This window comes from Cimex lectularius, unplaced genomic scaffold, assembly GCF_000648675.2.
Source record: "Cimex lectularius strain Harlan isolate CLEC.00 unplaced genomic scaffold, Clec_2.1 scaffold105, whole genome shotgun sequence".
In the NCBI taxonomy this organism is placed as follows: domain Eukaryota; kingdom Metazoa; phylum Arthropoda; class Insecta; order Hemiptera; family Cimicidae; genus Cimex; species Cimex lectularius.
The window spans coordinates 1171222-1243310 of NW_019394178.1; the positions used below are offsets into that span (position 1 = coordinate 1171222).

Genomic DNA, 72089 nt, shown 5'->3' on the forward strand with positions numbered 1-72089 from the left:
CGTCTTGCCCTTGACTATACCCCATCCATAAGGAATCTACTGCACGCACACCAACGAAATAGAGCTACCTAGACAGCAAATTGTGTAATCCTTGCACTCAGCTGAAGTGACAAGAACTGAACAGTAGCCTTGGACAACTAAGAAGACTACTAGAACCAAACTCAGACATGACTGTATGATAGTATCTCCTAAAACACTAATTCGACATGTTAGACATTCAAACAGAAATAATGAGGTACAACGAAGCTATCGAATATCCTACTCATCCAAACATTCTAATCAAATGTCCACAGAAGAATTTACCAAGTTCTCTACTAAGTCTATAATAACCTCACCATCCACAATGCCGTTAACATTCACTCGATTCACGACTTGATCAGTTCTCACTTCTTAAAATACCACTATGACCATTCGTATTATATACAACCATACCGTCCAACTTTACTATCAAGAATTTTCTACATTAGAAACTATGTGATCTATTGTATGCTACTAGGCAATTTAATCCCTCTGCATCGGCTTGTCAAGACTTGTCCTCCGGTAGCTGTGCGGACCAAAATGCTAGTGAAGTGAAGAAGCGTTTTTCTCAGAAACTTTATTTCAGATCAATTTTTTAGCAAGATTTATAAGAACAATGATTTCTAAGCTCAAGAGAGTGAGGACAAGCGAGGAAAGATGAAAGGACGGACATTTACAAAAGAATTATCTCTATTGCTACTTCGAACAACATCTTACCAGACCATCAATTTGGCTTTCGAACCCATCATTCCACCACTCATCAACTTCACAGAGTGACTGATTTCATTACTTCTTGTCTCGAGCAGAAACTGTACGCGACTGGAGTGTTTCTAGATGTTTCTCAGGCCTTCGACAAAGTATGGCATGAGGGATTATTATACAAATTAAAATTATTTTTACCCCAGGCCTATTATCTGATTATACAATCATACCTTAAAGAGAGATTTTTCGCAGTAAACCAGGATACGGAGACTTCTGGGATGGAAGAAGTGCTTGCAGGTGTGCCACAAGGGTCAATACTCGCTCCGCTGTTGTACACAATTTTTACTTCTGATATGCCCACAAATGAGAATACACTCACCGCCACATACGCAGATGACACCGCCATATTAACAAGCCATCTCTCTTCTACACAAGATTCACTCATGTTACAAAACCACATATCAACAATTGAAAAATGGAGCAATCTTTGGAAAATAAAGTTTAATCCCTCAAAGTCACAACATATCACCTTTACACTCCGTCGTGAGACTTGTCCTAGCATATACTTATACAATGAACCTGTTCCTCAATCCGACAAAGTTAACTATTTAGGACTCACATTTGATAGAAGACTAACTTGGAATCCATACAAACGATTAAAAAAACAGACACTGAACAAACGATTTAAAATTCTTTATTACCTACTCAACCGACAATCAAAATTACCATTAAAATCAAAACTTTCGACATACACATACCTACACAAACCTATTTGGATATACGGGTGCCAAGTATATGGATCGGCGAAGTATTTCAATATTCAAAGATTACAAAGTTTTCAATGCAAAATTTTAAGACTAATTGTTTCTGCCCCTTTTTATGTAAACAATAATACACTTCACAGAGATCTTCAAATCCCAACAGTTTTTTCATCCATCAAAACGTTACAGACGTTTTCATAGTAAATTACAAAATCACACCAACACACAAATACGATTCCTCCATTCCCCACAATTACCACGTAAACGTCTGAAAAGAATATGGATAAGAGACCTCTTAAATGATTAATATCATTTCATTAATCCAGAGCGTCTGCCAAAGGGTAGCTTTCTCTATAACGCCCATAATGCCAAACACATAATCTGAAATCCAATCTGCTGGTTGTATATAATACATGTACTTCAGTATCTACTGTAGTTGTAGATACAAATAAATGAAGTAAAAAAAAAATTTTATACCACCTGACTATAATACATCGGTTGTAACCAATTTTTGGACTGTTTGTGTCATTTTTTAACTTTGTCTGTCCATCTGTGATAGTTTCAATCTGTCTCCCCCTCTCTTTTTCTTTGTCTGCCTTCTCACTCACTCTCTCTCTCTCTCTCTCTCTATTTCAGTTTATTTTTCTTTTATACTATTTTTTCTTCTCCCTCATAAATATTCTACCATTCTCATTCAGAATCCCTTTTCTTCGTTAAGGTAAGTAGGTTTGTTTCTGATTTTGTTATTTCTCTGCCTGAGTACATTTCTGCCGCTTAATTTTTTGTTTTCCATCCCTCTTTCCACTGTTATTCTTTTAATCTATCTATTTTTCCACTGCTTGCACTAACTCTTTTCTCCCAGTCTCTCATTCCCTCTTTCTCTCTTCCTCTCACACTTACAGCATTTATATAATTTTCTACAATAAAATACTGCAACTATATCAAGTTATATACCTTATTTCTTCATGCATTCTCTCTCTCTCTCTCCTATCGATTTCATTTTATCATTCTGTTATACTTTTTTTCTTCTCCATCATAAATATTCCATCATTCTCATTCAGAATTCATTTTCTTCGGTGTGTCTATATAGGTTTGTCTCTGTTTCTGTCATTTATCTGCCTGAGTATGTTTCTGCCTTTTTTTTCTTGCATCCATCTTTCGCCTTTTTTCTTTTAAACTATCTAGTTTTCCATACACACTCCCTCTCATTCCATCTCTCACTCGCTGCCTCCCTCTCCCTCTCTCTCTCTCTCTCTCTCTCTCTTTCACTTTTTGTTGACTTGAGCCATTTGAAATTCAATCGTCGTGTATTGCTAGCCGATAACCTTCTGTTAATCTGAAACAACAGTTTTTCCGGCAGGCAATTTGCTTTGTTCTAATCACGCCGAAGAGTAACCCGCGGCCTTTTTACCTGATCCGAAACTTCCGTGGGAAAGGCTCCTTGATCGTCCTTGCCCCGGAAGGAGAACTGTGAACACAAAAACATGAATGATTTGGATGTAATCAGTATTGAATGAACGAACGCCTCATTGTAAACCCCCCAAAACAAAAAAAATTAAAGCCATAAAACTTTTTCTAGCAAGAGAGTAGAAGAGTGCTGGGGAGAGAGAGAGAGAGAGAGAGAGAGAGAGAGAGAGAGAGAGAGAGAGAGAGAAGAGTGTGTGAGAGAAAGAGAAAGTGAGAGGGAGAAAAGTGTGAGAGAGAGAAGAGTGTGAGAGAGAGGGAGAAAAGTGTGAGAGAGAGAAGAGTGTGAGAGAGAGGGAGGTGGAGAGAGAAAGAAGCGTGCTGGAGAGAAAGAGAGAGAGCGAGAGAGTGAGAAAGAGAATAGTGTGTGTGTGTGAGAGAGAGAGAGAGCGAGAGAGAGAGAGAGAGCGAGAGAGAGAGAGAGAGAGAGAGAGAGAGAGAGAGAGAGGAAAGAGAGGCCATCGTTGTAATCCACCACCGAAGATGGTGAAAAACCGATATGCAGATCAAAACGATCAGAAACGATTGTGTGTTGGTTTGTCTGTAACCTCCTAACATAAATAGTTGGTATAAATACTATCTGTCTACTGGCTAATTATTTTTTTTTACTAAATATTTTGACCAACCTGCAACATATCATTGTGTTATTTCCATATGTTTCAATTATTCTTTTGCACGACTTGTAGTTAGTTTTTATGTAGTAGTTCGTATTTGGAAAATGTTTGCAATGGAAAATAGTCAAATTTCTTCGTATATATTGCCAGACATAGTATCGATAATGGGTTCTTTTATTATTTCTCTGGCGTTGGTATCATTCGTCCAACCACGCGTTCAAGGTTTCGATTGCAAAAACATTTCAATAAGGTATCCACAGAAGCCTTCAACTATAAGCGCGACAACTTTGCTTAATTCGTCTTTAGGTTTACCAACCTGCTTTATCGTTGGGCTGGAATCGATAATCCAATGGAAGAAAAAGCCGCAAGGTCCTAACAAAACAGTCTTCGCCCTGAAACTTTTCAACACGATCGCAGTTTTCTACACGGCGTTCAACATGCAATTCACCATTGGGACCTTGTTAAAATTGATCGCGGGAGAACCCCGGCCGTATTTCCTCGAGGCGTGTGAGCCGAATGTCGACTGTTCCGACCCTGCAGTCAATTCTCGTTTCGTCAACGTGTACAACTGTACAGGCGACAAGTCGACAGTCCGTCGAGCCAGAGGTGGATTTCTATCCGTGAAAACAAGCAGCATGACGACATCAATGGTCTACATTGCTTTGTTAACAGAAGTGAAGTTGCAATTTAAAGAGATTTTCCTCGGAAAGCTCTTCTTGCAGTTTTTATTCGTTTCGATCGCTTTATTCATAGGAGCAAGCAGGGTTGTCGATCATGAACACAAATGGGCTGATGTGGTCTTAGGTTTCTGCCTAGGCACTGCGACCTCTATCGCCGCGGCTTTCGCCACGAACTGGTTTCAACAAAATATTTCCGTTATCGACGAAACGACAAACCAATTTCCGGATGACAACAAAATGAAAGTAACGAAAGGGCACCTGAAAAAAGGCTTTCACATGCATACGAAAAAAGGTTTCAGTAAGAGCCCAAGAGGAAGCATAAAACCTTCCCCTGAGAGACAATTAAAAGGTCTCATAGTTAAAAAGAATAAAGTAGTCCCGGTTAGAAAATTAAGCTATCACGGTAAAAGACATTCCAAACGAGATTCAATGAAAACCGCACGCCTTTCAGCTCAAAACCCAATAGACGACGAACCATTATTACAGTAAAATTAAAAATTCAACGATTTGGAAAAACTACTTGAAATAAATATCTTTCAGCTTTCCTTTCTTTTTATTTCATCAATACCAAATCTATGTGTGTACAGCCAGCAGTTTTTGAAAATTAAATCAACAGAATATGAATACAGTGTTGATATTCAGATTTTACTTGTCAATTGTTTTAATATTATAGAAAATTATGTTTTATAAAATCTGGTGGTGTGATCTGTGAGCCGATGAACCTAAAGATCCTCTTTGTTCATCCTCGTATGCTATCATCCTGCCTTGTTCCCCCCCCTTACTTCCTACTACTAATTACCTCTAAACATTGTTACATGTGCTTTTTATTTAGTCAATTTTTTTAAAAATAATTTAATTAAATCAATAATACTTGAAATGTATAAGTGTGGAGAAATTGTAGTATTTTAAATAAGTATTTTTATTTAGGCAAAATTCAGAACATAACTATAATTAATTAAGGTTTTTAGTCGAGATAAAAAAGTCAATGGCACGAGCGGGATTCGAACCCACGATCTTCGGCTTGATACGCCCCTGCTCTACCTGGTTCACAACGAGGTGAATTCAGAATATAACATTCTCTTTAAAAGTTACACAGGTGCTAGTTTAGCAAATTCATTATGAAGTTTGTTGCCAGCAGTTTTCTATCAACTTAAGTCGCCACAGGAAAATCAGGGCTATAAGCAAGGAGAGGCAGGACCTTTACTTCAACCATGCCGCGTCTGTCAGACGCGAACGATGTGAAATTTTTTTTCGTCAAAATTATAAAAATATTATTAAAAATTAACGACGATTTTTTTCGATTTACTTTGATCAATTTGGACCACCTTTTAAATTCCAGAAATAGGAATTTATGTGGCAAACAAAGAAATATATATTTTTGGGCAGGGTTAGCACGAGGTATTTTTTCCGCTTGTGTCCTGTAACAAATAAAAATTTATAATTCCCCTGGATTGTTGGATTCGTTGAAAAGCTGGTTTGTTCAGTCACTAAGAACGAGGTGTAGATTTTATGCCAATATAAGTTCGAAAAATTAGAATGAAGTCAAAATGAAACTTTTGAAAAAACTGAAGGCTTTAACCTTAAGAAAGAGCCAAAGAGGAAACTTAAAAGTTCCTACCCCTGACAGACACTTAAAAGGACTCTTCATAGGCAGAATCGGTAATTATGCCGTTACTGATTTAGACGGCAAGTCGTCAATGACGAGGGGAAAAAATATAGTGCTCAATATACCCCCTTGCCTAACTCCACTGCCCACTGGGAAAAGTCAGATTATTAATTAATTACATTACATAAAAGATTGTGATTGACTGTGTAAAGTACTGATTTAAGGTTAATAAAGAAAAAATAAATTTATTTCTATTTTGAAAAGGTTAATATTTATTAATTGGTTAAAATTTTGATACTTGATTGATGTACATAGTCTTAAAGTCTTAAGACTAAAATACTAAATTAGTTGAGTTGATTTAAACTAGTTAGATTATAGTTGAATTAAAAATTCTAAATCCTTAGCGACCTGAAATTTTTGCCATCTGCAAGCTCAGAGACAAAATACATAGATCCATCTAACTAACTAAATAAAAACTAGTTTCGTATCTTTCTATACTTTCAAATTTAAATGATAGTTGAAAGTTATTTCGCGCTTAAAAGCTCTAAATTCTTAGCGCTCTGATAATTTTCCTATCTGTATACTCACAGACAAAAGACAAATTTCTATCTAACTAAATAAATACAAACTACTTTCGTTCCTTTGTGATTCTTGTCAATTTAAAATAGAGTAGACGGGAAAAAATCATTAGAAGTTTATTCATCAGGATGATAAACAGGAAGAGTATGCGAAAAATGCATCCAGTTGCTTTGTCAAAGCATTGATTTATTTGAGCCTATCATAGAAATGATATGTTAAGCTTAAAAGCTCTAAATCTTTAGCGAACTGAACTTTTTGCCATTTGTAAGCTCAGAGATAAAATACATAGTTCCATTTAACTAAATAAATAAAAACTAGTTTCATATCTTTCTATACTTTTAAATTTAAATGATAGTCGAAAGTTATGTCGCGCTTAAAAGCTCTAAATTCTTAGCGTTCTGATAATTTTCCTATTTGAATACTCACAGACAAAAGATACATTTCTATCTAACTAAAAAAATACAAACTAGTGTCTAGGTTTGTAATTCTTTTCTGTTTGTATTTGTATTATATAAACAAATTGTATGTATTGTATCTTTGTATTTTTTAATTATTTAAACAGAGTGACGTAAAAAATCATTGAAAATTGACCCTTCAGGGTATTAAGCAGGGCTCTCCCTAAGGCTCTGATCACCTTAGTTACCGTAGATTACCTACTGCATTGTTGTGATGAAGGTAAACAACTTTCCATCATTATATCGCCAATCATTGTTTTCCCTCTTTAAAATAATGATATTAAATTTAGGCTGTAATAAAATATACACTCATCAATCAGTCCTGAGCCTGCTGGTCATTTAATCGGGAACAAATCAATAAAAAGTAAGTAGTTAAAAATAACAATATACGAGGAATGTCTCGTTTGTACACAAAATTCCCACCGATTTTTTGAAATCAAAACATTGTCAAAAATTTGGAAATAGTTCCTGAAAGAAATTGATGTTTCGATTAACGCAATAAACATTTGGCTACATTTTATAGAGAACAAGAAAATAACGATGCATTTTTGAGGTGGTTTTGGAAAGCAATAGGAAGCCTTCTCGTCCCCAGTCAGAACAAGACCGTGCTAAAATTAATATTCTAACAATGGAAAACACTTGTAAACACGTTTTAAAAATAGACGTGTATTGACTTATACGTTACCTTGATCATTCTCGTTTTCCATAACAACAGACGCAGTTTCAATTTAAAAAAATTAAATTGTTTGAAACGTTATTTCCTAATTTCTATTTCTAAAGGTTCAAAACTCTCAAAATGCATACATAATAATAGTTCTAAAAATAAAAGGGTAATAATAGCCCCATTCAAGTCTAATTATGTGAAAATCAAAGATAATGTTTTTCCGCAATTTATATAATAGATTTTTTTATATAATAGAAGAACGGACCGGGAGGGAGCCTACTTAGCAGAGAGAACGAAAATGGCAAAAGGAGAGAAAAGTAAAACGTGGGGTGGAGATTGGAAGTTAGTGTCCGAGTGGATCGAAGGCACGATAGCTAAAGTGGTAGAGTAGCGACGTATAAAGCCGAAGGTCGTGGGTTCGAACCCCGCTCGTGACACTGACTTTTTTATCTCAACTAAAAACCTTAATTAATTGAATCTTTGTCTATCTTTATACACATGGTCTGGCTACTTCCAATATGTTCTATTGCATTCAGAAAGATACGAATGGAACCATTTCAATGCAACACCCAGTATTCCTATATGATGCAACTTTTGAATTAAAATTTCATGATCTAAGCAGGGGTGCTCAAACGGTCGATCGCGATCGACCAGTCGATCGCGAGTGCTTTTTGAATAGATCTCGAGAAGAAAAAAATTTTTAATAAGTAGGTAGGTAACTAAACTACAAAAATGTATTACGTAATAAAATAACACTGCTTGCGGCAAAAGGTGGCTTTATCAAAGGACCCGTGGCGAAGATATATATGACGTTTTCTTCAATTTTGTAAAAAACTACGAGCTACCAATATATATATTAGTGNGTAAGTAGTCTAAAAATATTGAGGTAGATCGCCAGCAGTTCAAGTTTGAGCACCCCATTCTAAAGTATCAAAACCTTTTGTAATATCTAAAAACAAACTAGCAACCTTCGTACCTAATCAAACCATTATTTAATATGGTCAAAAAACTGACAAGTGCTTCTTCTGTCCTTTTTGATTTTTTAATGCCACATTGCCTCATATTTGAAATATATCTTCTGAAAAAAATCTAATGACCTTTTTTTTGTTATTTTTTTGAAAAAATTTATTCATTAATGAGAATGTATTCATAAGCGTGAATAAGTACAAAAAAGGGCCGGTATAAGAGGACCCCTTGGGTACCCTCTCAATTAAACTAATTAGCATGTGCTAACTATAGAATATCAAATTCTTCACTACTTTTCAGAGTGGATGGGTTTGCAAATAGAAAATTATATATTTTAGAATGAATGAGAGTATTTAGATTAAAACCAGCATGCGATGGGGATGAAGTGACCTAGCTGTTCTCTTGACACAGACAGAATCTATCAAAACGACATAATCACATCAATTATAACAAAGTCATTCCGCAAAACATTTATATTGTGACTTTAATATTTGAATACCATTGACTACACTTGGCCAAATTATGAAACAGTTCTTTTTTATAATCCAGTAATATCTGGTCATAATCGGTTTTGAAGACTGCCACTTCATTACACTCGAACAAAAATTATTTTTCGATAAATCACCTAAACCTAAGTTTCTTGATATCTAGCCAAAATTTAATGTAACAAAATATAATTTTTGTGTAGTTATTTTGCAATCAAGCTCAAAAATAGTTTCAAAATAAGTATACTGAATCTTAGGAAACAACATTAAACAATCGGAGGAATCAGACAATCACAGATAAATCAGGACAAAAGAGACCTATAGTACACATTATCCATTTTGAAAGATAATCTGGTTGAATCATAGCTAAAAGATGAGCAAGCGATGACCAATTTTGTTTTCCTTATGTTAATATTTTTGCATAGTCGTCTTTGACAAAAGATTCTGCCAGATTGCACTCCTTATTTACCTAGAAATGTTGTTCACGTTACAATAAAGGAAGTTTTATCTTTCTTTTGTATTTTGACACTTTTATTCCTAAATTTTCAAAATGATCCCAAGGTTGTATTGTAAAATAGACGATTTATGGCCAATGAGGAAAAAATCCATCTTTATTTTTCATAGGATCACATCTTTAAAACAAAGGCCTTGTCAGCCGTCTGAATCAATTGTTTTCTAGTTTTTTTGAAAGCTAAACAGTTATTATTAAATCAACAGAGATTAGACAGGCATTCCGTTAAAGAAACACGTAGGGTTAATAAACTTACTGGCGTGTAATTTCAATTGAAAAATAATTTTATTAACGAAAAAATACTCATGAGAGCGTGAGATAAATAGAGTGAGTATGAGAGGGAGGGAGAGAGAGAAAAAGAGATAGATAGATAGAGAGATAGAGATAGAGATAGAGAGAGAGTGAGAGAGAGAGAGAAAGAAAGAAAGAAAGAAAGAGTGGGAGAGAGAAAGAGAGTCATAGTGTGAGTGGGTGAAAGAGAGAGTGGGAGTGAGAGTGAGGGGGAGAGAGAGTGAGAGAAAGAAAGAAAGAGAAAGAGCGAGAGAGGGAAGGAAAGAGAAAGAGAGGGAGAGAGAGAAAGAGAGTCATAGTGTGAGTGGGTGAGAGAGAGAGAGAGGAAATGAGAGAGACAGAGAGATAGAGTGAGAGATAGAGAGAGAGAGAGAGATAGATAGATAGATAGATAGATAGATAGAGAGAGAGAGAGAGAGAGAGAGAGAGAGAGAGAGAGAGAAAGCTACAGCTACGTAAGGGTGAAAAAGTAAAACATTTCATATCCAAGGGGGTAATAAAAAATAATATACCTAATAATGGGTAATCTACGGTTGGAGGTCTGTAGTTCAAAACCATCTAAAATATAACACGTCGAGAGAAAAATAAAATAAAATATATAAATTGCTAAGAGTAAGAAATACGAGGGTAGTGAGCGAGAGAGAAATTTAAGAAATGACTTCACTTTTTACAACGGAGAGGTTGATTACAGGCAAGCCATAAAATTATAAAATAAGCCATAAAACGTAAATTTTACAGACAAAATTTCTTAATCTTAAAATAATTTTTCACTGAGACGTTCATCGATCATTTATTTGTGTCTGTATATTCTCATAAACTAGGTAGAATCGACGGACCCAGTAAAATTATCAGTGTCGATTAAATCAATATCAGAATATGAAAATTTTACCTAGAGAAGTGATGAAAGATCAATAACCTTTAAATTTTTAAACATAATCTAATTATTCATCAACTTTCTTTACACGGCTATGCTTGCCTAGGAGGGACAAAGAAAATCAATTATCCATTCAATACAGCTGTTTAATAACTGCTGATGAATTGTAATGATTTGTAACCTTGGAAGAAGTACAGGTGTGGCCAAAAAACGCATATCTAAACAATATCAGACTATTGATTATGAAAATAAGTTTAACTTGGTCGAATTGTAAGAAAATATTTTAAACAATCCATTAATGTGCACTAAACTAACAAGGTTGGTGTGTCGCGGATTTGGACCAAACTTTTTTTGGTAATTCTATACTCTAAAATATCGCCACTTCTTTTGATTATGACACAAACATTGATTATTTTAAATTATTTAAAAAAAATTGTCAAGTGAATTTTATAACATCGAACATTAAACTCGAACTATTGTTCCCTCTAAAAAAACGAGGTAAATTTATGACAAATAATTTTATATTTTGTGAATTTTCTTATAGAAATATTGTATATATTTTTGTGCTACATACGTCATTCAAAAACCATGTGTCTATTATTTCAAATGGTATTTCTGACGTTAAAATCATTTTACCCGTTTTTTAATAGTAGTCGGTTCAATCAGATGTTCCAATAACGACTTCTTAAAAATCGGAAAAATGTTAGGGATCAACAAATAGATATTAAATAGTAAATTCAAACATAAATTTATATTTAGGGGGTCTTTAGACGTGTTAAACCGAAATTTCATATTAGTTTTAAGAAAAAAAATTGTATGACCTAGTTTACTTTCAAAATAAAATTGGTTTTTAGAAAAGTTTTGGTTATTGATAAACTTTGATACCTATTACTATATTTTTATAGCAGTCTAAATAAAAAATGCTATAAAATGATATATTGACATAGTTGATTTGAGCAAATAGAACGGCGAACTAAAAATATTAAAAACGATAAATGTCAACTTTCAATGTTTTTGGCGAAACTATGGCATAGTCACAAAAAGTGGCGATATTTTGGATTACGAAAAGAATTTTGGTCCAAATCATTACACACCAACCTGGTCCTTCGCTTGTTAGTTTAGAACACATTAATGGATGTTTTAAAATATTTTCTTACAATTCTACTAAGTTAAACTTATTTTCATAGCCAAGAGTGTGATATTGTGCAGATGTGCGTTTTTCGGCCACACCTGTACTTCTTCCAAGGTTGCAAATCATTAATATTCATCAGCAGTGATTAAACAGCTGAATTAAAAGGATAATTGATTTTCTTTGTCCCTCCTAGGCAAGCATAACCGAATAAAGGAAGTTGATGAATAATTGTTATTTTTAAAAATTTAAAGGTTATTGATTTTTGATCACTTCAAAAGGCGAAAATGACATTTAATTTTTTTGATATTGATTTAATCGGCATTGAAAATTTTACTTTTTTTGTGAAATAACTTAATTTTTAAATTATTTAAATTATTTTTAAAAATCTAAAGGTTATTGATCTTTTTATCACTTCAATACATGAAATTAACATTTAATTTTTTTGATATTGATTTAATCGGCACTGAAAATTTTACTTTTTTTTTAGAAATAACTTAATTTTTAATTAATTAAAATTATTTTTAAAAATCTAAAGGTTATTGATCTTTTATCACTTCAATAGGTAAAATTAACATTTAATTTTTTTTTATATTGATTTAATCGGCATTGAAAATTTTACTTTTTTTGTGAAATAACAATTTTTAAATAATTTAAATTATTTTTAAAAATCTAAAGGTTATTTTTCTTTTATTACTTCAATAGGTGGAATTAACATTTAATTTTTTTGATATTGATTTAATCGGCACTGAAAATTTTATTTTTTTTTTCTGAGAAATAATATTTAATTTTAAAAAATCTAAAGGTTATTGATCTTTTTATCACTTCAATAGGTGAAATTAACATTTAATTTTTTTGATATTGATTTAATCGGCACTGAAAATTTTACTCTTTTTTTATTTCTGAGAAATAATTTTTAATTTTTAAATAATTTAAATTATTTTTAAAAATCTAAAGGTTATTTTTCTTTTATCACTTCAATAGGTGAAATTAACATTTAATTTTTTTGATATTGATTTAATCGGCACTGAAAATTTTTTTTTCTGAGAAATATTTAATTTTTAAAAATCTAAAGGTTATTGATCTTTTTATCACTTCAATAGGTGAAATTAACATTTAATTTTTTTTGACATTGATTTAATCGGCATTGAATATTTTACTTTTTTTGTGAAATAACTTAATTTTTAAATAATTTAAATTATTTTTAAAAATCTAAAGGTTATTGATCTTTTTATCACTTCAATAGGTGAAATTAACATTTAATTTTGTTGATATTGATTTAATCGGCACTGAAAATGTTACTTCTTTTTTTATTTCTGGGTGCTAAAACGAAATTTCATATAGTTATAATAAAAAAATTGTATGACCTAGTTTACTTGAAAAAATTTGTTTTTTAGAAATGTTTTGGTTATAGAACACCTTTCATAGCTTTGACTATATTTTTTATTGCAATTTACATAATAAATGCTGTAAAATAATATATTGACATAGTTTATTTGAGCAAGTTGAACGGCGAAATAAAACGGTAAATTTCTTCTTTCAAAAAAACTTTTGCCGAAACCAGGGCCTATTCACAAGAACTGTCGTTTACGTGTCCGATATTTTGGAATGTAAAATCACCAAAAAAGGTTTGGTGTAAATCCGTGACCCACCAACCTGGCCGTCCTCTTGTAAGAAGTTTTGCTGAAGAAAGACTCTGCTGTCAAGTTACTTTGAACAATGATAAAAACATCAAAAGTCATGCTCCAACGCTTACCCCATTTTACTCTGGAGTCCTGCAAAGCTAAGCATATTTTGTTACCTTCGCTAGGTTAGCGGCTTTCCTGTATATGATAAAGTCACAAAAGCCCAATTTGCAGACGGCATCAGAGGACGTTACAACTACTGATGTGAAAAGACTATAGCCACATAAAGGATCAGGGTTATAAAGACCCGGCCTCCTCACCCCATAGTTATTGATAGTGTGAGTTATCTCTTTTGTAGAGTGCTTTGGATACCAAAATCTTATTTTACATTAATCTAGGACAAGTAGAAAGCATCAAAGCGCTGACGTTCTTTTTCCACAGCTTGAGGCAAACCTAAAGGATACACCAGGTTGTCATGCAACAGATTTACTACTTATTTCACACTTGGAATAACATCTGCACAGTTATTTTAAATTTCATTAGTGTTTTCAAAAAATTCGCTATGGGAAAACACTATAGCCAGATTGAAGGTTATTTTCATTGAAGATTATTCAATTTTGACTCTTTCTCTATAGTTACTGTGGTTATCCACTTGTTGAAACTTTTGAATTTTGGACACCCTTATAAATCTACAACATTAGGGTTATAAGTAGGGAGAATCAAAAACTGACATTATTTTTTCACAACTTGAAACAAACTTCAAGGCTACTCCACTTTGCCTAGTAGCAGAATTGCTACTTACATAACACCTCGAATAATACATGCCAGCGTTGTTTTAAATTTCATTAGTATTTTCAAAATATTCGATTTGGGAAAACACTATAGGCAAATTGAAGATCAGGGTTGTAAGCAGGGAGAAGAAAAATTATGACTCTTTCTTCTATAGTTACCGAAATTATGGTTATCCTCTTATTGAGTCTTTTGGACTTAGGATGCTCACACAAATCTATAACATTAGGGTTATGAGAAGGGAGAATCAAAAGGTGACAATTTTTTTCACAACTTGAAACAAACTTAAAGGTACACCAGATTGTCTACTAGCAGAATTGCTTTTTTTTTTTTTTTTTTTTTTTTTTGCTGGGGCTTCCGACATCTAGGTCATTTCAGCCCCCCACTAAGTCTATATTTTATATTCTATACCCGTTCAAACACAACATTCATACAAATAAATACATTTATACACTTAAATACATCCATACAGTTCACACATTCCGTTTGGTCGGTGGAGTACTTGATATTCCTCCACCGACCTACACTTAAACTAAACTAGATTGGGGTCGATGGGGTACTTTTATGAATATTCAGCCATCGGCCCCGAACACACACTCACCCGCTTTCATCGTTTGAGGGGCGATGATGACGTTATATTCACCCTCACCCCTCGCCATTCACGCTAATAAATACATGCACACAGACAAAACATATATGCACATAACAAATAAGACATACTATATATAATAAAAAACCCCAATTTCACCTAAAAAGAGGAACAGGGGACTCTGAAACTCGCTACCGTGCTCGAGGACTCTTCTTAAATCCGGCGGCATGCCTACACGCTCTCTGTATGGAGCCAAGGCATGACACGCCTCTATTATGTGGGACACATCGAGCAACCTTTCTCTGCATAAGGGGCACCTGCGCGGGCTTTGGCCCAAAAGCAGGTGCCCATGTGTCAACCGAGTATGGCCAATCCTCAGTCGGGTGAGGACGATCCCTCATCTCCTGCTCAGATTCTCTGAGGGCCATCTACCGGTCGTGTTCTTGACTCGCAAGAGCCTCTCCGACGACCCAATTGCTATTAATTTCGCTTTTTAAATACCTTCTGCTAAAATTGCTTTTTAATTGCAATAGTATTTCAAAAATCCATATTGACGGAAAAAAGAAAGTCCATTAGTCTTTTGGAAAAATTTGATATGGCAAAACACAGGATTACCAAAAATTAGGACACAGAAAAGGATTTATCTAATTTTGAAATTAACAACTAAATGAATAACATTTTCTCCTTTTTTACCATAATATTTGGATTTGTTCAATCCTCAAGTATCAATTTGGTGACATACCATTACATTCTTATAGATACCACAACCTACGCTTACGAATAAAAAGCCATATCAGTGAATAACGATTATTCACTGAATTAAGGTTCTTTAGTTGAGATAAAAAAGTCAGTGTCACGAGCGGGATTCGAACCGACGACCTTCGGCTGGATACGCCGCTGCTCTACCACTTGATCTATCGTGACTTCGATCCACTCGGACACTAATTTCCCATCTCAACCCCACCTTTTGAATTTTCCCTCCTTTTGCCATTTTTCGAAAATTTTAAAAAAAGATAATTTAAAATAATCAATGTTTGTGTCATAATCAAAAGAAGTGGCGATATTTTAGAGTATAGAATTACCAAAAAAAGTTTGGTCCAAATCCGCGACACACCAACCTTGTTAGTTTAGTGCACATTAATGGATTGTTTAAAATATTTTCTTACAAATCGACCAAGTTAAACTTATTTGCATAATCAATAGTCTGATATTGTTTAGATATGCGTTTTTTGGCCACACCTGTACTTCTTCCAAGGTTACAAATCATTACAATTCATCAGCAGTTATTAAAAAGCTGTATTGAATGGATAATTGATTTTCTTTGTCCCTCCTAGGCAAGCATAGCCGTGTAAAGAAAGTTGATGAATAATTAGATTATGTTTAAAAATTTAAAGGTTATTGATCTTTCATCACTTCTCTAGGTAAAATTTTCATATTCTGATATTGATTTAATCGACACTGATAATTTTACTGGGTCCGTCCATTCTACCTAGTTTATGAGAATATACAGACACAAATAAATGATCGATGAACGTCTCAGTGAAAAATTATTTTAAGATTAAGAAATTTTGTCTGTAAAATTTACATTTTATGGCTTATTTTATAATTTTATGGCTTGCCTGTAATCAACCTCTCCGTTGTAAAAAGTGAAGTCATTTCTTAAATTTCTCTCTCGCTCACTACCCTCGTATTTCTTACTCTTAGCAATTTATATATTTTATTTTATTTTTCGATCCACTCGGACACTAATTTCCCATCTCAACCCCACCTTTTGAATTTTCCCTCCTTTTGCCATTTTTCGAAAATTCAAAAGGTGGGGTTGAGATGGGAAGTTAGTGTCCGAGGGATCGGAGTCACGATAGCTCAAGTGGTAGAGCAGCGGCGTATCCAGCCGAAGGTCGTCGGTTCGAATCCCGCTCGTGACACTGACTTTTTTATCCCAACTAAAAACCTTAATCAATTGAAAGAAATTATTTGGCAAGCGGACCACGAAAATTGCTGAATTATTCACTGAGTTAGAATCCAAGTTGGAATTTATGGATTTTCATCGGGAAAATCATACTTTTGTGCTTGATCATTTGTTTACAAAGCGATATTTGCCCAGAAAAAGCAGAATCGTCGATTTTAAACACCGCCGGATTGACATAACAGTCAGGTTTCTGCAACCGCTTTAGCTTACGTCACGAACTTGTTTTATGAAATTGTTATTGATGATGAAGAAAGCCTGTTTTCAGATGCGATGACCAAAACATTAAAAAACCTGACTAGGTGGTTTAAATCAATTGTTAGTATAATAATACACAATCATTGACACATGTTTTAATTTGTTTCTGAAGAGCGATACGTTTAAATAATAACATTTAATTTAATTTTATTATATAAAATACCAAATGTTCAAAATATTAGAATTGTTAAATCACGTTATTTATTTTCTATTATTAGTTAGGATATACGATGCGCACTAGTACAATTATTTTAAGCTTCATATCACATTTAGTGGCTATCCTCGGTTCTAGTATAATACGTTATACCTTGCTTGGAATCCGTCCAAACAATGTCGGTTTCGATTGCACAAATATTTCTATCAGGCACACACAGAAAACGGCAACGATTAGTAATAAAAATTTAAATATTTTTTCTTTAATTTTCCCGATTTGTTTTGTTTCTGTGTACGAAATAATACTCTTCTTGTGGAGCTCCAGCCAAGAATTGAACTGGCCGGGCTACAGCAAAACTCTCTTCCCTCTGCAACTCTTAAAGACAGTCGCTGTATATTTCACGGCGTTCAACGTGCAAGCCATCATAGGGGATTTAATGAAATTAACGACGGGTGAACTCAGGCCGTATTTTATTGAAGTGTGCATGCCGAATGTCACCTGCTCGGATCCGTCGATCAGTTCGCATTTTATCAATGATTACGCATGCCACGGAGATCCGGCGAACGTTCGAGATGCGAGGATGTCATTTCCGTCCGATCACGCCTACTGCATGACAATGGCGATGGTGTACATTTGTCTGTATGTCGATAACAAGTTCTATTGGGATGCGATTTTCATCGGAAAGATACTCTTCCAGTTTATACTTGTTTCATTAGCGATATTTGTCGGAATAAGCAGCAGGGTAGACAATCAACACCACTTCATAGACGTCGCCGTCGGAATCATCTTGGGCACGGCGACTGCTTTTGCTGCTGTTAACGCTACGAACTTGTTTGGCCAAAACCTCATCATAAACCAAGCACGACCTTCACAACATTCAAAGAGCACTCCAATGCATGCCGTAAATTCGACTGGAACGTTGGACACATCAATATCTTCAATTGATTATTCACAAAGCAATATAATGCAATGAAAAGTATTATCAGCTCATTTACGATAAGTATGAAATAATTAGATAAGAACCAAAAAATAAATTCATATGATACATTTAAGAAAGAAATTGATATTTTGGATTTTTTAAAATAAAAGTTCGGTCGGAGCAAATTTATATTATACCCTATTGAAAAAAATGTACAACTATAGCATATGCAAGGCCTATCCAACAATCCATTGTTCATTGGGGAGGGGTACAAAATTTCGATTTTTTTTGCACACGGGACCTAAAATCGTGCAAATTTAGAGAAAACTCTACACATCATTTTTCGTCGAAACGCAATACTTTCTCCCCCTTCAAAGGGAAAAATTGAAAAAATCACTTAATTTAAATGTTTGAATAGTTTAATTTCAAAAAAGACACAATTTTCACAAGTTTCCGGAATGTTTTTCCGTCATAGTCTGCAATGTAAATGTTTTTAGTCACCAACATTAACGAATATAAAAAAATTCATCGCCAACAAAGAGGTTATCACATCAAGAGAAAGAATAAGTAGATTAGAGGCCGAAATCAGAAAAGTACCAGGACATGTCTAATCACGAAAAAAAAATCGTGTTCTGCAATGTAATTTGTTAACAAAACATAAACGAACAAAAAACCCCTCACGGCAGTAAGGATTGAGAGGTAGACTTCTTTTCCGGATCAATCCAGCCGTGACTAAAAATTTACTGATTTAAAAATTATAGAATAATTGGTAAACAATGGGTATATATTATTATTTATTTTATACAAAACGTAACATCATAAACATATTGCAATAGGGCAAACAAATAATCAAATGTTTTTGTTTATTATTAACAGCTGGTGTTTGTTAAATTAAATTAGATTCGGGCCATTTTTTCGTAGACAAAATAATGAACATAGATTAATGGTTTACTAGTTTACTACCCAATTTGAAATTTTATTTAAGCTATTTAATTAATTATTTTTCCGTGTAACTTCATTATTACTTTTCGGTAATAATGTGAGATTTACGGAAAAAGACGTAATGGCCACCATATTTTTTAATAATATACAAAACTTTAAGGACTTTTGTTTTTTACCGTGATTTTTCTGTTAATTTAAAACAAATCTTGTCATATTTGGTAACAAAAAGTTAAGAAACGCCTACGGTTTCGTTTTATTGTAAAAAAGAAATTAATTTGAGCTTTTAAACGAAAAAATTAGGGAATTTGCTTATAATTAGAATAAAATCGGGTAGTCGAAATGAGAAGTTTGTGGCATGGGCGATCGAAGTCACGGTAGCTCAAGTGGTAGAGCAGCGGCGTATTGAACCGAAAGTCGTTGGTTCGAATCCCGCTCGTTGACATTTTTGACATTGACTTTTTTATCTCAACTAAAAACCTTAATTAATTACTAATAATAAATGCCATTAATATTAATTTTGTCTACACTCTTGTTCTCATCTATCAGCTTAGTGGGTCCCCACCCCTTCAAAATCCAACGTATATAAACACAAAATAGCAAAATCTCACTGGAACTCTCGACACGACAAGCAAGGATGGCACAATTACACAGAAGACAAACACTTTGAGTGAGTAGAAATACTTTGATTGAATATAAAAAAAATATATTTTGCATTGTATATATTCACTTTTTCACATCCAAAATGTAATTGTTATATGTAAACAATGCTTACAAAATCCCAGGTCCTGAAGATGATCTCAATAAAGATCGAAACGTTGGCACGATAAAGAAAATGTTTTTTTCTGAAACCTACATCACACCAGACCGCATCTCACGATTTCTAAATAAATATCAGCTTAGTGTTTCTTTCTATTTACAAAATGAAATAATCCGTCCGTTCGCAGTTTTATTAGACAAGTGCGTCACTAGAATAAAGATGGTACCCTAACAATAATACGCAAGAACAAGGTCAAAGTCTGTCCTAGACCTTTCCCTTCCACCTAGCCACATATTGTCGATTACAAGGTTAATTAACTAAGTGATCATTTTTATAAAAGGGTTTCCATGCATTTTTCTTATAAATCGAATGATCATATATACATTTTTAAAGCTATTTTCCGAGAAACCGGGAAGAAATATCCCAGATCGTTCGTTTTATAACGAAAATGCACGGAAATCCGAATATAAAAATGATCTACTTAGTGTAAAGAAAAAACATACATGTTACATATGTAATGAAGAAAATGAATTAATCCATGTTATAAAAAGGGTATAAAGGTGTCAACAACCCATGTAAGGTTTTATGGACGAGGGGTCAAACCACTTTGAAATAGTTTTCTCTACATTGTTCACAATATTTATGAAAGGTGTTGGTTGAAATAAAAAAGTCAGCGTCACGAGCGGGATTCGAACCCACGACCTTACGCTAAATACGCCGCTACTCAACCACTTGAGCTATCGGGTTCGAATCCCGCTCGTGGCACTAACATTTTCATTTCAACCAAAACCTTACGGAAAAAGATTAATTAATTGAAAGAAGTAATTTGGTCAATCAGACTACTAAATATAATGGATTTATTAAACAGTTTGTTGCTTAAGAATTCAAATAAGATATAATAAACATTTTTAATTCGGTAAAAATTAAGCATTGAAAAATCCTTTATCCTTGTTTTGGATTAAGGATTAAGTGTGTTTAACTCTAAGTCATATTCCCAATTAAAAAATGTGCATAAAGAAATATTAATTGTTAACAACAATTAGACAAATTAAGGGCAGATTCTTTTATCAAGAAAATGAAAAAAAAATCAATTGGGTGGAATTTTTTGCCTGTCGGTGTATAAACATTATTTGCACATATTTATATATTTGTCTGTATATATCCATTAATATATACATTTATAGATCTAATTTACTTTAAACCTTACCCACACAACCATCTGCTTTTCAATTTATCTATCTATCCATACATTATCTATTTATCAACGTAGCTCACAAATTTATTTATCTATCAATGTATCAATAACCTTCTATTTATTTATCCATCAATATACTTATATATACATCAATTTATCTATAAATTTTGTTTACCCAACCATCTATATATTCACCTATCTATTCAATTTTCTATTTATCTATCGATCCATCCATCTTCCCATCGATCTATTTTTCTATCCATCTATCTAGCTGAGCTTATATCTATCTTTCTTTTGTTATCTATTCTTATATTTTAAAATTGCCGTTTGAATTAATGTAAATAATAAAATTATATGTGCAAATTAATTAAGGTTTTTAGTTGAGATAAAAAAGTCAGTGTCACGAGCCAGAATCGAACCCACGATCTTCGGCTAGATACGCCGCTGCTCTACCACTTGAGCTATCGAGACTTCGATCCACTCGGACACTAACTTCCCATCTCAACCTCACCTCTCGAATTTTCCCTCCTTTTTGCCATTTTCAAATACCGTGTAATCTACTTGATTCTCGGCGACAAATGAAATGGCCACGGAGAGTTTTTGTGAAGATGTACTTCAGATTAATTATTAAATCCGGCTCGTGACGCTGACTTTTTTATCTCACCCAATACCTTTCATGAATATTAATTAATCGAAAAATGTTTTGGTCCATCGGACCACGAACTGTAATGGATTATTCACAATTGAAATCCAAAAGCTAAGATACGAACTCAGAACCTCTAGCGTGAGAAATAATAAACAGAAGCTCTAACTACTCTGTCACAACGGCCCCAAACATGTACATATATACATATTTACATATATTACGTTTTTAGACTGGTCATTATTCAGAATGAAAAGATGAAAGGATATCGCATGGAGAATAAGGAGAATAAGGATCGGGCACCTGAAGCCACCAAGGCCTTCAAATGAGAACTTGCTCCCACGTGCAAATAATTGACAATGTAACAAGTCAGAGTTGTACATTTTTACAATTATTGACTTCCTTAGTAATAATCAAAACTAAGTAATGATATTACTAATTTATTAAAACAACAAGTCTAAGTTGCCGTGCAAAAATAATCTTTGGTGGTTCTACCCCAAAATTAATAAATGAAATAAATAAAAAATAAACAGATGTAATGCTTATCGTCATCGACTAACGAGTCAACTGTTTTACATCTTAAACATATGCTCATTTTAATAATACCTTGAAACTTTTTTTTGTCAAACATTTGTACAATTCAACAGTTTGAAAGGAAAATGTGTAAGTCTATTTGCAACATTATTGTAACCACTGTGTTTGTTTTCGTATGGATAATACTTTTGGTTGGCTCAGTGATACTCAAGCCGAACTTTCGTGGTTTCGATTGTAGAAATATTGAGATTAGGTACCCGTTAAAGAGGCCGACGGTTGGCGTGCTTTCTTTGATCTTTTTAGCAATTTTGCTCCCTATCTTGGTTATTATTGCAGTTGATTTGTCAAATTTCCTGAGGACGCATAAACCGCCCGGTTTCAAGAAGAAGACCTTCATCTTGGGACTCTTGGTCACTATTGCGAAATTCCTCATGGCCCAAATAATACTACACACCATTGGCAATATGATAAAAGCGACCGCGGGTGAAATGAGGCCGTGCTTTATGGCAGCGTGCAAGCCAAACGTCAACTGTTCGGATCCAGCGATCAACGGCCGTTATGTCTACGATTATAAATGTACCAATACGGGTCTATGGGCCATACAATCTAGGCTGACATTTCCGTCAGGACACAGTTACGGCACAGCGATGTCGATGGTGTACGTTGGCTTTTATGTGGAAACTAGGTTAAAAGTGAAGAGATTCATCCTCGGGAAAATCTCCCTACAGTACTTATTTTCTGTCATCACGATATTTGTCGCAGTAAGCAGGGTAGTCGATTTCCACCACCGATGGGTTGACGTAACTGTCGGTATCATCTTCGGCGCGGTTGCCGGAGTCGCTCATTCTTACGTTACAAACTTGTTCGAACCACACAACGAAGAAATCGACGAAGTTTCACAAGACCTTGAATAAGTTTATCTAAAACATCAACAGATCTGCATGGTTTAAATATATGTAATTGTTTTATATAATAGATGTGTACCATTCTCATTTATTTTATTTACATAGTTCCTTTTATTTCTCATTTTCTCACTCCGTCTCTAACACACAAACATACTCTACCCTTCCTTCCAGTCTGTATATCTGTCCTGATGCCTGAAACAGTGTCTAGCTACTCTTGCTCTCTCTCTCTCTCTCTCTCTCTCTCTCTCTGTCTTTACTACAAGACATAATAAGATATGAGTCAATATGTGGTGAAGAGAGGGGGAGAGAGAAAGAGAGAGAGAGAGAAAGAGAGAGAGAAAGAGAGGAACAGTGAAAGAGAGAAAGAGAGAGAGAGAGAGTGAAAGGGTGATAGGTAGAAAGAGAGTGATAGGGTGAAAGAAAGGTGCAGAAATAAAGAAAGAGAGGGACAGTAAGAGGAGTACAGAGATGAAGAAAGTAGAGAAGTCAGAGATACAGAGGGAGAAAGAGAGAGATAAAAAGAGATTGTGAGAATAGTGCATAGGAGAGAGGGAAAGAGAGATACGATGGAGAGCTAGATTAGAAAGTTAGAGAGAGATTACGAAGAAGAGACACACAGAGAGATAAGAGAGAGAAGAGAAAAGAGAGGGAGAGTGACGGAAAGAGAATGACAGAGTGAAAAAAGATACAAAAATAAAGAAATAGAATGGCAGTGAGAGATATACAGAGATGAAGAAAGTAGAGAAGTCAGAGATACGAGGGAGAAAGAGAGAGATATAAAGAGATTGTGAGAATAGTGCAGGGGAGAGAGGGAAAGAGAGATACGATGGAGAGCTAGATTAGAAAGTTAGAGAGAGATTACGAAGAAGAGTCACACAGAGAGATAAGAGAGAGAAAGAGAAAGAGAAAAGAGAGAGAGAGAGAGTGACGGAAAGAGAATGACAGAGTGAAAAAAGATACAAAAATAAAGAAAGAGAATGGCAGTGAGAGATATATAGAGATGAAGAAAGCAGAGAAGTCAGAGTTACAGAGCGAGAAAGAGAGAGATATAAAGAGATTGTGAGAATAGTGCAGGGGAGCGAGAGATAGAGAGATAGTTTAGAGAGAGAGGGAGAGAGAGTGAGAGAGAGAGAGAAAGAGAAAGAGAGAGAGAGAGAGAGAGTGAGAGAGAGAGAGAGAGAGAGAGAGAGAACAGATTTACGGAAATGTAATTTCACGTATAAAGAGGCGTTGATTTTTAAAGGTAAAAGTAACTAGCATTGTAATGTATGTAAAACATAAAATATGTAAGATATAGTGAATTCCTGTTTTATCAATACATCGGCAAAATAATATTCACCTAATAACAGAAGCTAATAAGAATCACTAAAAGTTTTACACTTTTTCTTTTTCATTTTTATTTTAAAATAGTCTTCTTTATAATCACTCGCATATTTCACGAGTTATATTTAATAATTTTTGAGGCAATCTGTGACATTTCAACATCTTTGGTTCTTACTTGCTAAGCACAGCTTGTCACTTTTTCGCTTTTTTTTAGGGGGTGGGGAGTGGATGGATATTGCTGTTCATGTGTGTACGAAGCGGGCCAGCATTCTGTAGGAATCGCAAGTACAACGCCGTACGACAGACGTAGGACGTCTATATCAAACACGAGCCCCGGTTTTCCATCGGATCGACTAAAAACTCGAAATCTCTCGGGAAAAACGATCTTAGCGGCTCGTCATATTGGGTGATAACATTCGTCAGTAGGATGTTCTTCACCCAAGTAGGCGAAATGCAAGGCTTAGAAGTAGTGGTTTTTGAAAATGGTCCGAACCCTCTTTAACCAGGTAACTCGCCCTCCGATCCTTCCTCAGAAAATCCTCTAAATTTTAACTCCCGGCGATGATGACACACCAAATCGCAAGCTTCCATTTTAAAGTAAGCATGAAAATAATTTAAACTAAATAAATCAATACATTTTAAGAAACAAATAATTTTGTTTTAAAAAGGTACAAATATTCAAATACACTTATGGAGGGCTTGGATTTCTAATACATGTATATTTTCTGTTCATTATTCAATACATATATATGTTCTATTTATCCTTAAAAGACCATAGCCTTTCCCTGTCGCAAAAATTACGAATGAATAAAGCAAAATTGAATGCGCACTTCGACACATCCTTCATCCTACTCATATACAATAACCTTTGACAGAAAACCGTCTTAAATAGGAGTTGGCTCATTTTATGGCTTCCTAGCAAATACGGAATTTTGTGAATTTGCTTCTTGTTGGAAGAGGGTTCATAAAACCAGTCGAGATTATTTCAGTGAATATTATTTTACGACAGGACTTTTGTACTGGTTGTAACAAAACACAATTCAATTAATCTGCTTTACTTACTGATGTACTGATGGAGGTCAAGGTTGGGGGTGTTTCATAATTAAAATACAGTTCGGCCATGCTTTCGATTTATTTGAAGACATACTCAGGGCCTGAATTACAAAAAAACATCGAAAACATAAATTTCAAGACATTGATAGAACAATTCATATTTTATGCATTTGCCTATATGCTATAAAAGTGTTAACGAAGGCAGCCAGTTAATAAAGGCGAATAACAACAACAATCTTCTTTTTTTAACAAAACACCTAGAAATAAGTCTAAAAGTAATAAAATTATGTTAATAATTAAATTAACTAATTTCGTGGTTCGCTTGACCAATTAATATATTACAATTAATTAAGGTTTTTAGTTGAGATAAAAAAGTCAATGGCACGAGCGAGATTCGAACCCACGATCTTCGGCTTGATACGCCGCTGCTCTTGAGCTATCGTGATCTCGATCCACTCGTACGCCAACTTCCCATCTCAACCCCACCTTTTGAATTTTCCCTCCTTTTTGCCATTTTTTAAATGTCGTGTAATCAGATTGGATTCTCAACGACAAATGAAATGGCCACAGAGCTTTAGTGAAGTATACTTCATTTTAAATCATTAAATTCACTAATTTCGTGGCCCGCTTGACCAATTAATGTATTACAATTAATTAAGGTTTTTAGTTGAGATAAAAAATGGCAAAAAAGGAGGGAAAATTCAAAAAGTGCGGTTGAGATGGGAAGTTGGTGTCCGAGTGGATCGAGGTCACGATAGCTCAAGTGGTAGAGCAGCGGCGTATCATGCCGAAGATCGTGGGTTCGAATCCCGCTCGTACCATTGATCTTTTTATCTCAACTAAAAACCTTAATTAATTAATAATTAAAACTTAATTTTTAAGCTTAAAATACATACATTTATATTATTGGGTTTTCCGGAAAATTGGTTTGTGGATAGAAAATAAAATCAATTAAATGAACGATTTTAAACATTTTTATTGATTAAAATACCTTTATCATTCTTAATACACTTCTCTCTATGTGATGGCAATATCTCCATAACCTCTGAATAGAATTGGGAATCTCTATTATTAATAAATTATGTAAACGCATTTTCTAACGAGTTGTGACCAATAATTTTTATGTTGTAAAACGTCGTCCAGGTGCATGAAAAAATGGTAGTCGGTAGGCGAAAGGTCTGGAGATGGGAAGGTTGAGGCAGAACCTCATAACCAAAGATCCAACAGTTTTCGTGTCAGGCATGAGGCCAAGCGTTGTGTAACAGAATCGGCCTTTTCCGATTGACCAAATATGGCTTCAATAATGCTAATTTCTGGTGCATTGTTTCATTTTGAGAGCAATACATTTCGGCAGTGATTGTTTCGCCAAGATTCAAGAAGCTGTAGTAAATCAGCCGAAATCAAGCCCACCAAAGAGTCACCATCATTTTTTTGATTATAAGTTGGGGGCTTTGGAAAATGTGATGCTGCTCCTTCCAAAACGTCCACTGTTATCACAAATAAAAACAAATTGTATCCGTAAAAGGTTCGTTTCTGTTTCGGCCAAAAAAGGGCGCAAACTTTATAAAGTTGATTTTTTAACGGTCATTTAATACATGAGAACCCCAACTTAAGAACTTTTTCACCTTTCCGATTGCCTTAAGGTGGTCAGCGATGGTCAATTTGCTAAAGATTTGAAAGATTCTCTGCAAGTTCTCCAACATTTGTTCTGGGATTTTCATCGACCAAAGCTCACAGAACATCATCATCGACGGTAGAAATCCTTCCACGACTTCTTTGTCTTCCAGGCTAAAATCTCCCTATCGAAATTTTTTAAACCATCTCTGCAGGGTGCTCTAACTTTGTTCATTTCTGTTTGTGCGAGGATTAAAAAGGGTTGACATTTGTACGAAAGAATAATCCATTAAACGTAAACAGTTTATTATATACAGGGGTAATTGAAAGAAAACATGAAAACCTGTATTATTTTCCGGGCAACCCAATGTTTGTTAAATAGTAAAACTGTTTTATCTTTAAATATAATTAGCACAGAATTTTTTAAACTAGAAGTCGTGTTTGGGCTCCTTAGAGAAGTGTGTGGTGATTAGTGACCGTTAGTCGATGATTGTTCAGAAATCGTGAGATGAAGTCTGGTATGATGTAGGTTTCAGAAAAACATTTTCTTTATCGTGCCAACGTTTCGATATTTATTGAGATCATCTTCAGGGCTCAAAGTGTTTTTTTTTCTCTGTAATTGTGCCATTCTTGCGCGTCGTGTTGAGAGGGCCCCTGGGAGGGCCTACCTACATGTATTTGTAAAATGTAAACAATATTTATAAATTCCAGGCCCTGAAGATGGTCTCAATAAAGATCGAAACGTTGGCACGATAAAGAAAATGTTTTTCTGAAACCTACATCACACCAGACCGCATCTCACGATTTCTGAATAATCTATAGATGTTATTTTTGATTTTTTTTCTTTACCTTATATCACAATACAGAGTAGAGGGTGTCTCACATTTCAAATTCAGAACTTTTATAGATGGATATAGATATAGATAGATAGATATACTTTATTTACAAAATGAAAGAAATTTAGAGGTAAAAAAACAAACAAAAAAACAATATTATTATGGCATGGTATTAAGACCGTCAGCCTGAGTTCGGAGTGCATTACTATTCCAAGAATATGCATAATTATAAGAAAAAGAGAATTTACACTATCAACTTCAGATTACAGGATTTTCAAATTACAAGATTGAAATGCGATAAACTTTAAAAATAATAAAAATGACACTTCAAAGAATAAAAGCAAGGATTCCAACTCACAAAGGGTTCCCCACCGGCAAACAGAATCCGCATTTAGAAGCCCACAAAGTAGAAATTATATGTATTACCTGCCAGAGCAAAAAAGGAAACAAGATAAGACGAATAGAATATTAATATCCTACATTCCAATATATTCATATCTGTAAAACCAGGGTTTCCGAGCAAAATCAACAAGATCCCGGCAATCCGAGCCGTTCAGAAGGGTTATAAGCTCTTCCCTCGTCGGAAAACCCTTACCCACCAAGCATCTAGCGAGAAAATGAAATGCATCCTCACGACCGCCTGAGTTGCATAGAGAGCACACTGCAGTGGCAGGAGTACCCCCAACCCAAGGCCTGAAATTCAGGAACAACAACTCCCCTCGAATTTTAAACCAACAGCGGAAAAAAGAGAACGGAACATCATTTGATGGAGCAGAAAAAACATTGCAAGGAGTTAGGGAATGATTCAACTCCTTGTAGAGTTGGAATCTATTTGAATCCACGGCACAACTCTCCCGATGACGAGCCTCCATAATATGAAGAAGATTGGAAAACATTTCAGACCATGCTGCAGAATTATCCAAAGAGAACCGAGCCACATTATACCTCTCCGTAAGAGAATTCCAGGATTTGAACCAGGATATGTTACCCTTAATAACTTCAAGTGATGAAATTTTTGCCAGGCGAGAATCAGGGCTTGAAGCCAGAACTTTTATATTTGTATAATTTAATTTCAAGAATATTATTTTTCTAATTATACAGTTATTTATAGGTAATCCCTTCTTTATATTTTAAATATTTATTTTACTATTATAGTAATCTGTTAAAACTTCAGCAAAACCCAAATTGAGTTGATATTTTGTTTCTCCTGTTTTATATTTTTGTAAATTACAAGACTTAGCACTCATGGAGATAGAGAATTTTTCTTTTATCAATTTCAGTCAGGGTTCTTTCTTTGCCTAGGATTTACTAATTGTCAAAGTTAAAATTATGAGATTTACCATGCTGAGGCCTGTGTCATTCTTACCTGTATTTAAGTGTTATGTGACTGTACGTTCTTTCAGCTTCTGTTTGGTCTGCCCAATGTGTTGTTTATTACAATCGTTACAATAAATTTTGTATATTACATTGCATTTAAAACGTTGGTCGATCCTATCAATAATTTAAAATTTCGTTGTATTTTTAAATAACGTATAGACATATGTTTATATTTGTACTTTTTATTTTTTTGTTCATAGTCATTGTTTGTAGATTTTTAAAAAAATAATGGGTAGAGTTATGTGGGCTGTGTCTCGGGATGTAGGTTTCGCCTTGTTGTCGACCCTGTTTTCAAGTTTCATCACGATTATGTTTCGACCGTCCGTCCTCGGTTTCGACTGCAGAAATTTTTCAATTATGTATCCAAAAAAGGAATCGACGATAGGTGATACAAATATGCGCATAATATCTGACGTATTTCCTATATGTTTTATTATTGTGTATGAACTGATAAATTGCTCGTTAAGTAAAACTGCGCGGGTCGTGAGCAAGTCGGCCATCGTCTTGAATGTGCTCAACATGGCAGCAGTGTATCAAACGGCTTACAACACACTAGAAGGGATCGGAAATGCGATAAAATTGTCTGCCGGTGAACTCAAGCCGTATTTCTTCGAGGCGTGCCAGCCGGATGTCAACTGTTCGGATCCGTCGATCAATTCGCATTTCGTCAATGATTACCATTGTGCCGGGGATATATACATTGTGAATGCGGCGAGGATGTCATTCCCATCCCAGCACGCCTACTCCACAACAATGGCGATAGTGTACGTATGTTTGTTCGTCGATCACAAGATAAAATGGGAAGGGATCAATATCGGAAAGAGATTGTTCCAGTTTTTACTTATTTCATTGGCGATGTTTGTCGGTTTATGCGGGATTGTCGACCATCATCACCATTATGCTGACGTCGCCGTTGGATTCTGCCTGGGCACGGTGACTGCATTCGTTGCCAGTCATGCCACGGAATGGTTCGACATTTAATGAAGTCCATCTAACGAAAGATTTAAAAGATTAAATTGTAGAAAAACACATTTTTACATAAACACACTCTACACTTACCCTACAGCTTTTATTATTACCTACGTAATCACAAGTAGAAGTAAAAAATTAAATTTAAAAAATCAGAATTTTACAAATCGAGCTACTGACATCCAGAATAAATTTAACTTTTAAACGCCCACAAAAAATGTTCCGAAATCAGATGATCATCATAGGAAATTTATAATCCCTAAAAATTTCACGAATATTCTGGATCTCGGTATGGTCTGGACGAAAAACAAATTCTATTGATTCTGCCAAGCTTTCGACCTATTTTAAGGTCATCAGGGCAACAATCTTGAATATGTCTGAAAATAGAAATGTTAATTGTTGAATAGTGTTACAGTCCTTGGCTATGTTTGTACTGAATCATCAAAGAAATTTGAAACCATCTATTAAAAACTTTAATAATGTCAATTTGGAGACATGTTGAACGTTGTTTTGCTCTGAATACACCTAAAACTTTAATCTCTACAGATTTCAAAATTTCTCCGTAATTTATTTAGAAATCGTGAGATGCGGTCTGGTGTGATGTAGGTTTCAGAAAAACATTTTCTTTATCGTGCCAACGTTTCGATCTTTATTGAGANTCTTGAACACCAACACAATTTCGACTTCAAAAATCCAAAAGTATTAAACACAGAACAAAACAAACATAAACGTAATTTCTTAGAAATGGTTTATATCAACAGAGATAAACACAGCATCAATTACAGAACAGATACATGTAAACTCAGTCGCAGCTACGCCAATACCATTAATCAAATTCAATACAGATAACATACATATATCATCACATTACACTCCACACATCAAATATTTTTCACATACTCTAATTTCCCAACAATTTAGCTTTCCTTTTCCTATTTATCCCTTTCTATATAATCCTAAAAGGATAATCTGGCCGAACCATTACCAACACATTTTTTCCCTTCGTCGGCTCTTTTCACCTCAAAGAAGCCGACGCCTTATACAAAAATGTATTTTCTATACCGACATCCTTCCCCACCCCTTCAAAATCCAACGTGTATAAACATAAAATAGCAAAATCTCCCTGGCACTCTCGACACGACACGCAAGAATTGTACAATTACACAGAAGACAAACACTTTGAGTAAGTAGAAATACTTTGATTGAATATATAAAAAATATATTTTGCATTGTATAAATTCACTTTACCACATCCAAAATGTAATTGTTATGTGTAAACAAAGTTTGTAAATCCCAGGCCCTGAAGATGATCTGAATAAAGATCGCAACGTTGGCACGATAAAGAAAATGTTTTTCTCAAACCTACAACACACCAGACCGCATCTCACGATTTCTAAAGAAATATCGACTAACGGTCACTAATCACCACACATTTCTCCGTAAAATAATTTTTACTCCTCTGTTGAGGAACGTCACACTTTACAACTATTCGTGGTTTCTCTTTCACATATAAACATTTAATTATTTCATTACATAAACAAGTTTAACCATTGTTTTCTAAGTTTTTCGATAGTGAAATTTCTTTCTCGTTCACTAATAGGCAAACTATCTTATCGCTGCTACCTGCCATCCAATTCTTGTTCCTTTCTCTCTATAGAAGTTGTTACAGGGTTAAATGTCAATGGTGTGTCATATATATATATATATATATATATATATACATGACAGGTATATGTATATAGCATATAGATACATATATACCTTCTAGAATATGTATGTTATCAACTTATAAATGGTTGTATTAAAAATATGAGATGTACGATGTTCTTGGGTTTGATATCACGTTTTGCAACATTCTAAAGGAGAATTCACTAAGAAAAATTCAAAAAAATGTGTGGTGTTATGATTTTATGAAGATGATCTCATTAACGATCGAAACTAATTAATTTTTATGTAAGGTATTGGTTGAAATGAAAAAGCCAGTGTCACGAGCGGGATTGGCACCAACGACCTTCAACTAAATACGCCGCTGCTCTAAGACTTCGATCCCCTCGGACAACAGTATGTCCGGTGGGTTCGAATCCCGCTCATGGCACTGACTTTTTTTTTATCTCTAACAAGACCTTACATAAAAAGAAAGAAGTAATTGAAAAAAGTAACTTGATCAATTGACCTCTAAACCATAAATAGATTAATATTTAATAAGTAAAAGAAGTATCACTTCACTAAACAGCTCCCGGTGGCCACTTCATAAGTCGCTGAGAATCGAATCCTGATTACACGACATTTGAAAATGGGAAAAAGGAAGGAAAAATTCGAAAGGTTGTAAGTTGACATGGGGAGTTCGTGTCCGAGTGGATCAAAGTCACGATAGCTCAAGTGGTAGAGCAGCGGCGTATTTAGCCGAAGGTCGTGGGTTCGAATCCCGCTACACTAGCTTTTTCATTTCAACCAATACCTTACATAAAGATTAATTAATTGAAAGAAGTCATACGGTCAATCGGACCACGAAATATAATGGATTTAAAAAGATCGAAACGTTAGCACGATAAAGAAAATGTTTTTCTAAACCTGTCAACCAGGCTGTCCTTCGAATACGTATAAAATACAGTAACTTTGGCGAAATCTCCGAATATTTTGATGGAAAAGACATTGCACGAGTAACAATTGAGAATTAAAAAAAAAGGTTTGGCCACTTGTCATTCTTTGATATATGATATCTCTTTGCGTATTCGGAAGCGTGAATTTTTCAACGGAAATGTTGTTATCTTATAGAATTTAATGTAGTTTGCAAAATAATGTTCAGATTTTAATGACGCTCAAGTTGAGAAATTACGATTTTGTTCTAAACAATCTGATTTTAGACTAAAATCACAAATTTTAATATCTCAGGAAGAGTCAAGAGAGAAACCTCGTTCTGATGGCACTGAACTACGTTTTATTTAGTGAATCCACCAGGCAGTATTGATATTAACCTGAAACACCCTGCATATGTATACAATAAACGCACTATCCTTAAATTTTAATATAGTTAGGTTTATTCATACTTTTTCATACCAAAAACACGCTACAACATACTGGTTGCAAAAAATAGACATTTAAAAATAAGATGTTAAATGTTCATTACCTAATTTAAAAAAAAATTATTGAATAAAAAAAAAAAAAAATATAAACAAAACATTTTTGTCTTCTTTAATACTGAGCATTTCCACCTCTGGCTCGAATCACTTTTATTAAACGCCTTTGCATTCCTAGGAAAAGATTTCTGGTACAATCCTGAGGAATTTTTTCCTATTCATCAAAAATAGCCGTTTCCAATTCTCCTAGGGTGTTAGGACTTGGGTTTCGCCATCACACTAGTCCCTTAGTTGGTACCAAGTGCGTTCGATTGGGTTCAAATCGAGCTGGCCACACCAGGCACTCAATTCCAACCTCATCCAGGTAGTCATCCACAGTACGTGCTCTACGGTTTCTGGCATTATCCTGCATTAGCAAGTTTTTGGCAAACGTTGGCACGATAAAGAAAATGTTTTTCTAAAACCTACGTCACACCAGACCGCATCTCACGATCTCCGAATAATTGTTTATTCCCAAGATAAACTTTAAAAAAGCACAGCAAAATTTAAGAAATTTTCTTTTCTTACATAGAAAGATAATGGATTTAATTTTAGCCTAGTAAATTGTGTGGTGCCTTAAATTTGTCCATCAGTGTATATATGTTTAATTTGTTGTGTTATTTAGTTGGTTTGTAAATGAATACGCGGTGTGTAAAAACAGGCAGTCCACTTTTAGAGTTCATGGCCGTAATTTTTGAATTCCGTCACGAGTTCCTAAAATAAGAATTATTCGAACTTCTACGGCATTTTTTCACAAGTCTATTAGAGATAATGCGCTATTTTTATCCTTCTAATGTAACTCAAAAGGATTTGTTATCTTTTGAAAAGCTAAACTCAAGAACATCGAGTGCCCAACAAATTGTAAAGGATTTGTCGAAGGAAGTGTGGATATATCACGTGGCTGAAAACAACACATTTTTCATTCCCATCTTGATTTTGCCACTTCAAACCGGCTTTTTATCAGCTCTACATAATAATCATTTAGTGACGCCACATTTAAATTTGAATTGGACTTCACGTTGGTGCCATCAGTATTAAAAGCCGAGGGCAAAAAACTGTAAAATTAATTAATTGGCTGTTAAATGTTAAATGTAGCGATGTTATTTGGAAGAATGTTCTCTTCGTTTTTATTTTTTAACTCTTTTATTTACATACTGTCTAGGTTTACTATTAAACTATGGTTCAACAATAACAATATAAAAATATATTAAAAAATAAAACAACATGACTAGTCATCAAATTGTTTAAAAAATCCCACGTTCTTAGCTTCCCCTTGTACAAATTCGTAGCTAGGAATTCAAAAATTATGATTTTTAAATTTTGGGCAGCAATCTAAAGTTTGCACAAAATTTTACAGTTTTTATTTATAAAAAATGTATTTCTCAGCTCATGATTCTTTGGAAACTTTTTAAAATTCTGCTATGTGAAATTATTTCGCTGTTATTGCTAAACAAAATTTAAAAAAAGAATCGTTTAAATATAACGAAGAGCTTTAATTAATTATAAATTTTTATCTAAGGTCTTGGTTGAGGTAAAAAAAATAGTGTCACGGGTGGGTCAATCAAGACATTAGATAAAATTTATAATAACTATTACGATCATTTATGACTACTAAATACATATAAGAAATAACGAAGAGTATTGGAGTAAAGTGAGCCTAAAGAGGAAATAAAATACAGTCTTTTAGAAGCGGTTTTATGATCGAGCTAGAATTTTTTCCATTACCGCCAAATTTAAATGTTACAATTAGACATAAACGGGCACCTGTTTCTTGGGCCAAAGCCCACGCAGGTGCCCCTTATGCAGAGAAAGGTTGCTCGATGTGTCCCACATACTGGAAACATGTCATGCCTTGGCTCCCTACAGGGAGCGGGTAGGCATGCCATCCAATCTGAAAATGGTACTCGAGCACTGCAGCGGGTTTCTGGGTCCCCTATATACCCTGGTATATAATACGTGTTGTGTGTCTATATGTTTTGTCTGAGTGCATGTATTTATTAGCGCGAATGACGAGGGGTGAGGGTGAAATATAACGTCATCATCGCCCCTCGAACGTTGAGAGCGTATGTGTGTATTCGGGGTCGATGGCGGAATATTTATAAAAGTACTCCATCGACCCCAATCTAGATTAGTCCGAGTATAGATCGGTGGAGGAATATCAAGTACTCCACCGACCAAACGGAATGAGTGCAGTGTGTGGATTTTTTATGTGTAGTGTATGGATGTATTTATTTGTATGAATGTAGTATTTTGGGGGCTGAAATGACCTAGATGTCGGAAGCCCCAGTCAAAAAAAAAGACATAAAAAACTTTACACATCGATTCTTCTTGCAGTAGGAAGTTAGTAGTCATATTAAAAACACATAAAAGACAAAAAAGATGGCGACGGGTTGCAAGCTCATCTAGGTAATATATACCAAAACACTCGATTAGCAACTTTTTTAAAATTAAATTAATTTATTAAAACTGGTCTAAATATAGAATAAATAAATGTTTATATTCTTGTAAACCCATTGGTTCCATAAGATATATATTTCACTATTCGCTCATTTTTAACTGCACTAGTTCATATGGCTTTGTTCTTTCTAATCTTCTGAGAAGTTTCGGTTATGTAGGAGTGTGGAGTTCCACATTCGGCGAGACTTGACCCACCTTTTGAATTTTCCCTCCTTTTTGCCATTTTTCAAATGTGTAATCGGATTGGATTCTCGACGAAAAATGAAATGGCCACGGAGAGCTTTAATGAAGTATACTTCATTTTAAATCATTAAATTCACTAATTTCGTGGTCCGCTTGACCAATTAATATATTACAATTAATTAAGGTTTTTAGTTGAGATAAAAAAGTCAATGGCACGAACGGGATTCGAACCCACGATCTTCGGCTAAATACGCCGCTGCTCTACCACTTGAGCTATCGTGACCTCGATCCATTCGTACACTAACTTCCCATATCAACCCCTTTTTTTGCCATTTTTCACATGTCGTGTAATCTATTTGATTCTCGGCGACAAATGAAATGGCCAGGGAGAGCTTTAGTGAAAGTATACTTCATTTAAACTTATTAAATTCACTAATTTTCGTGGTCCGCTGGACCAATTATATCATTCAACTAATTAATTTATTAATCAATTAATTGAAAAATGGCAAAAAGGAGGGAAAATTTAAAAGGTGGGGTTGAGATGGGAAGTTAGTGTCCGAGTGGATCGAGGTCACGATAGCTTAAGTGGTAGAGCAGCGGCGTATCTAGCCGAAGATCGTGGGTTCGAATCCCGCTCGTGCCATTGACTTTTTTTAACTCAACATAAAACCTTAATTAATTGTAATATATTAATTGGTCAAGCGGACCACGAAATTAGTGAATTTAAATATATATTTGAATCGCTTCGAAAGCTCGGAACCTCGTGGAACCAGTTTCGTTTTGTCCAAAAAAAGGTTGTGATTTGATATGAACGTGAAAGTATATTTGATTTTGCGTTTTCTTGTCATAAAAACGGTATCTTCACCCTCAGGAACGATTCTTTATAACGTGATAATTTTATTATATTACTTAAGTTACCACGTAATCAGTGGTTCCGAATTTTACCTAAAACATACTTATTCATTATGTACGATCATTTTTATGTTTTTAAAAATTTCATCTGTGCTGGTTTTGTCGTGTTCGCACAAAACGTCCTTGAGTTGGTTTGATCTATTTCTAGTACCTAACAACCTTGTTGACACATTTCGCGTTGAATCATAATAATCACGGTGACAGAGTTGGCAGCGTAATTTGTCGTAAAAGTTAAGAAAGATAAGTACTATATTCTACGGAATAATTGAACGCTAAATCATAACATTTTTTAAGAGCTACACTGGCATTTATGCAACATTGCCAGTGTGTGTGTGTTTTTGTGTGAACTTTATGTCTGCATAGATGGTAAATACCGTGTAGATCTCGTACTGCGTTTTTGTTTTACTGGTAGAAGCCACACATTCTAGTCAAAAACAAATAAAATTAAAACGTACAATTATATAAATAAAAGAAAGCACAATAATACCTTAACATTCGCAGGGGTTCGGTTGTAAATTTTTTTTTTTTTTAGAATTTTCATGTATGGAGTTGGGACAGTCTCGATATTCATTTCAGTCAAGCAAACTTCGATTCAAACACGGTTACAAATCTAGCAAGTTGGTCTCTTAGGGTTTAAATTTCCTTCAGCTATTTTGGAAAGAAATCCGAAACTTCTATTCTGATGACACGTCCACGATCCACGATAAGAAGTACCCACATTATAGCAGCATTATTTCTCTCCTAGTGGGATCCAACATCCACACGATCTATTTTGAGCACATCACGTTAAATTTAAAAAAAATATTTTGATCGAACAATGTCCGTCTTGCATCGCTCTGCTTATTATGTCGGTCGTTTGAAATCGCTAAGTAATAGCTTTTGTAGGACCTTCATAAAATAAATTAATCGTTAGAAGAATAACGAAACTCGTTGAGTTATCAATTGCTATTTTTGGGAATTTAACCTTCGTGTATTTTTAGTAATATTTGAGAGGAATCCGTCTCTCTTCTGATAAATAACGACTATGTTTGTTACTTCTGCTATCCGACCCAAACAAAGCACATTTTGAACATTGGACCCTTCATTATCATCTCTTTTGACCAAGGCGAGGTCGTCATTCTTCAAATATTTTCTATTTCAGCACCTATTTCTAAATTTTCTACGGAAAATTCAGCCTCTAGACATTATTTCATTGATAGAAGCCTGAGATGGAGAAGTTTTTAATAACATCCAATTTGCCCAGGGTTAATAGTTGACCCAATACGTCTTAAGGAATCTTCCATCACCATCTGGTCAATTAATTAATTTCACATAGGAAAGTTTTGCACGGTTACATAAACCGTTTAGGTTAAATATAGATTATTCGAATTGTTAGTTAAACAATGGACAAAACAATAACGGAAAAAAGAATTGAAAGAAAGATAGTAAAAAGGATAGAGCGAAACGGAGAGATACTTCCTGGTAGCTAGGCAGTTTTAAGGGGTGTTCGTATACCTTTCGCTCCTAGCCATTCTGGGTCTGTCTTACTCCATATATGTGTACATTGACACAAATGATTAACTAACAAATAAACAAAAGACACAGCAATCGTTGTGCCGCAGTGGGACTGAACAGATAAGTATATAAGAAAATAATCTTCCTGGATTGAAAAGATTGATTCACAATAGACGTAGAAAAACATATGTTAAGTCAATTGCTCACTTTGCCAAGGAGAAGCAGAAAAAGTCTTGGCTCGTCAATCAAAATACCCAATAGAACAAATTGGGAGAAAAGGATCCCAGTTAATGCCGACTATATCTGGTATACTGATGGCTCTGAAGCCATGTACGGGTCAGATACTGATATCTAGGCATGTCAAACAAGAACTAAAGTTCTTATAAGTTTTGGCTGTATTTCAGAAGCGTTGTGTCACTATTAAATACTGTACAGGGGATCAAAAAGCTGGGCATATTGATAAAATAATAGCTGTATACTCGGGCAGCTAATCTAAAGGTAACCGTATCGGTAGTAAAAACCGAAGCCATTTGGGATTGCATCAAAGCCTTGTATTCATTGAGGAAAAAAACAAAATCTCTCCTGTTTGGGTACCATGGCATAGAAGGGCAAACAGTTCGTGAAATCTTACAAGGGAAGTTCTATCAAGACAACCCTGAACCCTTTTGCGGCATACTAAATCGACAAACACAAGGATATATCAGTCAATGGATCAAGAATAAGTTCTCGGTTCAAGGGGGAGTATATCTAAGGGCCAAAACATGCGAAAAACTTCATCGAAGGACCATTGCAGAAACTAACGGTAGACCTACTACACCAAGGAGGAATACGTATAGAATAGCTTATGATTAAGTTCTCTGCTTAATGGGATTGTATTCCAGTACAAAGGTAGGGGAGTTTCATGAAAGTTCATTAAAAAAATAATTAATTAAGAAAAATAAATAACTGACGGCAATATACCACTCATTTAGAGAAATGAAGTAATACTTGCAATCATCATTCCATAGTACAAGCGAAAAGCATGAATGAACTCAAACCTTTATTAATTAAGGTTTTTAGTTGAGATAAAAAATCAGTCAGTGTCACGAGCGGGATTCGAACACACAACCTTCGGCTTGATACGCCGTGACCTCACTCAGCTCAGTGGTAGAGTAGCGGCGTATCAAGCTGAAGGTCGTGGGTTCGAATCCCGCTCGTGACACTGACTTTTTATCTCAACTAAAAACCTTAATTAATTGAATGATATTAATTGGCCAAGTGACCACGAAAACAGTGAATCAAACCTTTATTCTGCTTTAAACACACCCTAAAAAGGACCGACTTCGAAACTACCTAAGCCCAGTTTTGTTTTTCCAAGCCATCGAATAACATTGTGCAGCTATGGACATATTTGTCATCTAGCACCTATGTCACATATCAATTACAAACAATGTTCATCCAAAATTTGTATGCTGAGTCAATGGACGTTACGTAAGACTGCGGCTAAGAGCATGCATGTCACCGAACCACATGTATTCATCGCAATCAATTCTCATCCTAAACTAGATCACCTATATCGATAGTGTTGTAACAACTTTGTATTTTGTCCATATTATCCGTCTAGGCAAGACTATACACCTATCAACAACGTAACAAACCAATGGCAAAAATAAATCGCTGTTTACCTTAAACTGGAATATTTTTAAGGAAATGCAGGATATCTGACAATCGTCATTCCATAGTGAAAATGAAGCTTGAATGACTTCAAAACTTATTCTGCTTAAAGCAGATCATCCTAATGTGCCGCTTTTGTTTGGAAAGACTTCCTAAACCCTCAGTGCTAACAACCTATAATGTAACCCAATCACATGTATCTGGATACTCCGTAGTCATCTTTATAACCTTGGAACAGAAGAAACAAGCCTGTACCTTAACAGCCACAGCGGAACATGTTTTCTGTGGGTGTGAAGACATGTAAGCTGTGAGATTCATCACCCTGGCAGATGGCAAAATCCAAGGCCTGAAGAATAACGAGAGCTTTTCGATCTGGCAAAACGCCTTAAATTGACCGAATAGGTTTAGATAATGATGGAGATTGCACAGTAGACCAATATTGGTATATGATGTACTGCGACCTATAAGAGCTGTACTGTCGGATCCTCCGTTCTGTGCTTACAGCACACCGGTGAGTCCTAGTACATCAAAGAACTTGATTAGAAGGCCAACTTTCAGTGGTTGAATCTCTTCTACGATTACATTGTACATTTCAAAACACGTTTTCCTGAGGTGCAAGTGTAGCACCAAAGTTTGCTAGTAGGTTTCCTCTGCTTCTTTGCAGAATCTACACTTGCCGAGTTGGGTTATGCCAATTTTCGTCAAATGTCCATTTAGTTTGCACTGTCCAGAATACTGTTAGGATTCGTAGATTTTTCCTGCTTCTTTTACTGCATTCTGTTACTTTTTTCCTTCCAAAGTTTGTTAGGAGGTTGTTGGATTGTTACTGTTCAATGAGTGAGTTCTAGTCTTCCCTCATTTTCTTTTTATCCTTCCATCTGAGGTGCTCATTGATAGAGTGCATTCCTAAGACACAGAAAGGCTTGGGCCGTTTCAGCCTTTCTTCTTACAAGGGCATCGGCCTTCTCGTTGCCTTCTACACGAGGCAAACTATTTTCAATCTTCAATCCTCTTCGAGCCATAAACAGATGTGGGATCGCAAATTTGTTAAAGTATAAAAAAATTATTTTGGTGTGACTTAACATTTCCCAAAATACAGGTCTTTGTATTCATTTTCGAATACTTTATCACATTTTTATTTCAATGTGATTGTATGGACTGGAGTTAACTGAATAACGTTAAAAGCTACCTGCAAAAACTGGTTTTTAAAAAATGAGTGAACTGTAGATTTTGCTAGGCTGTGAGAATCACGAAAATTGTAAAAAAAATATTAACATTAAATTAAAATGCTAAATGCGGTTGTTGTTGATATAATGGAAGCATTTTGTTGTTTTAAGACATTTGTTATTGATTTGTTTCTTACTTATTCGGCCACAATTTGTTTACGCTTTAAAATTGAGTTGAGTAGAAATTTCCACGATGCTCCCCTCCAAGAGTTCTTTCACAAATCTATTTTTCCGTGATTTTATCTTCGAGATTGTTTTATTCTTTTAATATTTTATTTTCTAACCAGTTTTGGTAAATTATGTAATGATTACGTAAAGGTTTGTTGTAAACAAAGGAATTTGTTTTGTTTATTTGAGTTTTTTTCTGTTGAGTTTGTGTAGGCAACACTGTTTCCGTCCTATCTCTCTCTAATCTCTATCTCTCATATCAGTAGCTCAGGGATGTGTTTTGGTTATAAAAATTAGTTTTTAATAGATTTTCTTTTCGGCCTTTTTGTTAAATTATGAGCAAATTTACAACTCCTCGGGTTTAATTTCCACCTCGTTGATCCTTCGTGGCGAGCCGGGTCCGTGGTAATTGGCTATAAGGTGAAACATGCCTCTTCTAGGTTGAACCAGTCGAAACCGATTTGAAAGGCGACAACGGGCAAATAATACGTTCTAGGATCGTCTGCTGGTAAGAGATCTCGGCCGAATAACAACTGGACGAAATAACTGAAGATGGCGGGCAGAGAAAACCTCAAGAACGACGAAGATCACAGCGTCGAGGTTTGCCCCGTTTCAAAATAATATTTATTTATATTTAAACATAAATACGGGTCAAGGGTCAATAAAAAAACCTTGTTATCTTAGTGATATTCGGTCAAGATTTGTCTCAAAAGGCGCGAATTGAAAAGTTCGCAAAGCTATCAAATATCCCGTTTTGACGTTTTTCTAAAAAAAACTTCAAATCCACATGTTTTTATTTTCTTACATATGTGATAAATGTCCGTAATGGCGTTCGTTTGCATGCGCAGGTTCTTAGTTATATATAAAAAATTAACGTCATTCGCTCCTTAGGTTCTTCTCTTCAAAACGTCAAGATTTTTAAAATTATTCGGGACAACATTTTTTAAAGGCATTCTAAGTTGAAACTACAAAGAACAACAATGAATGGAATGGACGTCGCTCAATCCAGCTGCGGTGACGGATCCAATGCGGTAACTTGTCATCTCAACTCTTGTTTGTCCGATCGTGCCATCCATTTATCAGCCGAGGGTTTCACATTAGTCTGTGAATTTAGAAATGATGATGTGATTCCATTTTGTGGGGAAGTTCTGTAACTATGATTAAAATTACCACCGAGCTGTCAGGTCATGCGTTCGATTCTCATTTGAAGTTATTAAAATGGCCATGGACTAAATAGTGCTCAGCATTCTTGTGTAAGAATCCGTTGTTCTCATTACTTGTAACAGCTATGATTGGTTGGGTGACATAGATGTCATCAGCTGCATAGTCTTACGTTGATAGGTCGAAAGCACAAAATGAATGCTTAGGTAGACTTCCAACACTACAAGAGGGACTTATGCAGAATAAAGATTTGAGGCTATTTAAGCTGTTGACTTGCATTAAGGAAATACAGTTATTGCAATCTTTTATTGCTCTGAAAGTATTTCATTTTAGAGTGAGATGCAATTTGTTTCTTAGTAATGCATGCTGTTAGTTTATGAGGTCGCTGATAGCTATCTTAACTTGATGGCCCAGAAGGACAAATGATGTCTTAGGTCATCTTACAATACTAAGTATCCTAATGCCCTTTAGGATGTCCCGTGTAAAGCAGAATAAACAATATATTTGGTGGGATTCGGGGATGTGGGCAATGAATATAGAACCCAAGGAATTTTTCCAACACGTATTATAAACAACCAAAAGAACTTGTTCTCACAGACAGAACCAGGTTGTCCAATTAATCACTTAATTTACAAAGAATTATTAAATTTAAAAAAACTTTTAAGTATAGAAATAGAAACATTTACATGGACTTTTGAAAAACTTCCAAAAACAATTGATTAGTCTAAAAGTCTAAGGACAACATTCCCACCCATACATATCCATATCAACAAAAGTTTTGTGAACACTATTTCAAAAAAGAGTTTGAAATTGTCAACAAAAAATTCTTAAAATTAAAACATGCTTAAGTACCACACATATCACCTCTACAAACAGACAAATTTGTAAAAATTTTACCAATGTAACAATTCCTAGTGAAGTGAACAACATACTACGTTTAGGCTCTATGTACAATTTGCCATATAAAAATGGTAACTTCCAATAAAGTAGTAATTACAGATGTAGAAATGATAATTGATTATATAAATGATCAAAAAGAAAGAAATATCGTAAGAACTGAAGTTGTCAATAATGTAAAAAATGGAACAATCACAGGTTATGCAATTTGACTCCATTAAAAAAATATATATAAAATATAATAATTAAAAAACGAACAATTATAAAACAAAGCTCAATCATTCATAAAAAATAACCCAAATTTAGTCATCACAAAAGCTGACAAAGGAAACGATGGTAATTATGGAAAAAATCACACTGCGAGGAAAAAATGAAAACTACTAGAAAACTATAAAGTAAGAAAAACGTACCCCACTAGAATGATCCAAACGAAATGTAATGAAATAGTAAAACCCCTAAAAGAAAAATATATCGACCAAAAAACAATGATCACGATTAAAAAAGAACAATGCGATATGCCGAAAAATATATGGGACTTCCAAACGTCTATAAAGCAGACCCACAATTATGTATTATTGTTTCATTGATAAACAGCCTAGGATTTGGACTGTCAAAAATTGTAGCAGACATCTTAAAATTGTTAGTTAGATTGTAACTTGACAAATTCATACAAGGTAAAAGAACTATCAAACCACACTGACGAAAATGATGAAATGCTGGCATCCTTAGACATAGAATCCCTGTTTACAAGCATTCCATTGGTCCTCATAAACGACTTTGGATGGGGAGATGTAAAGAAATGGTGGAACTAGCATCCCATTCCACACCATTCTTGACTCCTATGTCTGTGCCCAATAGATATTTAAAAAAATCATTCATTGGACCACATCCCCGATACCACCAAATATGTTATGAGTAGTAGCTGGTCGATCTTTACATTATCAAGGTCTTGTTTTTACTACAGATTCCAGCTCAGTGTAATCTGCTATTTGCTTTATAATAATACTGTTGGTTTATGAGGTCCTTATTGCTATAGTCTTAACTTGATGGCCAACTAGGACAAAATGATAGCTTAGGTGATGATTTCTTTGCTTTCAGAAGTCAAATTTTAGCAATGTAGAACAATCCTGTTGACATGATGGGGTAAAAAGTAATTCATGATCGCCGAGGACATACTGATACTCAGATTAAAGGTTCAATCAAACATCTTGCATTGCATTCTATGAAATCAACAATTTCCAGTTTTTGATAACCCATAATTTATTTATAATAATAGGTGTCGTTGGTTGATAGCTACGAAATAGAGTCAGCTAGCTTAATGATCAGAAAGGACAAATACTCAAGGTTTAGCTAGATTTCCAACACCTGGTATATATGGTGATATCTTTGCTTTTAGAAAACAAATTTTTAACATTTCATTGATGAAACATCAGGGTAAAAGAATGTTATCTCCTTCTAGGGTGACCTTATGTACACAGATGAAAGGTTACAATTAATTAAGGTTTTTAGTTGAGATAAAAAAGTCAATGGCATGAGTGGGATTCGAACCCACGATCTTAGGCTAGATACGCCGCTGCTCTACCACTTGAGCTATCGTGACCTCGATCCACTGGGACACCAACTTCCCATCTCAACCCCACCTTTTGAATTTTCCCTCCATTTTTTGGTTTCCGAGTGGATCGTCACCAGACCTCTATTATCACGATAGCTCAAGTGGTAGAGCAGCGGTGTATCTAGCCGAAGATTGTGGGTTCGAATCCCGCTCATGCCATTGACTTTTTTATCTCAACGAAAAACCTTAATTAATTGTAATATATTAATTGGTCAAGCAGACCACTAAATTAGTGAATTTAACAGATGAAAGGTTTGAAGTCATTGAAACATCCATGGACTAACCAGTTCTCAGTATTTTAATTTAGGATGAGCATTGCTTGTAAGTGATACATGTGGTTGGATAACATAGATGCCGATAGTTGCAGATTCTTACCTCGATGGCAAGGAATGGGAAAATGAGGGCTTAGGTACTCTTCCAACACTAATCATGTCCTTTTAGCGTGACCTATTGTACGTAGAATAAAGGTTTACAATAGTGTACTGTAAGCTGCAATTTGTTTTTGCCATTGTTTTATTAGGTCATTGCTGCATTTTACTTTGATGGCCGGGAAGGACGAAATGCAAAGAGGAGTTAGTTTTCCAACATTGTGAATAGTTGGAGTTGTATTCTTTGCCTTGAGAAGACAAATTTCAATAATGTAGAACCATTCAACATGTTGTGGTATGAAAGGCCTCTTTATGATGTGAACCAAGACCAGTATTGGTCTATTGTGCATTTTCCATTATTATCTAGAGCTTTTTTTTTGTTAAAATTGAGGCTTTTTAGCAAATCCCAAAACTTTGCCAAGGGATCCCGTGTGTATCCTCCACCGCTTGGTTTTTCCTCTTCCAGGAGTAAGAATTTCAGTCTGCGTAGGCCCTTGCATCACCAGAGGTTATTCATATACATTTGGAGTCTGCAGGGTCAAGTTAGCAGTCTTACTATCAATTCAGTCCTAAATCCTAACATGTCCTAGGTAAATATGCTGTTAGTTACTTTTTTCTTTTTCTTTGATGAACTCCCCTACCTCATTCCTGGAATACAATCCCATTGAACAGAGAACTCAATCTTAACCCATTGTCTGATAGAATTTTTGTTTGTTTTTGATTTAGTATATTGCAAAAGAGTAAGGGTCCGGTAGCATTCCTGATCAAACTTTCATTGGCTATCCTTCTCATTGCCCCTCTGCCCTGTATGCTGTCGTACCAAAAAAAAAAAAAATTTTTTTTTGTTGTTTTCCTCGATGCCTTACAGGACCTTGATGCAATCTTTTACTTTACTATTGATGAAATAGTTGCCTTTAGTGCTACCTGACTGTCTGAATAAATGGCTTCTTTTTTTGGTATTACCCACCATTTTTATCACCTTGGTGCAATGTATAATAGCTATGTTATATCTAATCGGCATTGATCGAGAACCCTTTCTCCCAATCGGCTCTATCAGGTATTTTAATTTGAAATTTCTCATCAAAACTGAATTTTGGGATCATGGTGTCAACTGGCTTCACAGAACCTGTATTCTTTCTGTTCCTCATGAACTTTAATATGGGTAAAAAGTATCAAAATGAAATGGCAATGACCAAATTACAGGTTCATCACCCTACATTATACATTACATTACTTAGTATTACAATTACACTAAATATATTTTTATTTTTTATATTATTTAAATTGCTTTAGTCTTAAAAAAAGTAAACAATGCTTATTTGGATAATTTTTTCATTGTGGTCTTATTTAGTCACTCGCTGAAGTCTTCAGATGTTTCATTTGCATGGAAAAACTGCGAGATGCGCACCTTTGCCCACACTGCTCAAAACTCTGCTGTTATATGTGTATAAGGAGATGGCTGACGGAGCAGAGGTCACAGTGCCCACACTGTCGTGCCTCTCTCCACCTGCACGAGCTCGTCAACTGCCGATGGGTCGAGGACGTAACCCAGCAGCTTGACACATTGCAGGCTGCTGGTAGCAACTCGGCCAGGGGCGATAGCTGTGATCGTGATCGGTACAATTATCACTCGCAATTTTTATTATTTGTTTTAATTTTTTTTTCTTCTTTCAGTTGTACTGTACATGAGGAAAAACTTTCAGTTTACTGTTGGACTTGTCGAAGATGTATCTGCCACCAATGTGCATTATGGGGTGGAACCCATTCTGGGCATACGTTCAAGCCTCTAGAGGAAGTTTATGAGCAGCACACTACTCAAATTAAGGACGAGATTGCACAATTGAGAAGGCGATTGATGGAACTCCTAAGTTTAGTCCAAGATGTGGTAAGGATTTTTTTAAAATGATTCGGAATGAATTGATACATGCTTCTGGTTTTCTGGAAATGATTTGTAGGAGAGAAATGTTGAAGTGGTCAGAAATGCGAAAGATGAACGTGTCAGGGAAATAAGAAATGCTGTTGAGCTGATGATTGCTCGTCTTGATGCTCAACTAAAGACGAAACTTGTAACTTTGATGAGTCACAAAACTGCTCTGACAGCAGAAACAGAACATGTCGAGTCGTTATTGCACGAGGTTGAACACAGCCTTCAGTCACGAACAAGATCAGAGTTGATATCAAGTTCTGCAGAGCTATCAAGGATGATTCATCAGATCAGAAAGAAGCCCATGTCAAATTTCATAATACCTACAGTACCTGCTGATTTTTTCAGGTATAGTCTAAATACGCTTTTGTCTATACAGATGCATAACGGTATGCGTTGTTGTAGTGAAATTGTGCCCAGTTACGATTCAAGCACGTTTGTCATGCAACAATTCACACAACTGCAACACAAGGCGGATCCGGTATATTCATCACCTCTCCACGTCAACGGTCTATGCTGGAGGTTGAAGGTTTACCCAGATGGCAACGGAGTTGTCAGAGGCAACTACCTTTCTGTGTTCCTCGAGCTGACCGCAGGACTACCAGACTCATCGAAATATGAGTACAGAGTTGAAATGGTCCACCAGGGGACACGGAACACAAACAAAAACATCGTCAGAGAATTCGCATCGGACTTTGAGGTCGGAGAGTGCTGGGGATACAACAGATTCTTCAGGATCGACTTGTTGGCAAGCGAAGGTTATTTAAATACTGAAAACGACACACTTATTCTCAGGTATTCTGTTGTATTTATTATTCTTAAAACAATTGATTTTTGTTTATATTTTTTTTTTTCAAGATTTCAAGTCAGGCCTCCAACATTTTTTCAAAAATGTAGAGATCAACAGTGGTATATTGGTCAGCTAGAACGAAGACAGTCTCAATATAGTGAAGAAATTGCTAGTCTAAAACAGGTAAGTTGCATAATATAATTTTTTTGCATTTAAATTTAGTTTTCCCCCTATCAAATTAATTCATTTTTGCATCAAATTAACCCTTTTTAATTTCAAATTAACTCTTTTTAACTTTGCTAGTCTAAAACAGCTAAGTTACATAATATAATTTTTTGCACTTAAATATAGTTTTCTCCCATCAAATAACTATTTTTTGCATTAAATTATTCCTTTTTAATTTTAAATTAATCCTTTTAACTTCAAATAAACTGTTTTTACTTTGAATCAACATTTTTTGTTAACTAAAAAGGATTAATTTGAAATTAAAAAGAGCTAATAAGAACTTAAAAAAGGGTTAATTAGAAAAGGGTTAATTAAAAAGGAGTAAATTTGGTGCGGAAATGTGTTAAATTGAAATTGAAAAGGACTAATTTGGTGTGGGAATGGGTTAAATTGGAATTAAAAAGGGCAAATTTTGTGTGGGACTGGGTTAAATTGAAATTAAAAAGGGGTTAATTTGATGTGGAAATGGGTTAATTTGCAATCAAAAAGGGCTGATTTAGTTTGGGAATGGATTAATTTGCAATTAAAAAGGGCTAATTTGGTGTAGGAATGGGTTCATTTGAAATGAATTGTTTATTTAGGGCAAAAGGAAATAATCTGAAAGGAAAAAAAGCTTAATTTGACAGACAAAAATGTTTAGTAAAAAGATGATGGAACAATTTTATTTTTGCAGAAACTTGGAACTGCAACATGTTTCATGATGGACAAGGCGAGATGCGTCAACTCGATGAATGACGTTACAACTCAGGATGTCCAGAACATCCCGCCAGCCTCGCCAGTCTCTAACAACTCTAGGTAAAATAAATTCACATTTGTGCTGTTAAGATAAAAAAATAATTTAGCGAGTTGACAGGTCTAATGATCGTGTAGTAACAAACGAACCAACCAATGTGGCACCTGTACAGGGCAGCATGAGCAGCACGACGGTAAATTCGACTGTTTCCGGTAGTGGCAAAAGTGTCAACGGGAGCAAAAGGATTCACCTGAATTCTGCACCATCAAGCACAACTGACCTACAGTCACCAACCCTCACTATAAATTTATCTGACAGTGATGTAATAATCTAGTAAAATAATTCTTATAAATTAACAAAAGATACACATAAAAATATATATAAATAAATAATTTTTCTGATTTAATTTTTAGGATAGTGATTGCGATCCTTTTGATGGATGTGATGTGCAAGCTTTGAATCGTCTTCACAGCAATGATGAGAGCAACAGCAATGACGAGAACGATATTGACGACGAAACTGCCTCAGGTACACCATTCTAAAATAAAAACTTCATTATATTTCGGCAAAATTTGAGAACAACACATTCCTCACTCACTTTCTAGAATTTGTTGTAGTTCTCGATTTTGGCGAATGTGACAGCTCATCATCGACCGAAACTGGTTATCAGATAAACTGGGCCGACGTCGACAGCAATGAAGAGCCTATTAATGAAAATGATCTTCCGATCAAACAAGAGTCGCACTCCCTTCATATGTGACCACATTTGGTTTTTAAAAAATCGTTAGCGCTAGACCACTTTTGGAGTTCCGTTCAATGCAGTTTTGCTCTGAGAAATCACTCAAGAATCTTAAGAATCGTAAAATAAATCCCGTCTTGTTTACAACACTCAACCATTTATTTCTTCTTTTTATTTTTTGTTAAGAGAATATTAATTAATTAGATTATCTGATAACAGTCATTCGATGTATGATGTGCCTGTCACTTTGAAGTAAGAAAAAATTTTGAACCTTAAGAATTTAAAAGCCTAAATAAACCTAAAAGTTTAAATTAACCAAGTTTGGTTGGTCCAGTGATCATATGACATTATCATGATCACTAAGTGCTTTTGCCGTATATTTTGTATTTTTACATGGTAATCAAATTAACAGCATGATCATCAAAATAACATAAATTTTTCTGAAAAATTAACCCTTTTAAACTTGAAATTAGTCCTTTTTATACACCAAATTAATCATTTTAACATCAATCAATCCCGTTTTAATTTCAAATTAATTATTTAAATTTCTAATTGTCCATTTTTAACTTAAAATTAATCATTTTTAATATCAAATTAACCCTTTGAATCTTTCTATGAACCTTGTCACATGTCAAATGGTGATCCCTTTTCAACCTACAATTACCCATTATTAATTTCAAATTAACGCATTTTTAATTTCAAATTAAACATTTTTTAAATTTAAAATTAACCCATTTCATTTTCAAATTAACCCCTTTGTAACTCCACATTAACCCCTTTTTAATTTCAAATTATCCATTTTTAACTAAAAATTAATCTTTTTTTAAATTTCAAAAGGTCCTTTTTTCCTTCAAATAAGCCATTATTAATTTAAAATCACCCTCTTTTAAAGTCAAGTTAGCCCTTTTTTAATTTCAAATATTTTTTGTTTCAAATTAACCTCTTTTTCAAAGCAATAAAAAACTTAGGATATGCTATGAAATATATATATGTATAGTAAAATTCCTCTATATTTGCTAATTTTCTTAGATTAAAAAAAAGTAATTGGGCTTTAGATGACCATATTAAAATTAATTACAATTGAAATAAAAATATATATAATATTAATCATAGAAACAAATGATTCTTTTTTAAAAATAATTTTTTAAATAGAAAATAATTGTGCTTTTATGTAAAATACCATACGAAAATGGATTCAAATAAAATTATAAATATTTCCAAAATAATTATAAAAATAAAGGTTTTTTTAAGTAATGGTCAAAAAGGGGTAATTTGAAATGGTCAATTTGGTGCGAAAAATGTTAATTTAACAATAAAAAGATTAGTTTAAAAAAAATTGAAATTAAAAAGTGCGAATTTGAACCAAAATATGTTTAATTTGAAATTAAAAAGGTTAATTTGGCACAGAAATGGGTGAAATTGAAATTAAAAAGGGCTTATTTGGTGTGTAAATGGGTTTATTTGAAATGAAAAATGGCTAATTTGAGCTTAAAAATGTATTAACTTGAACTTAAAAAGGAGTTTTTGGTATGGGAATGGGATAGCTTGAAATTAAAAATGGGTAATTTGACATAAAAAAGTGAATTAATTTTAAATTAAAAAGGGGTTAATTTGGCACGGAAATTGGTTAAAATGAAATTCAAAAGAGCTAATTTGGTGTGGAAGTGAGTTAATTTGAAAGGAAAAAGGGGTTGTTTGCTCGGAAATGGGTTAAATTAAAATTAAAAAGAGTTAATTTTGTGTTAATTTATAATTGGCTAATTGGTGGCTAAAATGGCTAATTTGTAAAAAAAGGTTTTACAAATCCCAATTTGTCAAAATTACAAGAGCTTATTGGCAAATCCTAATATAGTTTGGAAAAATTAACTTTTGCAAGTAGTGGATTAACTTTTAATTAATTATATATTATAATTTAAGATATTAATTTTTTTAAATTTAATGAAGAATTTTATTTTGCTTAGGTGACAATGATATTGAATTATCTATGGCACAAAGGCTGTTTGAAAGGGATAGATCTGATAACAGTATTGGGTAATTTTAATGTTTTTATTTATCAGATTTTTGTCGTTAAATAAACAACGATTCTTTTAATTATAGAGATATAGCTTTGCAAAGCTTGGAGGATGAAATAATGCTCATGCGCATATTCGACATGCAAGACCCACATAGTTTTTTCCTCCATGATTCCTCGCACTATTCGCCAATCACATCCCCTCCAGGTATGCACAAGGATGTATATTTTAAAAAATTCACTAATTTCGTGGTCCGCTTGACCAATAAATATATTACAATTAATTAAGGTTTTTAGTTGAGATAAAAAAGTCAATGGCATGAGCGGGATTCGAACCCACGATCTTCGGCTAGATACGCCGCTGCTCTACCACTTGAGCTATCGTGACCTTGATCCACTCAGACCATTTTTCACTTTTAAATTGTAATATATTAATTGGTCAAGCGGACCACGAAATTAGTGAATTTAATGAATTAAAATGAAGTATACTTCACTAAAGCTCTCCGTGGCCATTTCATTTGTCGCCGAGAATCCGATCCAATTACACGACATTTGAAAAATGGCAAAAAGGAGGGAAAATTCAAAAGGTGGGGTTGAGATGGGAGGTTATTGTCCGAGTGGATCAAGGTAACGATAGCTCAAGTGGTAGAGCAGCTGCATATCTAGCCGAAGATCGTGGGTTCGAATCCCGCTCGTGCCATTGACTTTTTTATCTCAACTAAAAACCTTAATTAATTGTAAATTAAAAAAAAAATATTATTTTCAATTACATTACCTGCTTTTTTAGGTTCTTCAAGAGCTCACAGGGAATCTTCAGCTACCGCAAGTGCAGTGAATACGGAAGCGAACGGGAATTCACAAAAGTATAATATATCCATTCTTGTATCAGAAAATAAACCGTTTTTATTTTATCATTGTTTTTATTTTTTTTTTTTTGTTCCATCAGCGTAGCGGCAAGGCTGGATGACCTGCCAGGAAATCCTTCCTTCGAACATTTGCTGTCTCCCCAAGGTTAGTCCATAGTCGCTCCAGTCCTTTGTCAAGTTTTCCACAGTGTTTAACAGTTTTGAGATTGTCAAAAAAAAAACAAAAAAAAATTAAATAAAAAATCAAATAAATTAAACAATTATACTAAACATAACAACTAAAAAATAAGGAAAAATAAAGACAAATTATTTTTCAATTTTGTTATTTTATTTTGATTAATTTTGGCTTTTGATTGTTAGGTTTAAGCTTGTTGAGGTCACAGAGAAGGCCGACACCGAGCACTCCGGCAAACACCCCACAAGCTTCAACCCAGTCACCAACTTCTTTCACCCACTTGCGGGTAAGGACGGCGCAAAAATCCAAAAAGCAACATTTTTATTTTTATTTTTTTCGAACCGTTTCCCTATTTTGTTTTGTTCATTTTTTTAGGAAAATTTAGAACATTTCCTACGCTCGATCAAAATTGGGGATGCTCTTCGTAACGGGACCGAGAAAGAGAAAGCGGAAAAGGAATTCCCAGTCCGTTTCAAAAGTGACAAGTAAGAATTTAAAGACATTCAGTGTAATGTCATGGGTGTCCAAAAATGAACCCTCCCCCCCAAAAAAAAATCTTAAAATTTTCTTTTTACAGCTCTGATGGGAAAGGTTCGAGCTCAGGCTCTGTGTAAACCTCCACAACTGGCCGACGTTTTCAACTTTTATTTACTTCCTTCGCTAATAGTTCCTTAGAATTGTCCTCGAATATTTTTCTTTCATTGTTTTGTCTTTTTAAATTATACGTAATTTTTATAATCGATTCAATCCCTGAAAAAGAGAGAGTGATAGAGATTGAGAGGGAAATAATTTAAAAAAAAGTTTCTATGGTACTAACAGTATTAACACGAATTAATTGTCATATCAGAACAGTATTGTCTTACCTATAATGGCGGAGTACTTATCATCTCCACCTAATGACAATAAATTACTTAAAAAAAAAACAAAAGTTAAATAACAAATATAAAAAATTGTTCGTGACATTTCTTAATAATGAATGCATGTCTGTGATTTAGTTTAACTTTGATTTGAAAGCGAGTTTGCAATTTTTGTTACGTTGTTTTATTGTGTGCATTTTTTTACTTATATATAAATATTTAATGATTAAAAAGTCATTCCTTACTTTTAATTAAAAAATAAATAAATAAATATTTTTTATTACTTCAAACATTGCCAAATTGTTTATTATTAAATCAAAAGAAATGATTCTAGGGTGTTTAGTGGCAACGCTTTGGAAAGTTTAAAAACGAAACATATGCTTTAATTTTTGTTGCAATCAAATTGTCTTGCAAAAAGCATTAGAAGTTTATATGACTGACTAAATTGTCATTGCATTTAGTTTTTTTTTTTTGTAATATTTAAATTCTTAAATGTAGTTAAAACAGGCCTTTCTTTATATCGAAAGAACGATAATTCTAAATGTAAACAAGCTGACCAATGCATTTAAAATTGTGTTCAGAATTCTCCTTTCTCACCACTTTGTACCTGTAGTACGTCAAGCATTTTATTCCACGCTAGTTGAAAATGTATCACGCAGACAAAACCTACAAATGATCGCAAAGAGAACCAACGGGGAAACAAAAACATTTTATATTTTATACCTTTAAAAAAAAGTTTGATGTAATAAAGTTTCATTTAGAAGTGTTTCGATATTTTATTTACAATCCTTACACTCATGAATTATCAGTACAGGTTTGTGAAGTTGTAACTATAATATTTAAAAAAAAAAGTTGTATTATGAACTACAGTATGATTGATGCCTGGGAGCATACCAAGAAAATACAATTAATAACTGCTTAGTACTGAACAGCAGATTAATTTAGTAGTGGTACCCAGAACCATTTTATGAAAAGCTATGGACTAAGTCCAGGATGTCCTTGGTTATACAGAGTTGCTGTTAGACCCATTATAACCTAAAGGATAGGTGGTTAGGTTGATGAAGAAATTACAACTGAGAGTGGATTCTCAATACTGCCCAGAGGCTAGCATGCAGCCAGCAAACTGGCAATAAGAACAACTACCATTCCTGCCCTTGAAGTCCTGAATTTAACCACAACACTCCTTAATCATGAGCTACAGCAACAGTTCACAGGCAAATGGAAGGCATGCTTGAAAGCTGTGTCTTGTACAAATAAAAATGAGCAATTAAAGCATACCTTAATCCCAAAATTCACATTTGATAAATTTTCAATCAAAATATCCAATAGGGCAGACTGGGAGAAAAGGATCCCAGTTAATGCAATATATGGTATACAGGTGGCTTAAAGACTGAGAAAAGGTAATGAGCTGCTATCTATGGAAATAAACTAAGAACTAAAATTCAGGGGCGTCGGTGACCGAAACGGTTTAGGCGTTGACACGGCGCTCATCACTGTAAGGTAAAGGTCCCGGGTTCGAATCCAGCGGCCCTGCATTCGAATCCGACATACTTACAAATGGGCTTTTTTTCGAAAACACCGGCACTCCGAGGGTTATATGATCTCTGCTGTTGCTAACCTTCGTAAAAAAAAAAAAATAATTAAACTAAAATGCATATAAGCTTGCATAAACTATCAAAAGGCTGGCTATTAAATAATTGTTTAAATTAAGTAAACAAAATATCCAGGGAGACAGCCTGGCAACACTAAAGGAAACCTGATCGATAATGAAATTCTGAGCTGTTTGAAATAGCATCAAGGACTTGTCAGACATTAGGAAAAACAAAATTATACTAATGTTGAACCGGGGGTCACTTACTGTGCCTGTCTCAACTTTTTTGAGTTATTCAAACGTTTCGGCATTGCGCCATCTTCAGTGAGGAACTGTCTGTCATTTTGTCACAGTAGGGAGATAGCATTGGGTCCGTCGCTTGTCACGGGGGGAGTAGCGTTACGGGGCGTGGTCATGGTACTCAATATCGGTCCAGATGACGGTCATTTACGTAGTTTTTAATTTTTTTTATCGCAATGTTTTTTAAATTTTTTTAAAATTAAAAAACACATTCTGCGTTAGAAACACTATAGATCTAGTAGAAAAACTAAATAACTTAACAATACTCCCCAACTGCCCGACTAATCTCCTTTGACATAACAAACCTTACCCGTCCATCTCAGACAAAGAGACTTTCGACATACTAAAACTCCTCCCCTCAAAACGTACTTAGCGACCTTAACACACTACACAAAAACATTCGGACGTTGTTCGGTCGGATATGTCGGGCCTACATGCTGGCCACATTGAATTGAACCCGGTTCCAAGTAGTCGAAACGATCCTTGCTGTGTGGGGCCTTGCATTGTCATGCATACAAATAAAACCTTCGCCAATTAGTGGCATAAAAGGAACAACTTCTGATAACACATCTATGTATCGAGCAGCTGTTAGGAACCTCGATGAAGATCAAGTTTATGCGACCTTCAATAGAAATGTCTGCCAAAACCATAACACACCCACTTCCGAAGCTACGAAAATGTTGCGGGGATATATCGCTCTCCTGTTCTTTTCCAAACCATCTCTCAGCCGTTAGAATACCTCAAAATAAACCTTAACTCATCCGAAAAGAAGATTTGTGCCTGAGACCAATTGATGAGATTTCTTGCGAAATTAACCGAGCTGTTCTGTTCATAATCAGACGTTCGGGGCCAGTGACAGCCCTTCTCGCAGGAATCCAGCTTTTGAAAGTCTCCGCCTTACAATGCGCAAACTGACATTAACATTTTCTTGTTAAAGTCGTTCCTTGGTCTCAACAGCGGTAAAATGACGATTAGGGAGTACATTTGAAACAATAACACAATCATCTCTCTGAGATGTGACATGGCGACCTGACATATGCCTTCTTGAGTAACCTCCAGTATCTTGGTATCATGGAAGACCATTGGACAGTTTTTCTGGGTATGTTAAGCCTAGCCGAATCTTTATCTTTTAAAACCATCACTCAGTCAAATTTGAAACATAAAAATGGTACAACTTAGAAAAAACATCAAACCACCGGACGTAAGAAAGAAGCTTTATAGAAAAACCAACTAAGACGAGATTGACTATACAAAGATTTATTAACAAACTCCAATTTTAAACCCAAGTGGGATAATTGTTCTGCCTTTTATTTATCTCTAATCCTTTAAAACGGACCAAATATTGTTGTACGATCATCAATGGAGGTTTGTATAAGAGATAATTAAAAATACTAAGAGTGGCCAGATTTTTTCCCTCTTAGCGTATTAATCCTATAATGTCTTAGAACTAGATTAGAAAGATAGTAGAACTCTGCACACTCCGGAGGCATAGGTATACTCTCGGATCAACAGAAACAAGCCAGTGCAGATATCGCCTGGAAGAAGAAGAAACGGCAGAACTTGCCTTTTGTTAGTGACGCAAGTTCAACTTCGTATTACCGGAAGGGGAAAATTCTTACCTGAACACGTGAGTCCTTAGCAAAGCTTTGGATAGTAACAAAACTTATGCCACCAATATTCGTGGAAGTGAATAGGCCGAGTCCTTTTAATCGTAACCTTTACCACTTATATTTTCGTGAATAATTATACAAAAATGCCAAAAAGTAGATCTTTAAGACAATAGGTTGAGAAGTTCTCGTCCGTATTTGTTTAGCGGTCAAAATTGACCATATTAATTATTTCATTATCCTTTTATCTAAGGTCTAAGATACGCCGCTGCTCTTCCACTTGAGCTATCGTGACTTCCATACACTCGGACACTAACTTCCCATCTCAACACCACCTTTTTGAATTTTCCCTCCTTTTTGCCATTTTTCAAATGTCTAAAACTAGTGAATTTAATTAGTTAAAATGAAGTGTACTTCACTAAAGCTCTCCGTGGCCATTTCATTTGTCGCCGAGAATCAAATAGATTACACATTTGAAAAATGGCAAAAAGGAGGGAAAATTCAAAAGGTGGGTTGAGATGGGAAGTTAGTGCCCGAGTGGATAGAAGCGACGATAGCTCGAGTGGTAGAGTAGCGGCGTATCTAGCCGAAGGTCGTGGGTTCGAATCCCGCTCGTGAAACTGGCATTTTTATCTTAACTAAAAATCTTAACTAATTGAAAGATATTAATTGGTCAAACGGACCACGAAAACTAGTAAATTTAAAAGGTAGAACTATCAAACCAAGTGTGATGTGGTAAACTTAGAAAATCACTCGGATCACCAGAAACAAGGCTGCAATTGCCCCCAAAAAAAGCGGAAAACTGCTCAAGTTGTCCTCTTTTGGTACAAAAGCCTATGCAGCCTGAGCTCCTACTCCAACAAGAAAAAAAAATGAATAGATCAATATTGGTCGTGGTGGGCGAGGTTTAAAGAAGTATTTCTTATCCGTAACAGTAAAAGTTGTGAAGACCAATGATATTGATCGTTACTCCAATTTCAAGACTTGCTTTTTTACGGGTACAAAGCAATTTCTGTTGGATTTTTTAGATCTTGCTTGAATAATGTGTAAAAGAAAACTTTAATACTGCAAATAACTAGATGTAAAAACAAATAAAGTAGGTTATCGGAGAGAAAAATTCAATTTTCTGTTATGTTCCATTTTTTAAACGATTGTCACTTGAAAATTTCGAGTTTATACAAATTTATATAGCAGTAACAGCCTTTTTTAAACATTTAATTTATTACTAAAAATCTATCACATGAAATTTTATAATTCCGCTTTAATATCTCTCACAGTGTTAATGGTTCAATTATTTTTATTGGAACTGTCCGTTTTGCTGATTTCGTTGCAGATGACAGCGATTGCGGCAAAGGATGGAGAAAAATACGAGAGTATAATTGTTTCCAAAGGTGAATATCCGTTTGTGGTGATTGTCCAATCAATGATACTCTACTTTTACTGCTTGGGTTCGATCGTGACCAAGGAACACATCATGACAACGTGCAGTTGTTTCGTGTACTTTGAAGACGGATACGTACATGAGTTTGAGCCGCAAATGTTCAGGGTAGTCTCCGGTAAAAGGACATTTGAGTCGAGTCCTCTCCAAGATGACGGAGCGATACAATTCATCTATTATCATAATCTTTTTTCCATGATTTTCAACGTGGTACTGCAAGCCGGATACGCCCATGACATCTGCATCATCAAATTGAAGACATCTTTACAATTCACCGATGAAATTAAGCCGTTAACTACCGTTTCATCGGATCTCAAGGAGGTGTGGGCGAAGATCCAGTCCCTTAGCGCGGAAGGAGCAACGTGCCTGGCTTTTGGCTTTGGCTATAAGCATGTCCTCAACGCGAAACTTCCTCATGGTGATAACAGGTTGAGAAAAGCCTACGTGGTGTTGCTTAAAGACTGCAGCCCGTACGTGCCTCTCAATAGAGATGAAGATTTCAAGTTTTTATTGTGTGGCCGGGTGAGCAGTAATTTCACATTTGACGTCGGAAGCCCTTTAATTTGCGGAAAGAACGTGCATGCCGTTTTCTTCGAGACCAGGCAGGAAGTCTCATTATTTGTCAGTATGGCAGATTTTCCAGACTTTTCGAAGTTGAATTCAGCAGATCGTCTCTTTTCGAAGGTTCAGGTTCTCATTGCAGGAATAACGACCGTTGTCGTTTTACTGGGAGTTTACGCGTACTAATAAAAATACGTCACTGTGAAAAATTGATAAATAGTTCAAATAAATATAAATAAGTCAGTGTTCTCAATCATCTGATTCATTTATTTTATATAAACATTTGTTCATGTAACCTGTCAATTTATCGATTTTTTTTAAAATTTAAAAGGTATGTGCTCGCCTAATAATATTTTTAATGATTATTCGGAGATAGTGAGATGCGGTCTGCATCATTGACTAAAGGTCACTAAACACTACACAAAAATATTTTTAATATTACAATAACTATAACTTTTACTTCGGTACCATACAGTGCACAATCTCCACTATCCATTTTTTTGAATATCGTCCTCTTCTCATCTGCTGTTTGCTTTATTTTTGCCGACGATCCTCACAAAATGCCATCTTGGTTGCCGCATATACTTAAAAGGGCATGGGGATCTTTAACGTTCGCACTAGCCCTTCGGTCTTATCGGACATTTTGATTCTCTAGATGGGAGATGACGCACCATGGCTTCGGACAGGGTGTGTGTGTTACAGCCGCAAGTATTGGTATAAAAGACGTCCTCGCCCCGAGACGAACCTCACTCTCCACTTGTCCATTCCGAGTGGATGGGCCTGCATTAAGCTCCAGACTGTGTGCCACCCGGAAAGGGATGGAGCCTGCCGCGCTTTCTAGATAGAGACGGCAACTCTATCTCCCAGAGTATTGGGGATCCTCCAGCGTAAGAGCTACCGGATTCTGTTTATAGTAGAATGTCTCACCACCCCCTAGAGCACCTCGGTTAGGAACAGGTTCACATTATGTTCTCGCCAGGAGCCTCTAAGCCACTTCGAGTCCATTCCAATGTAGCTGGATTGGGTTTGGAACAGTTTGCTACCCCACACAGTTGCAATGTAACATTGAGGTTATTTAGCGTGCGCATCTGACACATCGGCCTTATCACACGTTTAGATTTTCAAGTTAGGAACGACTCACCTCCGCACACGGAAAATCTGTTTAACGTGAGGTTCGGTGTAGAAGCCTACACATCATCCTGCAGCATTCGGCCGACATGTCGACTTTTCCCGCTTGCCCCTTCCGAAGGGGTGGGTTAACAGCGTGCACTCAACCGTGGCCGCGCGTATAGGGATATCCACAAGGGGTCGAAATGCATCGACCAAGTTTCCCACGCACTCCCTAGATAGAGAAGACAATTCTATCACTCTGGGTGTAAGGGCTCCGCTAGCGTCGAAACTTACCCCGTAGTTCAGATGGTTATGCACCCTCTACCGTCTAAGCAGACAGGATCCACGTGTGCCTCTGATCCAGCACCCGCCGTCCGCTGCCGACTCGAAAGCCAACACGAATCCAGCTTGTACTTTGGAGAGGTTGCCACGACCTCAAGGCTACACCATTATTTTGTACCTGGAAACCCCCCCTTGCTTCCAAGGGTTGGAAGAGATCTCAGGGAAATATTCCGTAGGACCTGGGTTGAGAAACGAAAGTGCCTGAGAACGCGAGGCTTACCTTTTCAGGTTGCACCTCATGCCCCGGCCACACTGTACCACCTATTGTCACCGATTTGATGAGGTACGGCTCTTCTGAGTGGATATGCCACAAGGGTCAATACTCCGCTTTTGTACACAATTTTTATTTCTGTTGAGTCCAGAAATGAGAATGCACTTACAGTTATACGCACCGGACATATTAACAAGACATCCCACTTCTACACAAGCTTCACTTATGTTACGAAACCACATATCAACAACCAAAAAATGAAGCAATCTTTGGAAAATCTTAAATAATTAACTTTTCGGACTGAAGAACAGATTCAGTGTATAAGTATATATGTATATGCAAGGACAAGTCTCATGGCGGAGTGTAAAACTGACAATGTTGTGATTTGAGGATTTTAAGGGTTAGCATGAAAATAAAATAATTTAAGATTATATACTTCTGACCACAAATCAGTAAGTATAAAAATGTACTTATTGCTGTATATATTTGATGTTAAATTGGCCAAAATTAAAATGTATATTCACTAGTTTCGTGGTCCGCTTGACCAATTAATATCGTTCAATCAATTAAGGTTTTTAGTTGAGATAAAAAAGTCAGCGTCACGAGCGGGATTCGAACTCACGATCTTCGGCTAGATACGCCACTGCCCTACCACTTGAGCTATTGTGACCTCGACCCACTCGAACACTAACTTCCCATCTGAACCCCACCTATTGAATTTTTCCTCCTTTTAGTGTCCGAACTCAAGTGGTAGAGCAGCGGCGTATCTAGCCGAAGATCGTGGGTTCGAATCCCGCTCGTGATACTGAATTTTTTATCTCAACTAAAAACCTTAATTAATTAAAATGTAAAGTTTATCCTTTTGGACAGCCCTGAAGAAGGTACAATAAAGCTGCGAAAGCAGGGCGGATATTTAAAATTAAAAATATCTTTCTTTGGCCACATCCGTAATAACAACCAAGAGAACATTATCTCGAAACACATGCACTACAAAGGCTGAAATAGAAAATTCTATTTCTATTGGCAAGAACACCCGGCCAAGGTTTCTAATATTTTCACCAAAAAAATGTTCTATATCGTAGCTTCCTCGATTTAGTCAATCTTTTTGCTTGCAGAATTTTACGTTTTTTTATTAAAAAAAGCATAAATAAAGAAAAAACTTATCGTTAGAAAAAAGTAAAAATAAAGAAACGGTGCTGGACAATTAATCCTTGATACCTTGTAATTACGACAATTCCAGGGTACAATTGATACGCGAAAAATCGTAAATTCATCTCTTCTGAGAAACAAATGTCTCGGATTGTTTTTTTCCATGTTTCTATGTCTACTGACATGTTTATTACAGGATTTACCGTCGTAAGTAGGGGCTGCGGTAATCCGACAATCACAGGTTTCGCCTCGCGTGTCGGATGAGTCAGCCACATGAAAGTGTGGCTCTTGCATAATTTTATATTCAACCGAATCTCAAGTGCTCAATGAAACGGATGAAACAAAAGAAGTGTTTATTTGGTATATGTCAAAGTTCACGATAAACAAAAATAATCCAGAACATAATTTAAAAAAATTGAAATGCCGCAAAGATAAATATATGGTTTAAATATGTTTTCTGTGTATAAAAATGGCCACATATTGGTTTCTTTTATATAGGACATTTGTAATGAAACCTTTATTAGACTTTAAAATTAAATAATGTGTGAGAGTCTAAACAAAGGAAGTTCCTACGAATAATAAATGCTTTACTCCTCGCTGTTCCTAATTTTCTTCCCATTTGTAACATAATGCCTTTTAATAAACGGAAAGAGCGTTAAAAAAAGCCCCAAAAATTTGGGCCGTGCGATAAAAAGGCAAAAATCGAAAGGGAGATAAAAACGTTCTGCCGTGCTGGGAAGATAGGCCGCCGTTACCTCTGGCGCGTTTCCTGCGCCGAGATTCCGGCCTAGGGTCGAAACTTGTGATTCACATCCTCGTCCTTTATCTGCCATCCTCCGGCTACCATTCAATCGAGTCATTGAAATTTATTTTGTCCCCGTCTCAGTGAAAACCAGGGGATTTCCCAGGAGACGGAAATATTTCTAGTTTGATTCTATTCGGAAATGAACGAGAGCTTCTCGGAACGGGAAAATATTCCAGATTTTCTCCGGACGTTGACCCCGATGATTTCATTGTGATATCGTGATGTGTGATGTAAAGGTACATGTAAAGCTACTATTCACATTATGTTTGGTGGGAACGGTGATGTGGGGCAAAAAATTCCACATATTTGTAATAAAACTTGATTTATGTACATTTTTATATATTAATCATATTAATTAATATTGTCTAAAAAAGCAAAAAAAAAAAAAAAAATTACTAAGGCAAATGGAAAAAAATGACGGACAGAAAAAATTTGTTTTCGATTCACTAGTTTTCGTGGTCTGCTTGACCAATTAATATCTTTCAATTAATTAAGATTTTTAGTTGAGGTAAAAAAGTCAGTGTTACGAGCGGGATTCGAACCCACGATCTTCGGCTAGATAGGCCGCTGCTCTACCACTTCAGCTATCGTGACCTCGATCCACTCGGACACTAACTTCCCATTTCAACCCCACCTTTTGAATTTTCCCTCCTTTTTGCCATTTTTCAATTAATTGATTAATAAATAAATTAATTGAAAGATATTAATTGGTTAAGCGGACCACGAAAACTAGTGAATCGAAAACAAATTTTTTCTGTCCGTCATTTTTTTCCATTTGCCTTAGTAATTTTTTTTTTTTTTACTTTTTTAGACAATATTAATTAATATGATTAATATATAAAAATGTACATAAATCAAGTTTTATTACAAATATGTGGAATTTTTTGCCGTATACCTTCTCTAAAGCTCTCCCTGGCCATTTCATTTGTTGCCGAGAATCAAATAAATTACACGATATGTGAAAAATGGCAAAAAGGAGGGGTTGAGATGGGAAGTAGTGTACGAGTGGATCAAGGTCACGATAGCTCAAGTGGTAGAGCAGCGACGTATTGAGCCGAAGATCGTGGGTTCGAATCCCGTTCATGTCACTGACTTTTTTATCTCAACTAAAAACTTTAATTATTTGTTTTAGATTTTAAATTAACAATTCAACATCGCATATTCCCTCCTCTTGCCTGAATGACATAGTTTCTACCATCGGGAAATGTCTCTTTGCAGGAGGTGAGCCCATTCTTCACGAAGAGTCCTTTGAAGATGGTGGAGTGTATCTGGAAGTGATGGACGTGCTCCTATTCGTCTTTTGAGGTTATCCCATAAATGTTCGATGGGGTTCAAGTCTGGAAAACGGGCTGCCCAGGCTAAGACCCTGATATTGTTCTGTTCTAGGTACGTTTGTACTATGCGAGCGATACGTGGATGGGCATTATCGTGCATTAAAATAGGATTATCGCAGATTTCATCGAGGATAGGCAACGCATGATGTTCCAAAAATACCTCCACATAGCCAGTGGCCGTCAAAGACCTCATACGAACAACAACCAACTCTGTGGGACTTTCCATTGAAATCCCCGTTCGCACCATCACTGAGCTAAGTTGAAAAGGTTGGCTCTGGGAAAAATGACAAGCTTCGTACCTTTCATTTCGCCTTCTCCATATTCTTTTACGCCCATCTGGAGATCTTAGAGTAAATCTACTCTCATCTGTAAAAAGTAAAGCAGACCAAATGTCCGAAGACTCTTGGCTGTGTTCTCGCGAAAATGAGAGCCGTGCAACTCTGTGTGTTCTGGTCATTTCTGGTCCTGTGACCTGTGTTCTCTCTGGTAAAGCCATCAGTCCATATGTTATTTGTGTTTTTGCTGTTTTCCGGTGTAAACCTCTTACAACGTTTCCTTTTATTTTATTTTTTATTTATCACATTATATGTTTTAATAAATTTCTAAATTAATATTTTTTTTTTCAATCACAACAGGTCCCCTTACACAGATCTATAGCCGTTATAATTATATTATAACGTTTCCGGGATGGACCGCTGGGCGACGATCTGGTTTTACAGGGATTTTTTTTCCGCTGAGAGGTTTTATAACAATTTTTAAAGAGTATTTTTGGCGGTTAGAACATTTTTAAACAATATAAATAGACTATTAAAAAAAAAAAAAAAAATCGGATGAGTCAGCGATATGAAAGTGTGGCTCTTGCATAATTTTATATTCAACCGAATCTCAAGTGCTCAATGAAACGGATGAAACTAAAAGAAGTGTTTATTTGGTATAATGTCAAAGTTCACGATAAACAAAAATAATCCAGAACATACTTAAAAAAAATTGAAATGCCGCAAAGATAAAGATATGGTTTAAATATGTTTTCTGTGTATAAAAATGGCCACATATTGATTTCTTTTATATAGGACATTTGTAATGAAACCTTTATTAGACTTTAAAATGAAATAATGTGTCAGAGTCTAAAAAAAGGAAGGAAAAAAGAGGAAAAAAAAGGAATTTTTGGCGGTTAGAACATTTTTAAACAATATAAATAGACTATTTTGACTAGTAATAAAAACATGAGCACAATGAAACAATTAAATAAACAAGATTGTTAAATAGATCTTACTAGCTTAAATAAACCCGTTAGACTCTATACCTTTATAAATCTAAACAAACGTTTCGTATAAATTATTTAAATATATACATTATAACTTGTAGACTAGATATTTCATATAAGTAATTCAATTTTATACTCATATAAACATGAGAATAATGAAAACAAAATAAATAACTTAATTTACTAAAACATGCTAGCTTAAATAACCTTAACGGACTATATACATTTATAACTTTAAATATAACTTCTCAAATATATAAGTTAACTACGTACATATATAACATAAAAACAAGACATTACAGTTAAATAATTCGATTATATACACATACAGTTATTAATAAAATGTCGATATTGACTAGGGAATTAACATAGTGATCATAAGAACATATGAATAACAAACTTAACTACTTAATACTACCAGTTTAAATATATGATTATACCATATACATTTATTTTAAATTACCATTTTAAATAAATAATTTAACTATATACGTTCATAATTTAAGGAAAAAAATCAGTTCAAATAAATAGTTCACTTAGAGTAATTAAATTTGTACATTGAAGTTGTTTATTTACATACATAAAATTAAAAGCCCTTGTGGGAATTTTTTATTATCAATGATTTTCATTTTGATTTTGTGAACTATGTTTAGTTTTTTTTTTCATAGACATACTTTATAAACTTTATAAACTCTTTATAATTGTGTTTATTCTTTGTCAATTCTACCAATTTACTTTCATCATCTATTTTTGTTTTTATTTCCATTTCTAGTATTCTTCTTTTATGGTTATAGATTTCGCATTTCGTCACAATATGTTCAGCACTTTCTATTTCCCCACATTAACATAAATTCGTGTTTTGTAACTTGTAATTATATAAATATTTATTAAATTCTCCATGCCCTGTTAAAAACTGGGTAGTAATATAATTTGGTTGAATAAAATTCCCGTTTTTGATTCTTCATTTAATGCATGGCAAGAATTTATAAGTAGTTCGCCCTTTTATGCTTGCACTCCATCTTGCCATTTTGTTATAATTTCGTTTTCTAATTCTTTAATTTTTTCACTATAATTATTGCATGTTGTTTTCCTTAATTTGTGAATCTCTATTCTTTTAAGGAGTTCTAAGTCACTTGTTATCTGCCTTGTTATAACTTGAAGTGCGTCTGTTGACGTAGTTCGATACCCTTTACATAGCCATTTTAGTGCAACTCTTTGTATGGTTAATAATTTATTGACTTGGGATTTATTTAATTTTGTAGCCCAAGCTGGTGCTGCATAACAAATTGAAAGGTTTATACAACTTTATATAATATTTTTGTGCTTTCAAATTTTAGCCCCCATTTTGCTAAGTTAGCCAGATAATTTTGTTTTCCTTCTATTTTTTCCGGATGTTCTCAGTATGGCTGCTAGGGTTGAAACTGTTACTGATCACTACTCCTAAGTATGTTACGTTTTTCTTCGAGCAGTCCGTTCAAAAATTTCGACACCTTGAACTTCCTGGACCTGACGAATCCCTTGAACAACAGTAACGCGCCGGTTTCCCACAATTCTCATCGTCAAAAAACGGTCGGCCTCCTACGGTACGACCCAGTTTCTCTAAAACGTCTAACTGCGTCTCGCAGTATTCCATAGGGAGCTCCGATGGCAACAGCCGCATACCTGATGGAATGTCCATCATCAATAAGTGCCACACCACGGGCAACATCCTCAGTACTAAGTGGCATTTTGAAGTTTAAAAATTGAAACTTAGAAAACCAAGATGGAAACTAAACAGTTTATTGCTTCAGAATTCAAATGAGACTGAATAAACATTTTAAATTCATTAAAAAGAAAAATTGAAAAATTCTTTATCCTTGTTTTGGATTAAGGATTAAATGTATTCACCTCTAATTGATATTCCCAGTTTAAAACATAGCATAAATTAAAACATATCAATATTTACTGATAAAAACAATGAGACAAATTAAGGATTGAATTTTTTGTGTGGTGATTAGTGACCGTTAATCGATATTTATTTAGAAATCGTGAGGTGCGGTCTGGTGTGATGTTGGTTTCAGAAAAACATTTTCTTTATCGTGCCAACGTTTCGATCTTTATTGAGCTCATCTTCAGGGCCTGGGATTTACAAACATTGTTTACATATTACAATTACATTTTGGATGTGGAAAAGTGAAATTATACTCTCTACTTCTCGACACGACACGCAAGAATGACACAATTACACAGAAGACAAACACTTTGAGTGAGTAGAAATACTTTGATTGAATATATAAAAAATATATTTTGCATTTTATAAATTCACTTTTCCATATCCAAAATTTAATTGTAATATGTAAACAATGTTTGTAAATCGCAGGCCCTGAAGATGAGCTCAATAAAGATCGAAACGTTGGCACGATAAAGAAAATGTTTTTCTGAAACCTACATCACACCAGACCGATTTCTAAATAAATATAGTATATTTTTTTTTATCGAGAAAATGACAAAAAAATTTGTCTGTAGAGTTGAAACTATGAACATTGAACATATGAATAATATGAACATGTTGCAACTAATCAAAGCTTTCGGTGTTTTATTTCACCGTGCTCAGTGTTGGGTAATGAACTTTTGGGATACTAAAATGGGTCTGTCTGGCAGAAACATCTGTACCAAGCGTAATATTAAATGCAGAATACTTGGTAAGCAAAACAGATGGTGATGAGGCTCGTAGGAAGCGGGGTTTGTGCTCCCCAGGCACTGCAGCATTCTGTCTTATTGTACCTTCCTAATTCCCGAGTTCAATGCAATCAAATCAATCCTTCTTTTCAGAGGTATTCGGCTAATTGACTGTTGTTGCTACAATTTCATTCCCTAGGTTTTTTCCCTGTATGTTAGGTTATGTCTCCATTGAGCCGTTGTTTCGATTCGAATATATAGGTGGCAGTTTCTTTCTCCTACACAATCTGCAAATGGGATCATTGTTATTTATGCCCATGTATGTAGATGTTTTCTGAGATGTCAGTACTAGTTAATAGTCCTATCACACCTCTGAGTCTGGCTCTCTCCAACTCCCAGTCATGTTGTGCGTTGTCTTAGCATAAGTTTCCTGTGTCTAGAGCCCTTAAGCCAGAAACACACTTACCCGATGCTACGCCATGCGACGCTACCCGACGCAAATCCAAACTCCGATTTTCCATAAGGTTGCATTGCCCCGTGCACATCTACCCGATGCTATGACACGCTAACCTACCCGACGCTCTGCGATCCCCACTGTCCAGATTTTCGTCCGGTCGAAGACAAAAGAACCGGACACTCATATTTTTATTCAAACTGAGGACTTTTTTACCAGTGTAACCTCTTTTAAGATTTTCTATGGCAAAGCATTGATGACATGTGCTTCTGTTTAAAAGACGGAATTGTACTTCCCTAATGAGTTTGACTGCTTATATTTTGGGCTTGTACAGAAAACACTCGACCTGGTTTCTTTGTTTGTTTTGGAGCCATCTGTATACCATATCATTATACCACCTCTCCTGAGTTCTTCCTCTCCTTTATAGACTGTTGAGACATTATAGGATGTTGTAAAGAATATTTCCTGGGGGCAAAACAGAAGCGATAAATTAACAATTTATACTTTATATTTATATATAATTTATGTTTTTGAATGCTCTGGTCTTTTAGCATATGCACCGTTTAAGCTGTAAGGAATAAAGTAAAAATAAAAATAAGTGTGCCCTCCCATGGCCTATACTTAGTCGGATAGTCCCTCTTCTTCCATTGCTCTTGATGTATGAGAGTTTTTTTTGCCGATCTAGCAAACCGAAATTTCCATTTCTTTTTAATCGTGTTTTAATAACGTCTCTCTCTCTCTCTCCCAACCTCTCTAACCAAATTCCAACCAAATATTATATATATATATATATATATATATATAATATTTGGTTTGAATATGTAAATGACCTTAGCCAAAGCCTAGGCGATACTTATGAAACAAGTTCCGCCACAAAGGAAACCAAGAAAATTTACTTCTAGTACTTAAAATGCCACTACTCCTAGAGGGCAGGGATATTTGAAAACAAAACAACATAAACTTTGAGTATCTAAACAAAAAGAAGATCTCGAGAAGTTTCCAAAACCAAAAAATTAATTCTGTATGGCGGTGGGATGTTGCGAGCCTCAGCTTTAATACTCCGTTTAGGAGGTTGATGATATCACGCCACAATAAATTATTAAAATTATTTATTTATTGTGGCCTGATACAATCAACCTCCTTAACACAGAATTAATTAATTATATCAAATCGTTATCATTCCCAAAACAAGATAGATAAACAGAAAGCAAAATATATTTGTTTTTAAATTTAATCGATATCCGCGAAGTGACGACCTATTTGTGCCTAATAAGATGAAGGTAATAAAAATATGAGTTAAATAGTTGAATATTTATAATAATAATTTGAATTTAATGACTGATTCAATTTATAACGTAATAGAAGGACAGATGAGTAAAATATTCTGACATAACAATAGATAATTGATGGGTATGTAGACAGATATATTAGACAAATAGGGAGATAAACTGATTCATTGTTGACATAAATGGAAAGATGAATGATAAGATTGATATGAATAGGTAAGATATGTTTAGTTGATAATTATACCAGTTAACTAGGGAATCTGTCTTAGAACAGTGAAGACAATGATATAGTATGATATTGAATTTATGAAAGACAAATTGTAACAACAAAGTGGTACTATTTTTGTTATAGAATGATACAGGTTTAATTTATAAAAATTATGTTTTACAAGTAACTTTTGAGATTAATGTAATTATCGTATGTAAAATAATTAGGGTTTTTTAGTTGAGATAAAAAAGTCAGTTTCACGAACGGGATTCGAACCCACGATCTTCGGCTAGATACGCCGCTGCTCTCCCACTTGAGCTATCGCGACTTCAATCCGCTCGGACACTAAGGGCGCTGACACACGGAGCGGTGTTGCTAGGTTATGGCACATGCAGCGGTATGATGTGCGTTTTGGCCAAAGCGGTTTTGTTTTCTCTCAGTTATTAATTGTATCCTACAGCAGTGCATATAAGCATTGAACGTCGCAAGGTGTTATTTTCAGTTTGTATAGTAAGTCCTGTTTAATAAATATTTTGTTCTGTAACTGTGGAACTTCGTGTATTTGTTTACAGAGTTCCCATGGATGAAGAGATACTTCTGGTGTTTCTGTTGTACTATCGTTGGAAGAAGAGAATGGAGAAAAAACACAGGAGAATGTGGGTTCATCCAGTTGTCCAGAGAAGCGAAAGAGGGCATTTTAAGAATTTGTTTTCAGAGATGAGGAAACACCCTGAGAATTGTTTAACTTTACGAGGATGTAAATGGGCAGTTTTGACGAGTTACATAGTACAATAAAATGCCGCGTTACAAATTTTTTTCTCCACGTCTATTTTTTGCATCTTAAAAGTAAATTAGAAGACTGACAAACAAACAACCCTTCAAGAAAGTGGGGTACGAACAGGTCGAATAAACGTCACGTATGTTAGGGCTGATGCAATACTTGGGTACCACTCACCGCCTGGCGTTTTCAAAACCGACGCGTTGGGTCGTCTACGCCACCGACCGACTCGGTTTGAAAACCGACAGGCGGGTACGACCGCTACGTCTGTCAGGTTATATGCAACAACAATGAACGACGCACCGCCTCGATTTTTCTCACGATAAACGCTTCGGTCAAAACCGCTCCGGGTATCATCGCCTTAACTTCCCATCTCAACCTCACCCTTTGAATTTTCCCTCCTTTTTGCCATTTTTCAAATGTCGTGTAATCAGGATTCGATTTCGAAAGGTTGTAGGTTGAGATGGGAAGTTGATGTTCGAGTGGATCGAAGTCACGTTAGCTCAGGTGGTTGGAGCAGCGACGTATTGAGCCGAAGGTCGTGGGTTCGAATCCCGCTCGTGACACTGACTTTTTTATTTCAACTGAAAAACTTTAATTAATTGAAAGTTATTAATTGGTCAAGCGGACCACGAAAACTAGTGAATTTAATAAGTTAAAATGAAGTATACGTCACTAAAGCTCTCCGTGGCCATTTCATTTGTCGGCGAGAATCAAAACCGATTACACGACATTTGAAAATTGGCAAAAAGGAGGGAAAATTCAAAAGGTTGGGTTGAGATGGGAAGTTGGTGTCCGAGTGGATCGAAGTCACGATACTCAGGTGGTTGGAACAGCGACGAATTGAGTCGAAGGTCGTGGGTTCGAATCCCGCTCGTGACACTGACTTTTTTATTTCAACTAAAAAACTTTAATTAATTGAAAGTTATTAATTGGTCAAGCGGACCACGAAAACTTGAATGTAATTATGGAAAATTGTATAAAATTTAGCCATTTTCCGAACAATAATTCCTTGATTCAGTCAGATCTCCCAGTGAGGATCCGACCTCAGTAAGTTTAATTGTAACGAAATAAATTGATTTTATATTAAGAAGATAAAAATTCATTATTTTCTAATCCTAGTTCTTTTTTAAAGGCCACAAGGGGCAAAATCTAATAAAGGCTGAGAAGGGAGTAAAT

General features: G+C 35.1%; 5 protein-coding genes and 1 long non-coding RNA gene across 11 annotated transcripts; 5 read left to right on the forward strand and 1 right to left on the reverse strand.

The window, feature by feature from the left end:
- Positions 1–3607: 3607 nt before the first annotated feature.
- Positions 3608–4784, forward strand: LOC106664966 (phospholipid phosphatase 2-like). The gene has a single exon (XM_014391079.1). It carries the CDS (start codon positions 3664–3666, stop codon positions 4726–4728), a length of 1065 nt encoding a protein of 354 aa, XP_014246565.1. The 5' UTR covers positions 3608–3663; the 3' UTR covers positions 4729–4784.
- An 8662-nt stretch (positions 4785–13446) lies between these two features.
- Positions 13447–29420, reverse strand: LOC106664921. Its single transcript, XR_001340245.2, has 3 exons — positions 29268–29420; positions 25461–25552; positions 13447–13582 (listed from the first exon to the last, which is right to left on the reverse strand). It is a non-coding gene; the product is annotated as an uncharacterized LOC106664921 (long non-coding RNA).
- On the forward strand, positions 17201–18159 carry LOC112128172 (putative phosphatidate phosphatase). The gene has a single exon (XM_024229992.1). It carries the CDS (start codon positions 17257–17259, stop codon positions 18151–18153), a length of 897 nt encoding a protein of 298 aa, XP_024085760.1. The 5' UTR covers positions 17201–17256; the 3' UTR covers positions 18154–18159.
- A 22-nt stretch (positions 29421–29442) lies between the features above and the next one.
- LOC106664919 (phospholipid phosphatase 3-like) lies at positions 29443–30309 on the forward strand. Its single transcript, XM_014391008.2, has one exon. It carries the CDS (start codon positions 29507–29509, stop codon positions 30257–30259), a length of 753 nt encoding a protein of 250 aa, XP_014246494.1. The 5' UTR covers positions 29443–29506; the 3' UTR covers positions 30260–30309.
- An 11277-nt stretch (positions 30310–41586) lies between these two features.
- Positions 41587–53880, forward strand: LOC106664887 (E3 ubiquitin-protein ligase TRIM37-like). 6 transcript variants are annotated; one of them, XM_014390946.2, is made up of 16 exons: positions 41601–42056; positions 46846–47111; positions 47169–47379; positions 47450–47766; positions 47824–48213; positions 48277–48391; positions 49107–49228; positions 49287–49488; positions 49580–49694; positions 51867–51936; positions 52003–52124; positions 52704–52779; positions 52863–52927; positions 53143–53243; positions 53333–53442; positions 53535–53880. In XM_014390946.2, exons 1-16 carry the CDS (start codon positions 42009–42011, stop codon positions 53569–53571), a joined length of 2367 nt encoding a protein of 788 aa, XP_014246432.1. In that variant the 5' UTR covers positions 41601–42008; the 3' UTR covers positions 53572–53880. The 6 variants fall into 6 exon arrangements, with proteins under 6 accessions (XP_014246430.1, XP_014246432.1, XP_014246429.1 ...); XM_014390945.2 differs by lacking the exon at positions 41601–42056 and adding an exon at positions 42205–42487; XM_014390944.2 differs by having other exon boundaries at positions 41587–42056; positions 47450–48213.
- Positions 53881–58645: 4765 nt separating this feature from the next.
- LOC106664788 lies at positions 58646–59497 on the forward strand. The gene has a single exon (XM_014390780.1). The coding sequence runs from the start codon at positions 58646–58648 to the stop codon at positions 59495–59497; it is 852 nt and encodes a 283-aa protein (XP_014246266.1).
- The last annotated feature ends 12592 nt before the right edge of the window (positions 59498–72089 follow it).

What these genes read in the sequence shown, in the direction of transcription:
- LOC106664966 (XM_014391079.1), top strand. Translation starts at nt 3,664, where the DNA reads ATGTTTGCAATGGAAAATAGTCAAATTTCTTCGTATATATTGCCAGAC.
- LOC112128172 (XM_024229992.1), top strand. Translation starts at nt 17,257, where the DNA reads ATGCGCACTAGTACAATTATTTTAAGCTTCATATCACATTTAGTGGCT.
- LOC106664919 (XM_014391008.2), top strand. Translation starts at nt 29,507, where the DNA reads ATGGGTAGAGTTATGTGGGCTGTGTCTCGGGATGTAGGTTTCGCCTTG.
- LOC106664887 (XM_014390943.2), top strand. Translation starts at nt 42,437, where the DNA reads ATGAATGGAATGGACGTCGCTCAATCCAGCTGCGGTGACGGATCCAAT. An exon ending in GCCAATCACATCCCCTCCAG is followed by an intron (nt 52,125 to 52,703) that starts GTATGCACAAGG and finishes CTGCTTTTTTAG; the next exon opens with GTTCTTCAAGAGCTCACAGG. An exon ending in GTCCGTTTCAAAAGTGACAA is followed by an intron (nt 53,443 to 53,534) that starts GTAAGAATTTAA and finishes TTCTTTTTACAG; the next exon opens with CTCTGATGGGAAAGGTTCGA.
- LOC106664788 (XM_014390780.1), top strand. Translation starts at nt 58,646, where the DNA reads ATGACAGCGATTGCGGCAAAGGATGGAGAAAAATACGAGAGTATAATT.